At 33.5% G+C, this 72089-nt stretch overlaps 1 pseudogene; it reads right to left on the bottom strand.

Annotated features, from left to right (window-relative positions):
* Window positions 1-35772: 35772 nt before the first annotated feature.
* LOC149419307 (uncharacterized) lies at window positions 35773-36561 on the bottom strand (annotated as a pseudogene).
* Window positions 36562-72089: the final 35528 nt, after the last annotated feature.

Genomic DNA, 72089 nt, shown 5'->3' with positions numbered 1-72089 from the left:
CTCGACACCGACCGGGACGCAATCTCAAAGAGATTGAAAACCATATATATACGAGATATATACTCTATCATCACATATGCCTTGACGAAGTACACTGCAAGGCTCTCTGAAAAGTTCCTCAGTATAAATGAAAAGAACTAAAAACGATATTATTCTTACAGCCGTGAAAATTTTCCATCATGCAAGGTTGATACTTTTTTACGAGTGAAATCATTATTTTTATGTATCATTGAGATAATTATAGGCGTTTTGGGTAAAATAATTATTATTTGGTATCATTGAGAGAATTTTAGGCGTTACGGGTCAAATCATTATTATTTGGTATCACTGAAAGAATTATTTTTCGTCTGATAAAATGATACTAAGCTTGTTGTCAATTTTATCAAAACACTTGGATAAAAACGTTTTGTCGCTGAAGTTCGATACTTACTGGTAGAAAAAATCTTTTTCGCTTCGGCACGTGACAAGTTTTAACAATAACGAAAAAGTAGAAGAGAAATAAAGAAAATTAACGTTGTTAGACTTGTTAGTTGATACCAACTTTTCAAATAAACTTTCATAATTTACTGATACAGCTACTGCTAAACTACTGGAAGGCTAACAAATGGTGGTACACAATAAAATTTCAATGTTTGTTGATTTGGTTTGATGCAGAGAAAAATGATTGATTGTGTTGACTTTCTTATGTGACTACATCGAGCTATAATTGGTACGCGTAGACCAGATTCGGTAGTTTTAGTTGGAGCGTTGGGAGAGTTGGAGGTAAAAAAAGCGGTAGCTATTTTTTTAGTTCATGTCTCATCTAAATATAATACATCAATATGTGAATACCGCAAAAGAATCTCAATTGCTCATAACCATGATGGGATAAGCTTCCTTAATCGGGGTATATTGTGAGGCAGAGTGCGAACGGAAAGGGTGAGAGCAAAATAAAGGTTTGGAAATTCCTGGCTGAGACTTCAATCATCTCAGTTTGAGAATCGTCGTGGCTGCCTTACTTCCTGGAAAAAACACTTCCATTTTATTTAGTTTCTCTGATATGTGTACTAACAAAGGTTTACCTAACTGAAAGTTGACAATCTATTTATCTGAAGCAAACAAATATTTCAAACCATGAGCTCTGCTGTTATGAAATTTTAAATACATTGTTTTTATGAAAGATTTAGTAACGCAAAACCACATTTTTTAGCAAAGTCATTGATCAGCTTACGGAGCTTTGGAAAACGTGTATTAAAGTAAAATAATTAAAGATCAATTGATACTTTCAGTACTGCTCTGGTGAAAGATTACCATTAAGAATCTGAAAGTTGCTTAAAATGGCTTTAGCAGTGTTTGATGACAAAATCTGAATGGCAAAGTACTTTTCCGATTTTCTATTCCCCTTCTTCTTCCCCTCCCCAATACCGTCAGCCTTATAATGTACCCTTATTGGATGCCATAGTCTCACTGGCTCCGGACGGTTGGAAGCAGTTGAAACTCTTGTGCAGTACTCACATAAAAAATACTCAATGTGATTGAGGCACTAGTACATATTGAATTATTTAGCGGGTTGGAAATAAGCCGACATAGCTCAGTGGTTTCAGAGCACCTGACCGGACATCAGAAGGCACGGGTTCAATTCCCGTTGGCGGCATTTATTTTTACTCGGGAGATATTTTCAATTTGTATTGATATTTCAGGCGACTAATTATTGCTTATAATTATTTCTTATCCTTTATGCTATGCATAAAACCTTGTCTTGTAAACATTAGTTTATCATTAAAAAATATGACTCAATATTGTTCGTTATTCCATACTAATCTCCTTATATTACTAAAAGCCTAGAATACTAAAAGCTTAATATTGAAACATCAAAGTTCAATATTTCAAGTTAATATTTGTTTTGTTATAATTTATCACTGAAAAGGGTGTGTTTAGATTGATACAACTTTGGAACTTATTCCATATCCCAATACAATATTGTCATCTCCCTCCCAAGATCTCCCTTCTCAAAAAGTCTTACCTCCCACAAGAAAGATAAACATACAGCGTACTCAGTCGGCGAGATGGCAAGGATATCTCAATTTTCATTATATTGTTGTTATCAATGGTGGTACATTTTAAGTACTATCAATTCATTACTTTCGAAAGTTGGCTATTTAATCGGGTGAATTATATCCCCAAATTTAATTTCACGGTGTGGTGGAATAACAAAATAATTGTATTCCGAGAAGTGCACTTAAAAATTTAAGAACTTTAAAAGTGATACATGTGGTGTGGTTTTCACAAGAACCAAGTATCAATTAAATGTAATGTAAGGCTCTGTAATCTCAAAAATCTCTTTAAACCGCGATCAAACGAGTTTCAACAATCGATTACAATTTACAGTTCATTTAAATACATTGTAGTTTAACCGCAACTCCCGTTTCGTTTTTTTCATAAAATTTTAACTAGAATCCCTTCTTTAACTGTTGCGAAATAAGAGGCAAAATAATGCAAATTAATGAAAAAAATATTGACAGTTACTCTTTAATCTTTCGTACGATAAAGTGTAATCAAAAAAATTCTGTCATTTTTTTGGCTCTTTAGTTTTGCTTCTATAAATCTGGAGGTACTTTGTAACATATTATAAAATATTTGCCCTGTCGTATACACTTCAGGGTCTGTTTACTTTAGCCGACGCAAAGTTATCATTTCACGTTAAAACCTTCAAGTCGTTGAGCCCCAAATTTATGAACAAGATGTCCTGTTTAAAGAGCGGAAACGCTCCTGAAACTTTTCAGGTTTGAACATTCCCTGAAAAGAGTATTGCGTACAAAAAATGGTTTCATGTACTACGGAGGGCCTCTTTTTGAAATAGGGAATTCTCGTGCATTCTGTAAATAATTTATTTCAATAAAGATAATTATTTTATTATGTGCCTCTTTTTTTTCTTTTTTTTTAAATGCATTTTCAATTTTTTGTAGTTGTTTTAAAAATTGCGTGCTATTTCGGCTCTGAAAACGGTCATGCGCCATTTTGACCGCTACGTCACAAGTTCTACGTCACACCTTTGCCGCCGTTGCCGCCATCGGTTTGCAGGATCTACTCAGGCCGGTCAACAGTGACGTCATCGTTCGCCCTTGAACGCTTGATCAATCACCGGGCGTTTTTAGCTGCATTGAAATATTTCGTTCGCGCCTGTTTTTAAAGTCATTATAACTTTAATAAATGATTTTTGAAAATTATAAAAACTATGTATTCTTGTGTCTGAAGTGTTTCTACATGTGAATAATTAATAATAAGTGATTTTTTGGTGTAAAGAGAATTCCCTATTGGTCCTCTGATGGGTAATGAATGGGTTAATACGGTTAGTACCAAAATAGGTTTTTATGCTAGTTTTTTAAAAATTATTATTTAAAAATGATAATTAAAAAAGACTTAAACCTAAATAAAAACCTATCAGCTTTTATTATAAACGACTGTTTTTGGATTATCATTATTGTTCGAAAACGTTTCGTTTTTTGTTCTAAGGTTTATAGTTTGGGTTAAAAAGGAGAATAAATGAAACCTTAAAACTTTAACATCAAACAACAATGGCCGCAAAGTGAACAAATATTAATTTTAATGAAATTACTTAATAGGAAATGGTTGTTTCTCATCTTTGTCTAACTGAAACCAAAGTGTTTTAGGAAAAATGTGCATTCTAACCGTGTCCCACTTTTCTGTATCAACGGAGGTGGACAACTTGACTGACATGATATCCGATCAGTTTAGAATTATTGAAAAAAGTTGTTTTTCTTATTAACATTTTTATTTTATTCATAGTCTTTATTCTGGAATGCAAAACACTAATTAGCTACATAATAAGGCATTGCCTAAAATATTCTAGTTCTCTTTTAGAGATATTTTGATTTAGCGATAAAATAATATGACAGACAAATTTCACTGCACACCAATGGAAAATATCGAAAAGTGAAAATTTTTTGTTATCTTTAGTTCTAAACACAGAACAGATAATTCCAAGAAGTGAGGTTAAACCGGTTCGAATGAAAACTGATGAAGCATTGGCACACACTCCTCAAGAAATCAAAAAATGGTATACCCGTTCATGAAAGAATACACGCACAATAATAGTACAGACGAAATAATACGCCCACAACACACATCTACCAAATTTATATCACGCCACACAACACACATCTACCTAATTTATATCTTAATACGCCACAAAACACACATCTACCTAATTTTTATCTTAAGATGCCACACAACACACATCTACCTAATTTATATCTTAATACGCCACACAACACACATCTACCTAATTTTTATCTTAAGATGCCACACAACACACATCTACCTAATTTATATCTTAAGATGCCACACAACACACATCTACCTAATTTATATCTTAAGATGCCACACAACACACATCTACCTAATTCATATCTTAAGATGCCACACAACTCACATCTACCTAATTTATATCTTAATACGCCACACAACACACATCTACCTAATTTATATTTTAAGATGCCACACAACACACATCTACCTAATTTATATCTTAAGATGCCACACAACACACATCTACCTAATTTATATCTTAATACGCCACACAATACACATCTACCTCATTTATATCTTCATTCCAATTTTCAATACGGGAATCTCGTTTCAGCCATTTCACATACGAAATTAAAATTCGCAACCTTGTTAAGTAAATTTTGCCGGAATTCATGATTAAAGAAAAAACAAATTAACAGTTGAAAAAACATTTCGTCAGAAAATCTAATTTGCCCGCTTTTGTCAAAAGCACAAAAATGACAAAAAATGACCGAAATCCAATCGTGCCATCTGTCAATGTTGATTGTTGACTGTGCTCAGAAAGAGTACATATTGCCAGGCGAAATAAACAGTTCTGATCTTTTTTATAATTGAATCTTTCATGTCTCTGATGATAGGTTCTTTTTCATTTATACTAATCCAATTAAAAAATCTATTTTCCTTTCATACATTACTTTATTTACCGGCTAACTTATACTTTATTACAGGCATGCTCATTACCTAGCGGCAATTTCTAGAAAACACATTTTTAATGCATTTTTTACTAGAATCGGTATCCGGTAACTTGTAGTACAAGCGGGAAACTAGTGAGTCTACACTGCATGGAGAAGCCAAATTAATTATTTTTCGATGGTTAAATTTCGATTAGTTTTTTTTAATTTTCCAATTTTTTCCGAAATTAAATAGTTAAAAATCTTTTAAGGCCTTAGTACTGATAAACTAAGCCTAATTTTTTGGATCTAAGCTTCGACATATCTTAAATAACATTAAACAGTTGATATTAACCCCCTAGCGTCCGATTTTTTCAAATCTAACTTCATTTACTCGAAATTCAAAAACGACTCCAAATGTGAATTAAATTCACCAGTTTCCCGCTTGTACCACGAGTTTCCAGACACCGTGTATAGTATAACTTAATACATTGCTAGAATAAATAAGCTTAATTTTCAATTTGGAACTGGATTTGGGTACCGCCGCCCCGGGAACCATTTATTGGATAAGCAACACCTCTGCCATTGGTCACCCCAAGTTGTTCGCTATGTTTGGTGATTTAACAGGGGTGCCCAGATTCATCGAATGAGGTGTGTTGTGATGCGCCTGCCCACCAGCTGCGCAGCATGCCAGATCAGGAGAGGATGGTTTGGAGAGACCCTTTGACCTCTCTAACTGGTCTTTCGACCCATCGCCTTGCGCCGCAGTGGGAAGGATATGTTAATGTGCCCGTCACTCCTGGACACACTGATACCTAGATTCCTACCCAACATACATACCTATTACCTTCCCAGAACTTCCTTTCCGTAAAAAAGACCCTCCAGACAGCATTCCAAAAGATGACATGACCCTGGGGAAAAATATTTTCCTCAGGTTATCCTGTGTGGGGTTAATGTAAAAAAAGCTAGATTGCGGTCAGAATCAAAGAGGAAGTAAAATTGCCAGCAATGTGGTCATGTGATCCTGTCGGTGAGTATGTAATATTATGTTAAATGCCTTGTTTATAAGAGAGAGAAGCTGTATCGGAGATATCATCGGTATGCCATTTCGTCATAACCTTAGACAATATGACGTGCATAATGCAATAAAAAATATATGATTATGAAGTTTGTAAAGGATGCAACTATCATCTGCCAACGGTTATTTTTCTTTTTAACTTTAACTGCACCCATAACTGTCGAGAAAACACAATGTATTGCACTCTCCACTATCCACATCTTGAATAACACTTGATAATAAAATACAATATAACCTTCATATACATCAAATCACAAATAAAGCTGCTAAAATGTAAGGCTTCATCATAAGAAATACAAAACCTTTTAATAGCATAGATATCATTAAGCAAGTCTACCTACGAACGAAGTTATCTGGAGTTAGCATCAGTTATTTGGTCTCCATTTTACAAAATCCACATAAACAAAATCGAAGTAATTCAAAACAAATTCCTAAAATATCTTTGTTACAAGTCATTTGTAAGATTTAATAACTACGGAGAGGCAGCTTCATACTTTAAAATTGATTCACTGAGTGTACGGAGTCATCATAAGGATGCACTATTCCTGTATAAAGTAATTAACAATAATATTCAATGCCCAGAGTTGCTAAACAAGATTCCATTCAATGTACCTGCGCGTTCAACACGCTCTTGTGTCCTGTTCGGGGTTGATCAAAGCAAAACGAACTCTAAGCAGAATTCTTGCCTGAACAGACTATGCAATAATTACAATAGCGTATTATCTAAGGTTGATATTTTCAGCGAACTTACCAAATACAAGAGGCCCATAAAAGAATATTTCTCTGATGGTTTGTGAATAATGTTTATGTCTCTATTGTTTATATCTCTATTATGATTTGATTTATATCTACAACCTATCTCCATGGCTATAAATGTATTGTTTTGTAAATTTTTCGTTTAATATAATTTTTTTTTTAATAATTTTTTTAATTCATATTCCTTTCTTATAAATTTAAATAACTTATTCTATATTATGCTGTCTCAGTTAAAGTCACAAGGAGGAAATCCATAATTGGTTTTATTTTACTATTTAATACTTATGTACAACCTGATTAAATGAAAACTGTCGATATCCCAAAATAAAAATTAATAAATACGTGTAATTGCAAAACCCTAGTATTGCATTGAAGTTTTTTTAAACATTTCTTTTACTTAAGCCCACATGCGGAGCTGCCATATAAATTTCACAATAGGAGGATTGGATAGGTTAATTGAATTAGTTTTTTTAAACTAACCGAATGTTAATTATGCCCCCAAACACAATCCATTAAGCAATAAATCTTACTCCTTTACTTTCTTTCATTAGTCACCTTCCGTATTGGTATAACCCTGTCTGCCTGGTACTCAGTCAAGACACTGGGAACTACCGTCAAGCACACGGTGAACCATGACAACTAAGCAGAATTAATACAACAAACAAAGCTGTCGACGATAGTTTATCAAGAACTCAAGTATGGCTGGCGCTGCCTACTAAATTAATAATTTTATCAATGTCGGTGGAAAAATTATACGTTTTTTTAAATGTCTAATACAGGCGAGTTGGCCGCAAAACTGCACCAAGAAAAATGAATATAGACGATTTATTAAAATCCTGTTATAAACGGTATTGCTAGCCGTTTTCTAATAAAATTTTAGTGCATTCATAAAATATTAGAATTTTTATGAACGCGTGTTCTGACATCGCCATAACACATTAAAATTTGAGTTTTATAATTAGTTTATGAGGGAGCAATTCATTCTTCAACGGCTTGCAGTTATGGTTTTGACCGGAAGACGAACAATTTCAGAAGATATTATTAATAATTTAGCAATATCATTTATTTGTAAGATTTTTCCGAGTGAGAAGAGTAAATATTTTCGCATTTTTTTTCAAAAGTCGTTAGTAACTGTTAAAACCCTAACCAAGATCATTTCCGGCTCTGTTCATCAAGCCTCCGCATACCTTATTTCTACCGATCTATAACAAGTTTCTTGTTAACTCTGTGAGTTCCAAAAGAAAAAATTGTTTTTGTAGATAATATATCTATACATTTAAAATTCGCAAAGTAAGCTCTGAAAATTATTAAAAACTCATTTTTTCTGTTATTTAATATGTTATATGCATGCAAAAATTCACAGCGTATTTTAAAATTCAACTAAAGAATTTTTTAAGATTTAAATATTGAAGACAATATTAGTGATTTTTAAACGAAAATCTGAAACAGAAAAATCAGAAAAGGAAACGGTCACATCTGGGACACGAACGTCCCAGATGTGACCGTTTCCTTTTCTGATTTTTCTGTTTCAGATTTTCGTTTAAAAATCACTAATATTGTCTTCAATATTTAAATATTACAATTTGAGGTTTTACTCAATTAAGTTATTCCGAAAAATTAATAATTTTTTAAGAGGTTGTTGCTGTTTTTCAAACAAGCCGAGATTTAATTAAATATTTTCACCATTTTCGCTTATTATTATCGTTTTTTTAATATAAGAGCACTCTTTTTAACATTCGTATTTACATATCTCGCTTTCTAACCATTTTTGAACGCTTATTACGGGGCTTAAAAACAGACAAGTAAAATCGATTATTCAGCCTATTGTAACGCTACGCTACGTGAAAACATTTTTGTTGTAGGTAATAGAGACAAATATTCCCAGGTTACAAATAACCTGACAATATTAGAAAATCTCCTACTGCCACCGCAGTAAGCGGAAATGTAATAATAATATTTGGCTAATTTATATAGCGCCGTTTTCGTGAGAAATCACCTCAAGGGCGCTGTACAAATATATTTCTTAAATAGTTAATACCAGATGTACTGACTTAAAACGAATGACTTATCTCTGTGACTTATATCTAGTGAATTACGACTAAGGACTATAACTACTATCTTAATAAAACATATTCTTACATCTGTAGAAACTTATAACTTAAATTAACATTAACAATCTAATTTTACAAGCGCCAGAAGAAGACGGAAGTTCTATTAAATTAGGATGTTTTTAAAGATTAGCTGGAAATATATCTTAAATGAATGAATGAAATTAATCGTCGATCGATGATTCATCTGCCAACAATTAAACCGATTGACGTGTTGTGTTCCCGCTGATATTGCCCTTTGTAGTTTCGTTGGCAAGTCAATAGCATTTTGACTTTATCATAAGTAGTTGAACGGAATCGCTAGAGAATGTATGTGTGTGAATCATCAATTACGGTATAACATAAGGGAAAAAATGCAAAATTTGGATAGAATGACGGCTTTATGGAAATGAGTGGCTGAAAAAGTGAGTTTTTAATTTGGATCTAAATTCTGTTGGGCTGGTTATACATCTCAATTCCATAGAAAGTTTATTCCAAGCTTTAGAGACGGATACTCTTAATGCACGACCACCAAACTTAGTGTTCGGATTTCGCTTAGGATTTGTAATGATGGAGGATTTAGCCAGCGATGAAATTGAACTCACGGCGCGTCGCCTACCCACCCAGACGAAATTCTAACACGGTCAATGACGGGTATAATATTTAAAAAAGAGTTATTATGGTGCGTTCGCTTTCTCTTTCTTTAGATAACTTTTCGATGAGCGTTGCAATATCCAACATCAGGGCAAAACTGCCGTGATTTAAGAAAATAATGCAAAAATTATTCTCGATATTGTTTTCGGCCGTGAAAATCTCAAAACATATCAGTTCCGTTACGTTTTTCCGGTGGCCAACGTGACGGTTATAACATACAAAAAATATATTTTGCATTCATTAAAAAAATATCTAAAGTTGCCAGTTCAACACTGCTTTCTATGGTACGCCTTATGATAATAATATGTAACGTGAAGCGGGATTATTGGAATTCGTAGGAAAGAATACGTTGCGGTATGTTTAATATGGCGGGATGTTTTCAAGTCCATCAGGATGCCATGATTCACGTCGAGATTTCACTGACAGGAATATATGGACCAAAGGGTTCCAACTTGCTTAAAAAATATGTCGTTATTTAACTATCATTACACGATGACGGCCGGCATAGTCCAGTGGTAACGCATTGGACTGCCATTCCGAAGGTCGCGGGTTAGAACCCGGCGTGCGCAAATAAATTTTATTTGATTAATTTGTGTTATTTCACAATTAATTAATTAAAATAATATATAGTATATTTGCGGCACGTTCCAGAGTGGAAGATACTACCAGTATAGCACTGGTGTTAGACCACCATTCAGAATTGAAACGTTGCTCCAAATGGCTTTAGCCGTGTTTAGTGACTAGATCTGAATAGCCAGGTACTTCCCCACCTTCCTCTTTCCCTTCACCACTTACCTTCAGCCTCACAACATCCCCCAATTGGGGATGCCATAGTCTCACTGGCTCCAGACGGGAGCAGTTGGGACTCTTGTGAGGTATTCACTATAAAAAAAATAAAAAAAATTTAACGAGGTATACAACCTTTTCCCCGCTCAATAATAGGATTTGGACCATTTAGATGATTTTATGGTTTTCACAAAAAAATAATGTTAGTAGTGATTTATTTCAGATGTTACATAGGTTAGAATTTTGAAGTCCATATCACAAATATCTCACTATTAGGTTTCAGGCGACCAACACATATTTAGAATTGTAAATGACGATGACGAATGACGATTTTCCGACGATGTCCTTTCGAAGCGGTCTTTCGACTTTTTAGGTTTATAAAAGATACAACCAGTGTATTCGTTGATCGAATTTAAATATTCGATCAGTTTTTAAAGTTGTTAGAATAATTTTGCGGTGTTCTTTTTTACAATAAAAAGTAAAGTTTTTTCACCTTCACTGAAGTCGATAAAAAGAATGATGCATGCCGTATAACTACTGTGATCCCATCAACTCTCGCTGCGATAATTTTATTTATTTAGATATATTAATTATGTTTATTATAAATATTATAGAAACAAACAGTACAATGTTTACAGTGTGAAACAAAAAATCTATACCTATGATAATGTCTTATTTTTTTTTAATTACTCCTAACTAGCAAATGCCTGTATCACGGTGGTAACATAATACAAATAAGAACATATATCATATACAATAACACATATATTTATTTATTTCACGCCTATTAAGGCTTTTACATACAGATATATAAAAAATATTTACGAAATTATACACGAAAATAGTGCAGGAAAAGATATAATATATGCAGTAAAACTAAGAAAAATAATATAACAACAATAATAATTAAAAATAAATACGTTTGGTATGTATACTCAGTAATTACCGGGCGACGTGTGTGGTGTATGGATATTTGTATGTATTAGTGTATGTGTATTGAAGGTCTTATAATATTATTGACATAATGCCACTTTTAAATTTGGGCAGTGAATCCGAAAAAAGTATTATTTAATGTATGAAGAGCACCTTACCTTCCTTTGCCGCCTCTTCTTAAAAATAAAGAGTTAGTGGTCGCCGTATAACAGAAAAAGTAAAAGAGTGTAATTTAATAATTTTATTCTGTGAATGCTTTCTTTGAACAGCCAAAGTTTCATAACTTTAATTGAGTTCCATTAAGTTTATTATATGAGTTAGCATAATACCGTTGAATAAATCTCGGTTATTTATGCCGAGCATGTACCTACACAATAATATATGCTTCTATTTCTTTTACAAATTCGAAAAAAATTCTAATGTTACACGTAACACTAATACTGCACACAATTTTCTAAAATTCGTATTTTTAAGATTAAGATATAACATACGTTTTTCAATTTCTATGTATTGATTTTTTTAAATTTTTTTTTTATAGTGAATACCTCACAAGAGTCCCAACTGCTCCCGTCTGGAGCCAGTGAGACTATGGCATCCCCGATTGGGGGATGTTGTGAGGCTGAAGGTAAGTGGGGAAGGGAAAGAGGAAGGTGGGGAAGTACCTGGCTATTCAGATCTAGTCACTAAACACGGCTAAAGCCATTTGAAGCAACGTTTCAATTCTGAATGGTGGTCTTACACCAGGGTGATACTGGTAGTATCTTCCACTCTGGAACATGCCGCAAATATACCATATATTATTTTAATTAATTAATTGTGAAATAACACAAATTAATCAAATAAAATTTATTTACGCACGCCGGGTTCGAACCCGCGACCATTGATTGGAAGTATTCGACGTTCTCGTAATCTCCATCTTTTTTGATTCATTCATTAATGAAGAATTAAATACGATAGACATTTTTATTTGTAAATGACGTAAGAGTGTCCTCACTGCTGGAGCCAGTGAGCCTATATGTTATCCACATTCGTGATATGTTGTTAGGCTGAAAGGAGTAGGGACCTGCTCACTAAACACGGTTCAAATAAGTGATTCCGAACCTGGGCAAAAAAATCCTACCAGTAGATCGGATAGCTTGTATGGCGATCAAGAGTTAAAATGAGCACATGCTGATATGGAGACCGCGCAACTCAGTACAGAGCAAGAATATCGCCGCAGGACAGACGAGGCAAACATCGGTGACCAGCATGTGCTGCGACACAGCTTAGTTAGCTCAGTTCAGCTTGTGCCCACGTGGTAGTTTGCTTCAGAAGCAATTCCGGCCCAAAATTCCTTTTTGGAGTAATCTGAATGCCACGTGCCATACATAAGAAGTTAATTTGTGAATAATTCGGTTAATTTTTCAATCATTTTGCATTTTAACGCCAACGTATTACACGCCCTGCTAGCATTTTGCCGCGGCCACAACTGAGCGCAGGACAGAACAAAGTGTCTGCGCCGTATGCGCTAGTGCCGCTGCGTACGGCGGGCCATACTCGTACATTGCAAAACTTGACTTGCCCTGCTCTGCGCTGAGTTGCGTGGTCTGCGCCTCAGTATATGCTCAGCCTTAAAAGTGTCGGACAATTTTACGTAAACTCATTTAAAAAATTTATTTGGAAGCTTACTTTTCGAACGATAAGAATCAACAGATTTATTTTTTTTGTCCTTGAATCTAATAAAATTTAGGGGGAGGGGCGTTAAAGGAAATATGCTTGAAATGTAGGGACTGAGCCCAACGAGGTTGGGAAATATATAACTACACGAAGACGAGTCGAAAATGCCGAATTCGTGTTAGTGGTGTAATTTTGTTATGAATGGTAATAATTTTGCTTGCTCCTGTCTCAATTCTCAATAGAGAAAATTAGTAAAATTTTGTCTTATTTGAAAGGTAAAGCATACAACTAACCCAAATAAAAAAATTGTGGAAATAAGTTTGTTAAAATTGTATTTAAATATAAGAGAATCAAATGCACGCCAATCTTCATGATTACTTTAATTATGAAATTTTAAAAAATCTGTGGTAAACGTCATTTTTGTTTTATTCTCTTGAGCCATTTTCGTTGCGACAAATTTTAGTTAAATTTGTTAAATGCCATTTTATTATTAGGTTATTTTTGAGATGTTTCATTATTGAAACAGGCCATTCCACCGTAAGCTACTTTTTAACTTTGAATTGTTGTTTTTCACCTGGCCATACTGGGAGTATTTACCAGTTTATCGATGACTCACGATTGCCCCTGCCATATCTAACCATCATTTTCGCGTTGTGTTTTTACAAGGAATTACACTAATGTAAATGTTAATACCCCCTGAATATTGAAGAGGCAGATAGGCCACTGCGAGTAGTCGGTAGACAGACACCCGGTGGTGGTAGTGGCACACCCCGGGCACACCTCTGTAATTCTGTGTGGTGAATCAATAACCAGCCACCTCTTCAGCTGTAAAGCCGGGTGTGAAACACGTCAATATTTCCAACATGCAAAGAGACTTGCTACCTACTAGTGGCGTACATGGAGTTTTCAATGAGGGTAGGCAGTTTTAAATAATATATTGATATTTAAAAAACTTACCACTTTTTGCTGAGAATGGCTGAGTTGATGACTTTAGGCGATATTGATTGATACAAACCATTTACTGGATGCATAAAATTATATTTCGACCACACAATTATAACATGAAATAAAGCCAACAAAATATGATAATTAATTTGTTAGTAAAGTTGAACTAATCAACGAGGAAACCAACACATGGCACTGTTTGCTTCATTTGTGATTACCAGGCTTCTCTCACAGCCAAACTCAAGTGTACGATTTCAGTGATCATCACAGCTTGTTTAGCCGTAAGATGAAGAAGAACACTTCAACTATCACCTGTCACTGTTATATTGCGTTCAAAAATGTCTACATAAGTTGTGATGAAGAAGACATTCTTCATTGAAATACACAGGATAGCGTATTGAGTTGATGTGTTTTTTCAGTTGCCCCCTGAGCGAATTGCGTAACACAAACGAGTTGTTCCTTAAAAGAGTATCGCGCACACATATACTTTTTTGTGTTGAATGAAGAAAGCAACGATATATGAGGCTTGCTTCCATTTTGCATATTTATTTCCTGCCTTTGATACATTATTAATAGTAGTCGGTACTGCGTACGCAGCGCCCGCTGCGATTTTTAGTTATTTATTTAATACTTCGCGCGTATTTTTGAATGTGTAGATTTATTTTGGCAATAATTTTATAAATTTTAAGTTTAAGGTAGGGTGGGCAGTTCTTATGTTGGCGGCATATTTCCCATATGGTCGGCACGCCCCTGCTTGGTACTTTCCATGGAACCCACCGACATTAATGCTTTTTTACAGGTTCAATGTTGTTCTCAAAGTTTAAAATTGTTTATTTCTCAACTTACTTTTATTTTAAATTGACAATATTTAAAAAAAAAGTAAGTATACGTAATGATTTCAATATTGTATACATCATATTGCAGATTAGTATTGTAGATGAATATTCGATATTGACTGGATTAAATACAATAAAACGCGGATCACACATGGTAGTGAAGGTATAATAATTTTCCTCAGGGCCTATGTCATATTTTGGAATGCTGTGACCCTCCAGATCTTTTGAGAAGAATAAGGTGTTAACTGGGTTTTGAAGAGACCATCACTACCGGGCACTAACACTTGACCGTTTTAATTTTTAAATTGATATTTTTTCGAAGTCCGACGTATTTAACGAACTGCGTCATTCGAATTTTTGACATTTGATCTCTTCCCGAAACGCCCATTTTTGGCCCTTTCCAGTTGTTGATCAAACTATTATCAAGTGACAAGCATAACCTTATTACCGTTAAAACGCATTTATATTTATTTTATAACGAAAAATTCACCATATGAAACTTTTACCTATCTACTACCTACCTGCCAGTATAGTCTAATTTGATTACTAAACAAAATTAAAACGTCAAGCAACTTATCTCAGACCATTGTGCAAAATTTTGTATGTAGTTTATTTAACATGGCTTTACAGAGCATATTATCCACTCTCTTATGCAGTGCTAATCTAAAGTTCAAACTAAAGTTTCCCAAATCCAATATCATATCAATCACCGATATAATACATTAGAAGTGCAGTGGCGTAGCTAATGCGACGTTGTTGTGCATGTTTAGTTTCAAAACTTCTACAAAATAAACACAACCATATTAATATATTCAATGTACGACTCCTTTCTACCTACTCAGCAGTAGTTTTACTAAAACGAGGGTCAGTAATGAGAGCTTATAGTTTGAGAGCTTTTGGGGTGCTGTCGTCGGTTCGAATTGTTTCCAGAAAATATGGCGGAACGGGAAATTGAGAAATATGGGGCCAGGTGGCAGCGCATTGTCGTCCTTAAGTACATCTGAATTGTAAATAGTCCTTAGTACAGAAAATGGTCCTTTCTCCGATTATATGGTGACCTTTAGGCTCTAAAGATCGTTAGCTTTAAGTCACGAAACGCAAAAAAAAACTAACTAAATATTTTGCTTCCACACGAATAATAAATTATTTTAATAATGATACTATTTATGCTCCTTGTTTCAGAGTGGGAGATAGATAGGTGGTAGGTACTCTAAGCGGCCAGAAATTATCTATAATATAATCAGTACCTGCCACTGAGAGCATCTACCACGGAGAGTATCTACCTATGGGAGTATCCACACTGATAGTGTCTACCACTGAGAGTATCCACATTGAGAGTATCTACAACTGAGAGTTTTTACCACTGAGAGGATCTACTACTAACTTATTCTCCCGAGACCTTATAACCGTTTCTCAGCATATCCACTATAAATTTTCAATCGTCTAAGTGCCTACCCTTCGCAAGGCAAAACAAATGTCACGTATAATATTTAAATGTAGTTCCCTACATTAAACAGAAGAACTTTATGTAGCTATGTTTTTTTTCTCATTTTTTTTTAAATCTTCATTACAAGCACCCGCTAAACTGACAAAGCAGTTTGTCAGCATTATTCTTTCTGATAATTTTTCTATTTTCTCAATGGCATTAACAACACAATGAAAACATAACATGACAGTTATTATAAGTTGAAAGCGGTTAAAAAAATCCACTTTTTAAGATGAACTAATCTACAGTTGGCCGATCCACTGATGGTCGGGGTAAATGACGTCATTAAAACCATCGGTAATGATGGTACGCGGAATGTTGATTGTGCTAGAGAATTCTCAATAAAATATTATTGCCTGTCGATAATTATATTATTAATCCCGCATTTAAGAGAAGCGCTTCCACTAAAAATAGTATTTATGTGAACCGGGTTATAGTTATACCAAATAGTTACCACACAAGAGTTCCTTTCAACTGATCACAGTCCGAGTTTGTTTGCAATACTGGAGGGTAAGAAGGGAGTGGAAATGCAAGATGAGGAGAGAATTGGTAGAAGAAATTCATATTTTACCATCCTCTCGATAACTATCCATTATTATGAATAAATATTTTTAATATCTAGAAAACATGGCTTACTTATAACATAGCCGAGTGAGTTTATAAATAAATATATATTTAAATTTTTAAATCAAAAATAAATCGTTATATTATGGATAGTGCTAATCTTTTATAAAGCCGACTATGATTCAATTAATACCGATCTTCGTGAGATTGATTGGGAATTCATTAATCAGGGAAATATTGATCAATCTGTAGATCAGTTTTACAGTATACTCTACCAGATTATCTCTTCTCATGTTCCCCTCAAAACGAACAAAAATCACTTTCTTAAAAGATCTCATTCGTTTGATAAAGAAAAAAAAACAAATTTCATAAAAAATATAAGAAATATGGTAATGAACTAGATCATTTATCATTCAGCTTGATTAGAACCAGAACAAAAAATCTGATTAGAGTTTGTTATCATAAGCATTTAGACTTAATCAAACAAAATTTAAAAGCTAACCCGAATGAGTTCTGGAAATTTGCAAAAAGTAAATATAAAAACACAACCGATATTCCAAAAGAAATGCACCTAAATGACATAAAAACTACCCAAGGTCAAGTTATCTGCGGGCTTTTTTCTAAGCACTTTCAATCTGTTTATAAACCTCACAATGCAAACTATTCACCACAAATATCTGAAGATTTCTGTAACGAAAGCCTTGGTATGATCACTATTTCGCCCTTAACGATATAAGTCAAGTGTAAGAATTTGAGAACCAATAAGGGATCAGGTCCTGATGGTATCCCGCCAATATTTTTGAAAATGTGCAGAGATGTTCTTGCCAGACCACTTAGCCTTCTTTATAACAAATCATTACAAGAAGGTGTTTTTCCAGTCAAATGGAAAACGGCTTTCTTAACACCTATATTTAAGAAAGGTTGTAAGAGCGATATAAAAAATTATAGACCTATCTCTAAACTTGACTGCATAGGATAGTTGTTTGAGTCAATAATATATAACTGTCTATTAGCTCATGTAAGTAAATATATTATCATTGAGCAACACGGGTTTTTCCCTCGGCGTTCCACAACAACTAACCTTCTCGAATACTCCCAGTACATCCGCGATAGCATCGAAAAACGTTTACAAGTAGATGCCATCTACACGGATTTTTGCAAAGCATTTGACCAGTTAAATCAATCATTACTCATCAAGAAGCTGGAAAAGTTTGGCATAAATGGAAATACTTTGAAATGGTTCGAAAGTTACATTACAGAAAGAAAACTGCAAGTGGTTGTAGGAGGGTACTCCGCGGATCTTTTTACTGCAACGTCGGGAATTCCACAGGGCTCGCATCTGGGACCTTTGCTATTTTTAATCTTTATAAACGACATAATTTTAAGAATAAAAACATCAAAATATCTCCTGTTCGCCGATGACCTTAAGTTGTACAAAAAAATTACTTCATTAGAAGATTGCACCGATTTGCAAAAAGACTTATCATCACTTCATGAATGGTGTACACTAAATGATTTATATTTTAATGAAAACAAATGTGGCGTAATTTCATTCACAAAGAACAATAATAAATTCTCAAACACATATCACATTAACAATATCCCTTTACTAAACACAACTTCAATCAAAGACTTAGGCGTGACATTTGACTCGTCACTTAGCTTCAATAAACATGTAGATACAATTTCAAAAAGTGCATCACAAGTATTAGGATTAACGCTAAGAATCACAAATTATTTTAAAAGTACAGAATTAACTTTGACATTATATAAATCAATTGTGCGAAGTATTCTCGAATATGCATCAACAATTTGGTCTTCCAATTATGAGATTCATAATTATAGGATTGAATCCATACAAAGGAAACTAACCCGTGTAATTGCTTATCGTGAAGGTTTATCTGATCAATTTGGAACTTATAATGACCGAATTTTGCACTACAAACTACACTCACTGACGGTCAGACGTAAACTTTCTGACGTACTGCTCCTACACAAAATTATACATGCATCAGTTGATACACCAAACATTTTATCCCAAATTAACATCAATATTCCATCCAGAAAATCAACAAGGAGGATGAACGACAAATTTTTATATTAAAGCCTACCACACAAATACAGGATATTTTTCCCCTGTACCGCGAACATTAAGAAATTATAACATTATACATGGCTCTAATAATGTAATAGACATTTTTAATGACCAATTTAAACACTTCAAAAAAAATGTATTACCTTTAATCATATTAAGCTGATATTGTGATGAAACCCTTTATTTAATGAGAAGCAACATTGTAACTACCTAATCAGTGTCTCACCAGTACAGGTGTGACAATAACAAATCGTTAATGAACATATTTGTATTTACCTTTTACCCATTCTTATTTGTTATTTACTTCTGCATATTTAGCTTATTCATTTTGTTACTATTTTTATTGTTATTATGTATTTAAACATCCATGTATGTAAATTCTTGGGCACCATGCCTGTTTTATGTACTTAAATAAAAAAAATAAAAAAATAAAAATTAAAAGAGGATAGTGAAATAACAAATAACCACATAGCTTACCTAAATGCTATCACTGCCATCTGTTAACTTCCGATGAAACAAATTGCCACGATCTACGGACCTAACCGTTATTTTAGCTTATCGGTGATTTCAGCATGATCATTTTTATAATTTTATTGAAAAAAACGTCATTTTGTATTTTTTTATAAAAATTTAACTACTACAATAAAATTTCAATATATTTTTTGTTGTTAAATGTTAATGAAAAAAAATGTTTTGAAATATATATTAACATGTAAATAGTATGTAATAAAAAAAATTAAATGAATAAAAGCATAGACTAAATACAACTAGACAAGCCGTGTAACCATTGAAAAATAACCTCAACCACAGACATAGGAATTAATAGACGAGAAGATAATGGCGAGGGGTAAAATCAACTGTTGAAGAACGAAGGGCGTAAGACTGACTGTGATTCGTCAATAAATCAATCTGACAGTAAATAGGCATCTCGCATTATAATATCACCATTTACTTCTTAAAAGTAAAATCTGCTTTTGAATGAATAGACATTTTTACATGGGAGCGCAAATTACTCGCCACGTTATGAACAAATTTGCGAAGTCCAAATTCGGCAAAAAAAATCGGTTCTATTTTCAGAGTCGAATATTTCGTTTAAGTATTTAGTTAAGACACTTTTATAAATGTTCATAATTTACTTCCCAGCAACCAACCAACTTTGTGTTTCGCGTCCAGACGTTTCTCGATGTGATAGTATATGTTTCTAAAACTGATTTATATTATACGATGTGAATATGCTTAAAATAAAGTAAAATAATGCTTATATATGGAATGTAATACGACAATTGGGTTTATTCTCTTTTCACGTCTATTTTTACAAGTTTTCATAGTACAAGTCAACATTTTGCCGTGTTATTTCGTAAAATGAACCGACGATGCCTCGACCATAGTTCGCACAAGAATGATGACGTCACGTTTTTCAATTTCACTTGAGGCCATACGCGAGCCCAGCCGGCTCCAATGGAACCGGTATGGGGAGTGGGGATAATACGCTTTTAATCACTTAGGGCAGGTCTACTAATATTCATATGTCTATGACCTCAACACAATTTTGGTTTGGTTCACGTGCACATTTATGAAAAGGCGCACGCATTGTGTCGCAATGCGAAATGGGCACTGTGCATTGCGTTATACCTTTTGTTGGTCTAGAGTTAAGCTATATTGCTTGTCAGCTATGCTGGGCAAGTTCATTTTTTCAATCACAAAAATAACCCAGTTCCAAATATTTTAGATTGTACCTATTGCGGACTTTATTTTAGAAAATATAATCAGCTATCTGAATAAAAAAAATATAAGTACCTTACCGATAGATTGAAGGCAACGCATTAACAAATGTTAGAAATTAATAGAATTTCACTAACGACAAGTAAATTTTCTGACGTCATCTTTCAAACTAGTCACAATCATGACGTCATGCAGTGTGTTATACGCTTTTAACGAATACATATAAACAATAGTACATGACACGAGCTTGCCACAGGATAATTATTCATGTGTCGGTTAAAATCACGCGTTTTTGCTTGATGCGCGCAAAAAACTTTAGAAGTATTGGTTATTTTTTAGTCTTGTCTCTATTCAGGGTTGCATTAAGTCCACAATTATTTGCGTGTTAAATTATATGAAAAAATCTCGTCGTTGAGTAATTTATTTTATGTTTACTATTTTAATTACATTTTTCTTTTCATTGAAAAAATATATATTACAAAGTATTTATATATATATATATATTACACTTACCTTTTTTTTATTAAAACTATTGCTGTAGAGGTGATGAAGGTGGTGGAAGATATGTTACATGAAAAGGAACGTTTATGTAGGCTTAAAATGTTAGGTACAGGAATAAATATTTTCTATATACATTCCGATAATTATTCTTAAAATGTCTTATTTTCGCTTAGGTTTCCTCACAAACCGAGAAAAAATTGAGAAATCTGGATTCAATTTTGTTAAAATAACTAGGTAATATTTATTATATATAACATTAGAAAAAATTCCCCAATTCCTCGTATATGTGCACAATCTAATACAAAATTTTACAGCATTGACATTTTTGGTAATAACCTAAAGAAATATCGATATGAAGTAATGCGTACGATCGATTTTTAATATGAGAGTATGGAATGTATCGGGAGCATCTCCTATCCTCTTCCTATTTTCCTCTTCCTCTCCCCTTCCTTTAACACCAAATTAATTTCAAGATATTAAAACTTCATTTCTAATGAACTTTAACATAAGAAACTTCTGTGGCTTGACTTCAGTTAGCTTGTATATTTATATCTATCATTGTATATTATGTAAAAGCTGTTTGTTTCTTACAAAATAAAAATAAATAAATTATTATTAGCAAAAATATTAGTATTTCGGATTTACCTGAAGACGTCTGCTGCAGATGTAAATATATCGCCTTTTATCTTCTGAGCATACTAGCGTTACCCACAAGAAAATGGCGTGATGGTTAGTTAGTTATCAAGAAAAACCTAACGGATAAACCGCCATCATTAGATTAGCGAATGCACGGCAATGGGATAATTGCTACTTCTGATCAGTCGATAAGGGCTACCTTGTAAATTGTGTGTAATTGTGCATAACGATTGCTTCTTGCCAACCGACCCGACAAACGACTTCTAAGAGTACAATGTACCCCGTGTTAAGTTAGTACAACGTAATAATTAAACATCTCCTTCTGTTACATGCGTATTATGATAATAGTTTAGTTTTAAATTGTGTGGTTATGTCTCTGCTTTACTTGCATATTTATGTGTCGGGAACTTTTTGATAAAGTAAAAGGTTCTTTTACTATAATTGTGTTTATTTACGTAACAATTAATTAGTCTGAATTTATGGTTGATAATTCTCTGTTTCTGGAAGCTTATTGTCTGTCAATAATATCCCACAGGCAATTGCTACACTCTAGCAACATCTGTCGGACTCTGGAGTAAGTTTTATGACTAGTGCCATCTAATAATAATAATAATAATAACAATTATAATTGGATAATTTGTAGAGCGCCGTTTTTGTGAAAAATTACCTCAAGGGCCCTGTACAATTTATTTCCTAGGATCTACATTTGTTATTTAGAAAATATACCAAAACATACTTACCTGGCAAGTCACTTCCGACAAACACACTTATATTAAAAAAATTATGCTTATAAAAGATAAAACTGCACGCAGAAGACACTTTATCAAAAAATACTGGTCATCGCATGACCTTAAGTCTGCTATAGTTTTTATTTTAATTTAACTGTATTTTATTACTATACATCACAGGTATGTTGATCTGAGTTTTTGAGATGATTTGTGGTTGTCTTTTTAGTCTTATAGATTGTTTTAACTTATATCGTGGTATCTCCTGACAATACACTATTATCTACAAATATAATTGTTTATTACATAAGATAGATCAACGTATTGACTTAATATTGATGTGCTTTCGGCGAAGTTATTATTTTATATTCATGTATTATTACCATGTCTTAATGTAACTCCATTTACTCCAAATCTATATCTTTCTCGCTGTTACATAATACCTTAGGCTACCCATTTGTACCTACCTTCATAACTAAATTGTGCCACATTTATAAGTATTCTCCAACAAATATTTAATAAGCATAAGTAGTTACTACCCATATAGTTGAACAATTAGAGGCGCTATTGCATACTAAAACCTCGTCGAATTATGTTCCACCATTAGAACGCGAGAAGCGGGGCGCATAGATAGGATTCGGTAGTTTTAGTTAGAGCGTTAGGAGCGTTGGATGTTACTTGGAGGTAAAAAAAATGGAACCTGTTTTTTTGCTTAACGTCTCATCTAAATATACATCAATTTACCACCCGAGTTTCAACGTAATTTTCTCTAACATTATTTGCTATTTTTTTCCAGGCATCGAAAGGTAACGTTCATTTGACTATCGAACACATTTGAATATCGAACTGGAATGTGGAACTGATTTCGAAAACTACCAGTGTGGCGTACTTAATTACTTTCGCATCAAATAAAACCCATGTTTTTTTACCTTAAATTGGGAGCCTTTTACAATTAAAGACGTCTAATTATTGTTAATGGCTTCCACATTATTTTAAACCCAACTCAATGTACTATCTTATCAGTTATTATAAGAAACTACTTTTGTTTTGTATCTATGGTATAATTTCATTGAAGTTAAACAACATTGGATTCATTCCAAAAAAAACAGTTTTTCGTTCGAAGGGGATTTTCAAAAGAACTTTAGCTTAGCGACTGAGCGACGAGCTTTTTTAACGTTCAATCCAAGCTCCGACGCCTTCAACTTAAGCCTTTTTATGTGGCACGATCTACTTAGACTAATTCGGAGAACATTTAGATATCTTAATATCACATTAAAAATTTTCACAGTTTTTATTAGTCGGTGAAAAGTTGTTTTTTTTTCCTTTTTAAATTTGAAGGAGTCTGCTTAGACTATCAATGCGTAAGTGGACAATAATTTATCTAAACGGAGGTAATTATGTAATTATAGAAAAGCATTTGCAAGCAAATCTGCCATTATGGATTGATTTTACAACTTCGCCATAAAATATTACGTTTTTAAATGGGGTGCCTTTCAACAGATTCGGGAGTAAGCTACCATTGAACAAAATAAATACGATCTGGGAATTTCACAAAAGTCTGAAAATTCTTTTCTTAAATTTCAAATAACAAACTGTGTTTTATCATGAAATTTGATGAAATTTAAGCCTAAGTATGTTTAAATCGCGTCTGGGTTCAACCCAGAAATCGTGAGTTAAATTCTTTGGCTGGCTGAGCTCTCCATCACGACACAACATTTTCCACTTAATGTGGTGGTAGTAGGAGATTCACAAATTATTGTCAGGTTATTTGAATCCCGGGAATGTTTAAATTTCTTTACAATTTTTGCTAACGTGATGGCTTTATACGATGTCATATGAGTATAAGAAAAACAGAGCGCGTTCTAAATGGATAAGAATTAAGAACCAAAAGTTAGTAAGTCAGCGACATCGGTTACCATTCATAACTACATGAAAGGCATATCTAGTGCGTATACAGAGAATATTTACTGATATAACATAATGGCAATTTAAAAATCTGGTGAAATTGTTCGTTTTCGGTTAAAAACGGGACTGCAGACCAAAACATTAGTAAAACACAAATGTGTATGAGGATTTCGGAATAAATACGTGTTCATAAAAATATAAATTTTTTCCCATTTCGTCGTTACATAATATCAGAAAAAGCGCAGCTGCGTCAATACGTGTTCCGATATATTATGAAACAAAAATAAGTTTGTTAAGAAATAGAATGCTATCAAGTTTTTAACAGAACTTTAATAAATCAGCTATACTCATTTTTCTCCATGTATAATTTAATCACGATTTCCTTTTAAGGATTAATGCGATTATGGCGTAGAATAAGTTTTTAATCATCTTTAACTACTTACACTCATATCACATCTACGAAACATGCATAATGTAACTATTTTTTCTTGTCGCACTGTCATGTACTCACTAACACGTAATACCTATCATATTATTAATTACTTATAAATAACTATAATAATGTACTGTGCACTCCTCTTCCAAATACAAGCTAACGCTTCTATGGAAAGTAGTTTTCAAATCTCTTAATATGTAAAAACCCAATGTAAACTGGTAAACGTAAACACGTTTTAATATAAATACTTTATTTCTTGAAAAAATTAAAAATAAGTGTGCGTATTTGATGATCCAAATATTTGACCAATTTGTGCCTATATTACCATAAAAAAAAATCAAATAGAATGGAGATTTACGATTTTAGGCAAGTGAAAGAGAGACGGAACTCTCGGCGGTAGGGCTAAATGGAACATTCGTTTCCATTCAAATTTGTATGGAAGGCACTTCGAATGTTTTATGTTATATAGATTGAATTGTATTCATATACATTTAAATTAATGACTTGCCTTAACATGAAATCCGGGTATCATTTCGACAAGCTGGAGGCAAACCACGTGACTATATTTTCGGCAACAGGAGGGTTCGAGAGTGCTTTGATTAAACTATGACATCGGTCGTACATCGACCACCGAAGAGCACATATTGAAATAACCAGACCATGTGCTGACAAGTAAAGTTCGCTAAAGAAAAGCGAGGGTTTGTAGAGCTGATCTGAATATTCCTTTTTAAACGAACCGCCTGGCGGAGCGACGCAATATGGCGGCTAAATTATAACACATTTGTAAAAGTTTTTTACTAAATCTGATTATTTAATTACACATTTTGTATTTTCATATGGAGCAGATGGTTTGTGGTGAGAATTTATAATTTAAAATAAGTTTTTGTTTATCCTTTAATATAAAACCCACTAAACCGTTAAAGCATTTTGCCGACAGGTTAATTAACGAAACAATAACTTTGTAAATAACCCTATTTTTTATATACCTATTGCTGACCAGGTTTCACTAGCACCTAACCAGATAAATCTAAGGTGGTAGCAAAACATCGGCAATTGGTTTAAAATATAAACGTGATGCTTACAAAGTTATTGTTTTTTTTTTTTTTAAATAATTTATCTGTTTTTTAAGAAATTTCTTGCTTCATCTCACACTTGCCTAACTCTATTTGGACAAAAACACATATTACCAACTTCTTCTGTAGGGTGGTACAGAAATGTTCGTTTAAGTTCGTACATGTTCGTACAACAGGTTTGAATAGGTGAGTAAAGGTTAATACAGGGTCGTACATATTATACGAATATGTAAAATCGTAAGTTCGTAAAATCGGTTTTGGAATTTAGTAAAGAAAAACACGCACACGGCGGCTATATTCTTTCTAACTATGCTCTGTATAACACGGGATTGTGAGTTATAAAAATTTTTCAAACAAAAACCTATTTTATTTGAATTACTGGCTGTACCCTGCCACTCGTTGCTCTCTGTCCAGATAGAGAAACCTAAATGCCCAATCTATCTGTGCAGATAGAGAAACAATAGCGCGTGTGGCTTTTACGCCCAACAGATGGCGCTGTTTTAAAATAGCATGTTTATTCAACAGATATGTTTTTACCTGTCGTGAGTGACATCTATGTAATATAGAAATACACACGTATTCGAATGCAACGTTATGTCAAAATTTCAAAGCAATATGTAATGTTTTGAATGTCTTCAAGTGAGGAATGATCACGAAAGGGTCGAAGGAGGGTGGAATTACGAATTTCACGTGTAGTAATACAAATTAATAATTTTTCTTTAAATTTGCTTTTTCATTCGTGATTGAATTCATCTGTCGTGTTTCTTTTACAAACAAAAAGCATATTAAAATTTGTTAAGGTTTTGCTTATATTTATGACGCAGCTAGCTCTATTACCGATTTATAAAATATTTGGCAGTAATAATTTCTGCAGGGTAGCCTGTATAAAGCATAAACGAGGCTTTCACGCGCGGAGCTCATAAATGAAACAACCGGAGGAGAAAATTCGTTATAATACCTTTTCACGAAAACTCACGATCTTGACGCCATTTCGATATTATCTCTCCCATAAATATTAACAACATTAATCAAGCTTTCGACATTAATTCGCAAATGGCTCAACATTTATCAGGACGCGTAAATTGCTCCATCATACTCCGCTACTCTCTGTGAGCATTCTGAAGTATATCAGAGTCTTGCCATTAAACCACGCTTTGTACATAATTGCCGAAAATTATTCAAAACTGTAGGTCCGGGTGAACCGCCGCACAGTGGGCCAGCCATCGAAAATAGCAGCCCTAGATGATTATTTTTTCTGCATATATGGTGCTCTGTAATATTGTAAGTTGGCTATCGTGAATGCAATCATTTCCAGGTAGGCTGCATCCCGTGCATTAAATTACTATCTTTACTAAGCAACAATTATCAAATCGATTCCCTTTCTCAAATAGGCACATTCTATTCGGTCTACTTCCGATAACCTCTCTCGGACGTTTATCTAAATTCTCATAACCGAAGTGTCTAGAAGCAATAACTTCAAATAGATTGAAACTGAATCCGTCAAAGACTAAGGGGGTATTTCACTATCTCTGATTATGTTCTGACTAAGCACTAATCCGCGGATTAGTCATTTTTTCGTTTTCACTATATCTGAATAACGCTAACGCTCGGGTTAAAGTTCGATTTGACTAATCAGTGCTCGAACCTCACGTTAGGCACTATTCCTCGAATCAAAGATGGCGTCAAAACATTCCGAGTTTGACAGCGGAGAAGTGAGTCGAATTTTGTTGAATGAATTTGAATGCTTGTATGATCCATCCTGAATTATTTGATTATGTGTTCAAAATAAGAAACAATGTATTAATTCGACACGAATCTATCTAAAATGACCTGATAATCAACATAACATAACCAAAAAAAAATGCACACTTTGCGGTGTGCGGACCGTGACGCATGACAGCCGTGGCAGTAGATGGAGTAACTGCAAACATTTTGCGATGTTGCCAGACTATTTTGAGTGTTATCTATCCGGAAGCTCGGAAACAATGGTGAAACGGTCGCCGTTGAATAACGAAGTTATTCTGATCTTTAAAGCCAGCCAACGGATAGCTAGTCAGATATTTAGCCCGACATAGTGAAATACCCCCTTAGTTTCTCTGGACGGCCCCAATCAGACGTCAGCATAACATTGTTTACTCCGAAATTACCATTTCAGAAAGTGACATCACTCCAAAGACTTGTAACAAACTACTGGGGTCAATCTGATTTCTGATTTTTTTCCTTACAATTCAAGTAAATAGAACTTTCAACACGGTGGTCTTTTATTTAAGAAAAAATTAAATCAGTGCAAAGAAACCTGCCATCAGATATATAGATTATTGCAATGCAATACATGCAAGTCTCCCCAGATATCAGATCCATTTTCAACGCTACGGCAAGACTTATCACCTGCGTATCTAAACATTCCCTCATATCAGAGCATCTCAAAAATCTTCTCTGGCTCAAATTAGAGGTGGGTGAGTTCTCCATTTTTCCGGAGGCATCCGAGGACTGCTTCCTTTTAAAAGCACTCGAGTTCTTGGAGTGGGTCCCGGGTCCGAGTTCTTGGGTGCGGACTGGGTACTGGGCGACTACCGGGACGCACGGGTCCGGCCAAGGACTCGGCACTCGGACTCGGATAGAACCCGCGAAAGAACTCGGACCCGTAGCAGGACAAGGACCCGCACAAGAACTCGGACCCACACGAGAACACGGAGTCAATCCCGTCACCCATCGCACCCGAGTCGCGAGTTGTGCAGTTTACATTTTGGCGAAGTTCAACGAAATCCATTCGTGTCTTGTCGTGTTCCAGCTGATTGGGCTACGGCTAATGCGAGGCCGTAACGGATGTAGTATTAGGTTCCAAGTTCCAGATGATAATTTTAGCACACGCGTAAGCAGTAATAAATCAAATGTAGTAACATAAATTTCGGTTGTCGTTGAGAATTTGTCGTTTTCATAATCTCTGTCCATCGATATAGATAAAGGTACTTGGTCGAAGCCTCTATCAAATGAAACTCAGTAAAGGCGAGATGTTTTAAAAACAAAGTCAGGAAGTAGTTAGGTACAGCATTGAACTATTAAAATTTTAACAATTAACAACATGTTTTAATATCTATTTATTCCAGTCCATTTTTTTTTTACTTTTACAATACATACACACTTTGTTCAATGTATTATTGTAGGATTTGTGTATATTATATACTTGATTTGTATATTTTTCCTTTTGGTTTCACAAATATATACATACCTATATATGTCTCAGGATCATTAAAAATAAACATTTGCCAGAAATTTGCCTTTCGAATGAACACTATTACGACATAGCTAAAAAATTTGGTAAATTTTGGATAGGGCCTGACACGCTTATTACGAATAATTTTTAGAAAAAAACTTTATATTCGCCTTAATTAGTATAAAAGAAAACTTTTTGCATTTCGGGCGGCGGAAAATTATGCATTTTGATTTTCAAAACAAAAATTTCCAACATAACAGTGCGTTCCTAATGGCGTCGCGTTGTCGCCACATCGATTCGCGAAGTGAATTTTGGTTAACGCAATTGAAAATTTAAATTCATAATTTTCCGCCGCCCGAAATGCAAAAAGTTTTCTTTTATACTAATTAAGGCGAATATAAAGTTTTTTTCTAAAAAATATTCGTAATAAGCGTGTCAGGCCCTATCCAAAAATTACCAAAAATTTTAACAAAAGATAGCCATTTTAAATAAACAATTATTGAATAAAATAATCTTGTTACCTAATTTATCGCTTGTCTGAATCTTTCCAATACCAGTTGACAATCAGTTCCAATTTTTAAAATCAAAGCAAATCCATATTCTAGAGTTCATTGAACCAGAGTTACGGATACACAGACAGACACCACTGAAATTTGTATTTTTAATAACACAAAAAATAAAAATAGTGAACGATAATTAAAATAAAACTTTAAAATAAAACAATAATTTTTACTTACAGTAGGTACCTAGCGCCTACAAATATGAGGGGCTAAAATAAAAATATAAAACATCAAAGAATTGCGATAAATCATTGAGATTTTACATAAAAACCGTTAAACTAATCGGCAATATCTCAAAATGCCTTGTGGCCTTAGTGGCTTGTGTTTTTTAGAAGATAAATAAAAACACCCACTGGAGCGCTTTTCGTCAAATTTTTGCAAGTATTGCAATATCTTAGTAGCACCTCTAGGTACATCCTAGAGTACTTAGTGAGTCTAAAAATATTGGAAAAATGGTAAAATCTAGGTGAATTCATTGGCTATAAGCCGCAATAATCATTTCTTATTGTTTCAATACTAATATTTTGAGGAATGCTGTTAATTGTATCGAATGGCAGAATTGATTGCTGAAACAGAATTGATTGATAAAACTATCGACAATACTAGGGTAAGAATCAATTTTTTTTAAGTGAAAACCCCAGTCACAGCCTAATTTTTATACACCTAATTAAATTAAATATTACTTAACTTATTTTTTTTTACATCACTCAAATAATTTATTGCTATTATTGATTTATTAGTACATGTCAGTCGATATTATTATTTAACTAATTAGCTCATCGGTTTAGAAAAGCAACTCATAACCCCAAATAACTCCAATAAGTACTAGATATTAAACAATAAACAAAACATCCACTTACTGTAAAGCAGGTAAACAGAAGATGTCTTCACCACCAGAACTTACCACTCACTGCAGGACTCGCGAGGCCGGTGGTGGAGGGAGGCATTCGGGTTCGAGACCCCGAGTCCGAGTTTTCTGGGAGTTGTTGATTAGAGGCATTCGGGTCCGAGTCCAAGTCCTTAGAGGCATTCTCGGGTCCGGGTTCTCTGGGAGTCGTTGATTGGAGGCATTCGGGTCCGAGTCCCAGACCGAGTTCTCTGGGAGTGGTTGATTACGAAAAGGAGTGGGAGTAGGACCCGCTTCCCGCAAAGGACTCGGGCTCAAGGACTCAATCCGGCTGAACCTACACATCGCTAGCTCAAATGTCCTGAAAGAATCCAGTTTTACCTCTGCTGGTGGTATTTACGTCTCGGAATAAGACCGGCTTACTTAGCGAAAATGTGTATTCCGGAAAAATTCACGACAGTCAATATTAGGTCATCAGCGTCATCAACTATCGGAAAGTTGAAGGAACCAAAGCGCATACCGGATACTAAGTTCGATGAGCGTGTTTTTGTGTCTGGAGCTAAAAAAGCCTAGAATGAACTGCTACATGATTTAGAAATGATCACAAACTCGACAAAATTCAGAGCTAAACTTAAAACTCGCCTTTTGAGACAGTCATATCCAAAGATGCACAGTCTTTACTTTTGTAGTCTACGATATTGTAAATAACTAAATATATAAAAATAGTAAAAAACTAAAAAGTGCGTAATCATTTCATAAAATTTCTCCAGTCCTAAAGAGTTCTAAATACTGCAATCTTTTAAAATGAAAATTAACTCTTGTTTTGCCCCTAATTTTCTAATTTCAATAGAAATGGAGGGTAAAAGAACAAATATAAAATCAAGTAATGTCTAGTGTTTTACTAGTATATTTAGTTAGTATCCTGCAAAGTAGTAAACTTTTTTTAATGAAAGTGTGTGTATCTCAAGTGACCTACCAGGTGAGTATGGTACTATATATTATCTTCATGTATAGTTAGTATATCATTGTAGAAGTGAATTATATATTTGTACAGCGCCCTTGAGGTGATTTCGCAAAAAACGGTGCTGTATAATTCATCCAAATATTATTATTATTCTGTAAAGGTTCTATTCAAGTTCTATTATTGTAACATTACTGGCCAGTTGCTATACGAAACTGAAATCACAACAGAACTTGAATAAAACCTTCACAGAACTTGAAAATCAGTCAAACAACCCGTCCTTAGTATGTTTTAATGGATTAGAACTGTCAAACATCTTTCTAACGTGTCTTAGTGAAAGATGGGGAAGAAAGAAAGGAATGATAGGCCCAGATGCTCCGAAAGCGCGATCACCAAACTTAGTATTCGGCTTGCGCTTAGGTTCCATCAGCTGCCTACAGCTGATGATGTAGCTGATCTAAGAGTTGACTGCCGCAGACCAGTGTTTTCCGGGACGCATGGTTCAGAGATGTAGGGAGAGGCCACTTCATTGATGTATTTAAACACAATCCAGCACAATTTGAATGAATTCTTTCAGGGCACGTTACAGTTCAGGGAAGGTTACGAAGGTGTTCTGAAATGTGCGAATATATAGAGACCCCGTTTATGAGCCGTGCTGTTGCGTTAAACACTGATTGAAGTTTGTCAAATTGATATTTTGGAAGGCTGGCATAAATGCCGTTGCAGTAATCGAGACGTTGATAAGTAGTTTAGTTGCTTCTGTAGGAAGATTTCTTCGGACAGACTTGTGTTGCAAATCAAATTTGATGAATTGTTCATATTCCGTAAAATAACCCGTTCTTTGTGTATCTTCACACTCCAAACTCTTGAAGATCTTAGCAATAATATCGCGTGTAGCTAAAAAATATTTCTTTATTAGTTTTAATTTCATTTTCTGACATAATTTTAATTGAATAAATAATTAATTTTGTTTAATTACATTGATAGCTATATTAATTCATTTTCATACCTCGGTTGCTCAATTATTGTTAATTTTTAAATTTACAAATTTTATTAAATATACACGGTGTCCGAAAACTCGCAATGCAAACGGGAAACTAGCGAATCACATAGATAATCAAAATAATATATTTTCTAATTTAAAGGGTTAAAAAACCTTTTCTACCCGAGTCTGAAAATACATTAAACAGTTGATATTAACCTCCATAGCGATCGTATTTTTACCAAAAAAAATCTCCGGAATCGATTTACTCGAAAAAAGTTCAAATCAAAAAATTTATTACAGAAAATCAACTCCGAATGTAAAGTACATTTTTCAGATTCCCGCTTTCGAGTTTCCGTTGTATATATTATATCGAAAGGTATATCTATGTACACGCGTTGATTGTCTACCAAAAAGCAACCCTGCTCAAGTTCTTACAAGTTGAATGGCTTATATTCAATACTGAGGATTTTATCTTACGAGTTTTGAGTTCATCTTTGCGTTACACGGGCCATATTTAGATTAAGATACACTACTTGTCTTTTTGGGAACGTGGTTGAATTATTAACACATAAAGCTTTAACGTAGGCTTGAAAACTCCGCGTCGTAATTACGTTAAAAGGTTTTTTGCTTCGCAGTCTGCGAAATGTTAGTATTGGAAAAAGGATTTCTTCTTAAGTAAAAATATTTATACGAAACAGCCGGTAAGGTTTTTAGTTAAGGCGATGCCATACGTAATAATGCAAAATCATGTGTTTTTGGTTTGAGAATTTGGTCGCCTAGAAATGTTTCAGATGCTTTAATTAAATACTGCGAGTAGAATACATCTTGGCCTTTGAAATAATCGAGTATTTTTTAGATAAGTCTTTTTATAAGCCCAGAAAAAAATAATGTAAGGGCCTATGAAAACTGCTTTAAAGTTCGAAATCTCCAACTTACGAACCCATTTTCGGTTATGATTTTATTATATAATGTGGCAAATTTATTTATAAAATGATCGAAAAAAAATTAATATTTTTGCCTAAACATCCACAAAATAAAATAAAAGGCACTTTTTGGCCATGTTTTTTCTTGCATAAATCAAAAAAGGCGGATGGTGTTAAGCGGGAATTTAAACCTTATCGCCATCTACGTAAGGGTTGTTATTGATAGCGGCTCAATTTAAAATACTACACGACGTAGTGGATCGCCTTAACAAAGAATACTAACAATATCTAACAACAATAAAAACTGGTACAGTAAGAATTCAGAAATATTCGCAAGTAGTTAATTTTTTTATTATTTTTCAAGTGTCTTCTCCTATCGAGGATTGTCTATCATCATAGATTTTCTAGTGTATTCATTGATGCTTTAGAGTAAACTAAAATATTCAAAAAATTAGTACATGTTTTGGCCAGAAAAAAACTTAATGTCGCTACAAAACTATATTCCAAATGAAATTAAAAACACAATGAAAATAAAAAGTTTTAAAACGTCATCAAAATACGGTTAAACTAAACATGAAGATGAGAAAACCATTTAAATTATGAAGTAACATCAGAACAACTTACAATCAACAAACATGAAGATTGTTTTATTTTGTGGAAATCAACAACATGCATGAGGAAAACATAAACACCCATAAAACAACATACAGTCCGCCTTTATAGCAGTAAAGAGGGTTGATAATAAATTATAAAACTTTGTATTTTTAAAATAGTCGTTAGTAAATAATTTAAAAAAACATAAGTATCGTATTGCTGTCCGATGATTTTTTTACAAACGGAGACGGAGTGCGTATCGCGTGATGCGCTAGGTGGTATCCGGTGTCGACGTATGATTGAAAAATAGATTTCATCGGACGACAAAATAAAATTTATATTATTTTTTCAAATACTAAATACTATTCTTCTAGGTGTCCAATCAAATCACTACTTAAATTTTTGTATCATTTCTTTAGCACCATTCTTAAAGCAATTTATAATTACATACGGTAGACAAGTTCGAATGAATTCTAAGTAACCTGCTTCTTTCTTCACCTCCGTCCCTTATTTACTATATTTCTAACATTACGTATTGGAACAACTTACCTTTATTAATAATAAAGAAACAATTTTTTAATGTATTCAATCAAAACAATAAACAGATAAGAAAGAGATCATTTTTTTTAATATTATGCCGTATTTTGCTTCTCTTTATCTCCTTCTTTAGCAAACGTACTTCGGACAGCATTACAATGTCCATCATCAGGGCAGATGTATGATGTGTGGAAACAAAGAAGGATGTAGCGCAACATGGCATAATACCCCAAAAAAAATCACTTAAACAAACTGATTCTCTTCTTCGAATACCACTTGAAAGCACAAATAAAATATTATTTTGGTACCACACTCGACAAAATATTTGCCAATTTCTATCGTATACCGCCTACTTAGGGGCATACATAATAGATGTTTATATCGAAACAGAAAGCAGGAGATTTAATAAAAAGAATCTTCCATAAGTAAAGGTTCAGTTATTTTCTTTTGAATCCTTATTTTCGTACTTACCTCCTTAATAAAACATCATGGTTATATTATGGTTCAAACAAATAACAAAAATCTCGAATCAATGAGACATGTATTTTTCTTGGTATTATTTTATTTTATTTCAAAGAAAATTAACGTTGGAAGATACATTTTGAATGTTATTTCAACCGCCATAATAGGGATGTCCCTGTGCTATGGAGGGTGAATTTTAAAGATTGAAGATTATCATAAAAGTTAGTAAATTATACAATTCCGATCTAGTTAGTATTTATGTGACAAATAATCATTTAATAATTAATTAAAGGGTTACAGTCAGGAGGCCCAAAAAACGGATTTTCACGATTTTTTCCTGAGAAGAATTATTAAAGTCATAATTCGTACACATATTACTGTAACCTAAAACAATATTTTAAGAATTTTTATTTGTAAAAATAATAATTTTGAAAGCTGCTGTAGCTGATTTCCAGAAGCTCCTCTCAAAAAAGGCATCTTGCGGTGACCATCATATCTCTGGATTAGATCATCTTAAATGAAAAAACCAAACGGATTTCTTTATAATAATAAATATTCCTGTAATTAATAGAAGGAAAGAGCAAAATATTTTGTTTTTGACAAAATGGCGGCTTCTCAAAAAAAAAAAACTTTTTACTAAAATTTTGGCTTTATATTGTTTATAAAAAAATATGTATTTATCGGTGAGAACAGGCCTTCGATTAATAACTCTAAAATATAAGTAAAAAGGTTATGTTAAAATTTGAGACTGTCGTTTCCGAGTAATCTTGGTCACCGACGAAAAACACAGTTTTGAGAAAAACGCGTTTAAAGTTTGAAAGGCACTTTACATAGAGTAAAAAAAATATTTTTTCAACTTACATCGAGTCGTCTATTCCAGGGCCATATAATACACCCTCCGCCCCTTTGGCAGCTTCTAATAACTCGAGTTGGTGTTGTCTGCGGACCATTCTTCCCTATCGCCTGCCATTATGTGCTCTGCGGTCGAAGACGGCCACGCGCTGTTTATCCTCTCTTTCGGCGTATGAATGCGCTTTGGGCCCAAGTAAAACCCCTATTGCATTCATTTAATATAATAATGATGTATTACCTTCATAAAATATGACAGCAGCTATGTATGCAGCCGTTTCTACTGTTTTGGAACCGGCCTGAACTATTTTTTGGAGAGATTTTCCATATCAGTTGAATGTAGCTTTCGTTGTTGTTTTGGGTGAAACCACCCACACATCTTTCTAATAATTTTTCATTGCTGAGATCTGTATTAATGGGAAGTATAGCCTCAGCAAAATCTCGTGGTAATGACGGATAATCATGCTTGAAAGTGAGTAATTAATTGGCAGCTAAAGCCCGTTGCCAACTTCACCATGAATCTGGTCCGATCGGGCACTTCTCGAGTTGAGGTTTTTGTCCGTTGAGCAATAATGATAATATGTGGCCCAGATAGCATTATACATTTTTTCGACGTAATCAAAATTTCTCCTAATTGCTAAGCCATAATAAACTGTCAACTTGTCGATAATTTTACCATTAAGTTTTCCTTTTTCCACCAAGAGTTTTTTTCATTTTTATTATCAACTGTTTCCACATTTTTATTCACATAATCTCGGTGTCGCGTGCCCATTCTCTTATGTACGTGTCCAATACATTAATTTTCTCTTAATAACTTCTTGATCACTGTCAGGTGCAGCTTTTAAAATCCCCGAATACGTTTTGGAGTTACCGTCTCCGCTCTGACACGTCTTTACAAATATGCGTGTAACTTCGAAAATAATAGCCGGATCGACTTGAAATTTTCTGTGTGTGTATTTAAATAAATGTACATTACGAAAATGAAATTAAAAACTCAGGAACGAGTCGAAGAAACAACCCACTATCAAGTGACAGATTTCAACTGTGTACAAATTTTGGGTATGCTTTTGAGGTGTTTTCGGACTGTGCACCGGTGCCGAAAGAATCAATGACGCTAGTTCCTGAGAGCATATTCAATTGAAATACGATAATATAGAATGATATACTATAAAATATAATTATATGGGATGAATATATACGAAACCCGGCGGACCCTTGAGAAGAAATGACCGGATTGTAACTGAGTGGTCCAATGCATCGGATTCCCATGGAAACGGAAGCTCAGAATCAATCGTCTGATAGCTGAGTCCTTCATCATTCCACAAAGTTTCAGCCCATAATAATGGTAGTAGGAGGAATTTAAAAATTGTCTTTTTTTTGTTACTTACCTATGTTTGTCTTTCTTTCCTAAAAACTTAAAAATAACGTGATGGTTTGTTAGTTAAATAATAATTAGTTCTATTATTTGTTCCATTGCCTAGGTGAAAGACCACAATTCTAACTTTGCTCGAAATAGTTTAAAAATCTTTGGTGACCTGATCTGAAAAACCGGTTATTTTCAACCATCCCCTCTTCATCTCTTTTCCTTCCCCACTACCTTCAGCTATGTTAACTATCCCAGTTGAGATTTTGTGCGGTGTTCATTCAAAACAACAACAAAAAATTTGCCTTCTGTGGCCTTTGAATAATGCGGCATTTTTTTTCTAGATATCTTTTGATTTATACCCTGCAAGAACTTAGGTACGGTGGCTTAAAAAACTTTCAGGCCCGGAAAGGCCAGCATTATTTCCAAAAGCGGAGTAGGGGTTTTCTAAATCTCTCTTCGACACATTTTAATATGTTTCCCGGCGCTGTCTCGACAATATGCCTAGTTGATGGTGAAAAACTTTCAATTTGGGCTGATTTATTTCCTCTTAGAAATAGTTCTGGTGAACTGTTAATACTTCCTGTCGAATTATTCTAAATTTCCAAAGATTTTTCAAGAACATAATCTGTTTTACCAATTAGTTTTGGAAAGTTTTGTCGACGTATTGAAGGTAAATCATTTGTATTTAGCAAGTAAAAAATACACTATCCTCATTTAGTTATTAGAGGAAAGAAAAATAATTGAGCATTGTTTTATTAATTAAATTCCGCCTAACTGCTCCAAACCATTTGGAACTAGTGAAACTTTGGCATTTTCAATTGAAGTGTATTAGAATGAGAGTAGTGGTGAGGGGGGAAAGAAGGGGAATACGAACTCGAAGAAGAACATCTTATTTATTTTAAATGTACATATACAGTAATTTTAACCAATAGTAAACACACATCATACATTGTTAAATATAATAAACAAGATATTTAATAGTGGAATCATTTATTGGAGCGGCATTACCAATACTTAGTTGATTTTGCATCCCAGAACCACAACAGTACTAGCCTGAAAATAAATATATTCAAATATGGCCGCTAAGAAGGTTATGTGTTGTTATCAGCGAAGCAGTTTTCCTACTCTCGGGAAGGTTATTAATATCCAAAATAAGCGTTGTAAGCTTTTCATTATCATAATTCTAAAACTAAATATATTGACATCCTCCATGGTCGAACGGTTTAGATACTCGACTAGGAATCCAGATTTATCTTAAATATGTATTTAAGATCATGAAAATAGTATATTATTTTCTCAGGATAGCCCCGCTGAAAGATCACTATTTGGAATAGAAATGATAATGATATGTATTTTTCCATTTTTGCTTACCACATTTAAAAATGTTGTCACTTCTCAACCTTCCTCTCTCCTACCTTATTCCCTTCCTCACGCCCTTGAGCCTTACAACATACACGGAGAAAAATAAGAATTGCTAATTTATTCAGAATCGCTTTATGAATAATGATAAACTTTTAGTAAGGTACTTTGAACACGTGTTCAATTACCTTTTTTTGTCTTGAAAATATATAATAACGAAATGCGAATATGTTAGGATTTTTATGAACACGTGTTCTAAAATCGTGATAATACATTGGTATTTTATTAAAAGTTTATCAGGAAACCTACCAATTCATTAGTTTTTATCGGGGTTACGAATAATTTCTTCTAATATTAGTGTGCCCCAAAAAGATTTCCACAGTTCCACTCACTCCAGAGAGTTGTGAGTCTTTGGAACTCTTGTGCGGAATTATTTCATGGATAAGAAGCACTGACATGAATAAATTAAATTTCCCTCATTCACATAATCCGAATTGTTTCTCTTCAAATTCAATTTTGTAGTAAACCTAAACCCATAAAATAAAGAATAACACTATAAGTGCCTTCCATACAAATTTGGACGAAAACAAATTATACATTTAGCCCAATAGCTCCGCCTCACTTACACTCGCCTAACATCCTGGATTTCCATCCAATTTGAATTTTATGAACACAGTTTTGTTTTGGAAAATTAAGCTTCGAATATGCAAATATTCGGATCATGTAACACGCCCACAAGACACTTCTTTTGTTATTGTTTATTCTATGCCCAAACCAAGTGCCGGCCAAACACTTTGTGCGAAACAGCGCCTTGCATTAGTAAAATTTTGAAACCCCTTGTCAAAAGCTGTAAACGTCTCGGCCCTAGGTAGTAAGTAGTAGGCAGTAGGCAGTAGGCAGTAGGCAGTAGGCAGTAGGCAGTAGGCAGTAGGCAGTAGGCAGTAGGCAGTAGGCAGTAGGCAGTAGGCAGTAGGCAGTAGGCAGTAGGCAGTAGGCAGTAGGCAGTAGGCAGTAGGCAGTAGGCAGTAGGCAGTAGGCAGTAGGCAGTAGGCAGTAGGCAGTAGGCAGTAGGCAGTAGGCAGTAGGCAGTAGGCAGTAGGCAGTAGGCAGTAGGCAGTAGGCAGTAGGCAGTAGGCAGTAGGCAGTAGGCAGTAGGCAGTAGGCAGTAGGCAGTAGGCAGTAGGCAGTAGGCAGTAGGCAGTAGGCAGTAGGCAGTAGGCAGTAGGCAGTAGGCAGTAGGCAGTAGGCAGTAGGCAGTAGGCAGTAGGCAGTAGGCAGTAGGCAGTAGGCAGTAGGCAGTAGGCAGTAGGCAGTAGGCAGTAGGCAGTAGGCAGTAGGCAGTAGGCAGTAGGCAGTAGGCAGTAGGCAGTAGGCAGTAGGCAGTAGGCAGTAGGCAGTAGGCAGTAGGCAGTAGGCAGTAGGCAGTAGGCAGTAGGCAGTAGGCAGTAGGCAGTAGGCAGTAGGCAGTAGGCAGTAGGCAGTAGGCAGTAGGCAGTAGGCAGTAGGCAGTAGGCAGTAGGCAGTAGGCAGTAGGCGGTAGGCGGTAGGCGGTAGGCGGTAGGCGGTAGGCGGTAGGCGGTAGGCGGTAGGCAGTAGGCGGTAGGCGGTAGGCGGTAGGCGGTAGGCGGTAGGCAGTAGGCAGTAGGCGGTAGGCCGTAGGCAGTAGGCAGTAGGCAGTAGGCAGTAGGTAGTAGGTAGTAGGCAGTAGGTTGGTTACCACTGTAATCACTAATATTTGGATGGTTTGTATGTTTATGTTGCGCTTTTAGGACTGTTAGGTGTTAGGTATTATCAGCGCCTTAAGGCCTCGACAATTCGGCGCCTGGAGCGGACTGCACCAATTGCGCCCACACATGGCTGGCCCTGCTCAAACCATATATAAATTCACACATTATATTCCCATAAATTTAGTGGAATGATGGAATATATACTCCCAGGGGTGCCTTCATTCTTCCAAGTTCGGGAGTTCCGGGTAATCTCCTGGAAGTGTTAGTAATCGATATTGACCACAGCCAATATTTGGTAATCCCGCCATAAAGATCTATTAAAAGTAAAATTTCACGAGATGAACTATAATAATGTTCAGCCAGGGATATAAAATATCGCATTGCTTTTACGGTTGGAGCCGAAAAAAGAAATTGGATTCATAAAAAAATAAACCGAACCGTGTCACGTGTCCTGGATACACTTTATAAACACACTGAGAACCGAAATTGCTCGACTTTCCTAACTTCTTCGGGAGTTGCAAAGAGTTTTTTTTTCAATTACCTTTCTTGTTTCCGCATTTCAAAGTAAACGAATAAACCATTTACGAAATCCGAAGTTTTCTAGTTTTTTTTTATTTAGCGTAACACGCGTGTACGTATTTTGGCTGCCACATTAATTAGGCAGTGTAAACTTGTTAAGTTTACTTCGTGACTTATATAGCGTTCTAACTTTAGTCACTTACTTTAGGCCTTGACTTTAGTCGTCTAACTATGGTAGGGTGCCATGAAACTGTCTGTATCATTGGCCGTTGACCTTTGTCCAGGCTTAAATTTTTATTGTATTAATGTGACAATGCATTATAAGGAATCATTTTTTAAATTTTATATTATTTAATAATGTTTTATTTATGTTAGAAAGGTAGGTACTGAAAACTTATGACGGGGGGGTATTTTATAATAAACCTAATCTATTTAACCTCACCTGAAAATTTTACAATTTCATACCGTATTAAATATTCATTTTAAGGTGTAGGTTCCTCCGTGTAGTCATAATCCTTGAAAGGAGAAAATAATTTATTTATAAAATAAGTAGAATTGTAATTCGTAGAGATAAATAAATATTCTTAATTGAACTCCTATGGGAATAAAATAATATAAAAATATATTTTTAAACATTAATTTATATTCAAAACTTTAAAAAATGTATAACCCGTCGGCTTAGTGTTAGCACAACCTTTGACATAAAATATTTAAGGGCGGACATCGAATAAAACGGAATGAGCGTCACGCTATGAAACACATTTTACAGAGACATAAAAAATTTCCGGAATTCTTAGTTCCGAATTTCGGCGGTCGATTGAAAAAATGATATTAAAGCGCAAAACTGTGGAAAGAAATTAAATAAAGACACATATGTTTATTTGAATAAAGCTTTATGAAATAAATATGACAATTTTTTTTTAAATATTAAAATTTTCTCAAACCCAGTAATTAAAAACGCAAAAACAGTTTTTTTGTTTGATAATATGATATATTTATTAACATAATCTCAACATATAAAAATCACGTCTCACCGTGTTCGTACACGCTAATCTCCGACACTATCAACCAGATAGACCCTGTTGTCGAAATCAAAAATAAAAAATTCTACGTTTTTTTTTTCATATTTCTCATCTAAAAATGCATTCAACCACAAATTTTATCTTCCTTACATAGAAGGCAGTCTGTGGCAGGACAACGTTTTATATTTTAAAATGTATTCCAAATGATTGAGTTAAATTCTAACTGGTTTCTAATTTTTTATATAAAATTTCAGCCTCCGTATGTTTGTGCTGGCGAAACTCGAAAATTAGTTGACCGATATTGCTGAAAATTTCAAAATTTGTTTGTTATTAGTACCAAAAGTGTTTAGAGATATTTAAATGATATTAAAAGTTGGGGACTTTTGAGGAATACTAAATGCAATATCTCGGCCCCGTAATGAGATACGAAGTCGAATTAAAGTCGATGTAATGTAGTTTTTAACAGTAACATACGTTAGTGAATGATGTAAGAAGTCGCAGGTGCCCGAGACAGACATTAGATTCAACGAACTTGCGAGCTCAACACGCTCTTTTACGCTCTCCACGCTCTTCTTTCCTGTTCAGGGTGGATCAATGCAAAACGAACTCTAAGCAGAATTCTTGCCTGAACAGACTATGCAATAATTACAACAACGTATTATCCAAGGTGGATATTTTTAGTTGCGAACTTACCAAATACGAGAAGTCCATAAATGAATATTTCTCTGATGGTTTGTGAATAATGTTATGTCTCTATTGTTTATATTTCTTTTATGATTTGATTTATATCTACAACCTCTCTCCATGGCTATAAATGTTTTGTTTTGTGAATTTTTCGTCTTATATAATCTTTTGTTTTGTATGATATTTTTTAATTCATATTTCTATCTTACAAATTTAATTTACTTCCTTATTATGCTGTCTTAGTAGATGTAAAGTCACAAGGAGGAAATGCATAGTTGGTTTTATTTTGGCGATATAATACTTATGTACAAACTGAAATAAATGTAAACTGTCGATTTCCCGAAAATCAATAAATATATAAATTAGTAATAGCGAAGCATTTCGGGGGATCCACTAGTATAATTTATAATACAATACATTAAATATATTTGCTACTCTTTACAGATTAAGAAATGCTTCAAGCCATTCACAATCGCAAAGTTATATAATTAGGTACTATATTACTATCGGAAGTGCCAGGTCCTTCCTTACCCTCCTCACATCTTCCGGTCTAAAAGCTTCCGGTCTGGGAATGCCATAGTTTCATTATAAAATTTATATCAAAATTACAAAGATCACTTTATTACGAATAAAAGTTTGTATTTTTAACTTCAAATTATGCGATGGCTCAAATACGACAATTTTGAATAGATATCTTATCTAGTATACTTTTATTTCATTGCCTAAAGCCTGACTGTTAACTCCCGGAAGACCAGGTACTTTTAAATAATTCGGTAATAAGCGACTAAGGTGTTTTTAAATTCGGGATAAGATGACAAGACCCTGAAATTACTTTTTTTATTAACCAGATCGTGTCACGTTTAGTTTCAGAAAATTTAAATATTTGCTTCCGTCGAGAATGGAGGTTGATTTCAAATGTTTTATATTTGTAACTTTTGAGTGTGTTTGAATAATTCAAAATTGTTGATGTTGTTTAGTCCAAAACGATTTTTATTTCAAAGATTTTTTTAGGAATTTCAGTTTGGCACCGATTTCTTGAAAAAAAATCATACCGAAAACCGAGTTTCCAAAAAAAATAAAAGGAAAACGTTTTCCCTCTACAATAGAATCAATAATTCCATTTTTTATATTGGCACATTAGTACACCCAAAAGTCACAAGCCAAAGATAAAATAAGCGTGACACATGCAAAATTCACTATTAGGTACAGCAAAATAAAATTCCGATTTTTGAACTACAACATGAAATTTTCGACCTAAGGACGGATTTTTTCGTTAATTTTCAACTTCTGCGAAAGTTTTTTTCAAGTTCTGTTATTACTTCAGTTCTGTCAAGCATATGATAACTAATGATTAATTTGATGAATTGTTCAAATTCTGTGAAACAACCAATCCTAAGTGTTCCTGCGGGTAAGATTTTCGACTGCTAAGCCAGATAAACTCAATTTATAATATATTTAAATTTGGGAGACGGGTTTGGGTACCGCCGCGGGAACCATTTATTGATGACCAACACCTCTACCATAGGTCACCCCGGGTGGTTCGCTATGTTTGGTGATTTAACAGGGGTTCATCGGTTCATGAGGTGTGTTCAGGATGCGCATGCTGCCAGATTAAGAGAGGCTGGTTTGGGGAGAGATCCTTTGACCTCTGCAACTGGTCTCACAACCCATCGCCTTGCTGCACAGCGGGAGGGATATATTCATATGCCTGTCACTTCTGGACAAACTGATCCCTAGATTCCAACCCAACCTTCCTACCTTTTACCTTGCTAGAATTTCCTCAATTTCATTTTCTTAAAAAAGATACTCCACACAGCATCCCAAAACATGACTGCCACCGGTGTAGTGTTAATATTAAAAAAATATTTTTTTACTTAACATTTAATGAATCGAAAAATAATTAGAACATAATAGTTTATTTCTGGGGCATTCCAGAGTGGGTACTCTCGGCATCACCGAATTAAAAAGTCGTTAAAGGGTTTATTATTCATTGTGGCAATTTGTTTTCTTTAGAAAACTGAAGGCATTCGTTTGTGTATAATAATGGTTTGGAAATACACTACGTTAATACCTTAAAAAATATTCATCTTGGCATACAAAACAATGGGACTTTTTTTATATCTATATTGGCAGTACAAATGCTCGGAGCCGCAACCTAGAAATAACGAACCACTCTTTCTGCAATATTCAGCCGCGCATTATTTTACTAGTAGGCACAGGCCGACCATTTTAAAGAGGGTACGTTTCAATATATTTTACGCCGTTAGTTGTTCGAAATAGTTTGGAACACCCACGGTTCCCTCTTACCTCGCTGTAATCCGACGGGACACTTCAACTATAATCTCTTTAAAATAATTGTATAGTTGGCGGCGGAGGTCTGTGACACTGGCATATAAAATGTGTCTCTAAAGGTGCCTCGGCTACAAAAACTATCTCGATTTTGACGGCGATTTCGTTGAAAAATAGTTCAATATATTTGTCAACTATCCTGTGAATTTCAATCAAACGCATAAATGTTGTAACCTTACTTTCTGGATGACCCTCGCACATACCTAGTATACTTGCTAAACCTTCTACCGATTGTTAAAATAAAATATGTGTACTCAATACGTATAAATATGTACTTATCTAAGTTATAAAAAATAAAATAATGATTTTGATTTAAAAAAGATTGTGTTGTCTTTTATCGTACTCTTAAACTACAATGCTAAAACCATGCTAATTTATACTCACAAAAAATACACTTGATCTACTAACGAACATACCTAACAAAATCACTAGCTCTTTTCAGGGTGAAATGCCTAAAACCAAAAAAAATCACTAGATCCTTCAATCAAAAATACATCCAACAAGCAAAAACGAAGACAACATTTGGACAAAGAAATTTCATTTACTACGGCATAAAACAAATTATCACTCTCCTACAAAAAACAAACCAATGGCAATATATTCTAAGCGTTCTTTAAAAAAATGGATCTGAGACATAGTGAGACACAAAATTGATAGAGCATTGCAACCAAAAACAGACTAATTGCAGTAAGATACATAAATAGATCATATTAGATTAGATTAGATTAAAATTAAAATTTATTAAAATAAAATTAAAATATTGAAAATGTAAAGTGTAAAATATCTTCCTCAGCACGGGGAATCCCAGTGGTGAAAACATTATGAAATACATAAATGTTAAAAAATAAATTAACAAAATAAATAAAAATGGTCTCATCTAACATGTTTTATTTCTATTTTCTGCTGTATATTATATGACGTCTGCATTCCTGGTTTAAAACACAAGCTTGATTAATCACACGCTATAACCATGCTAAAGGGCTCGTCGTTTTCATACAAATACAGAAGAGGGGGTAAAAAGTCAGGGCCGCCCGGGGGTGTAGCCGTAACCACCCACAGACGGCCCGTGAGGGAAGGCAGTATAAATGTAAAGCCTGTTAATAGCCTTGGATTCTGGCTACAAAACACATGGGATTAATGACGAACTGGATAACTTACATTTTATGAAGTAAGGTAGCAAGTTCTGATGACAACCGAAAAAGAGTGTACAACATTTCAATCGATAGATATAACATATATACTTATTCGATTATTGATGTCTGGGTATTCAAGTTGAATGAACAAGCTATTTTCAAAATTGGGAATACTTATTTTATCATTCAAGCAATGAAGTAGGTACCAAAATGATTTTATGAATTAATAATTCTTTTTATTATTGAGACGTTGTCTAGGAAGACAGAGATCCTAGGCTCGATTACGGTTTTCGGTATTTCGGTTTAGATTTATTATTATCATCTTCATCTTCACTGATTAACAATTATTTATTGTTAATGTGTATTTGTTTTGTTCAAATGTTTAACATATGCTTAGATTAATTAATATAGTGAGAATAATATAAACTAAGTCCAGTGGAGATACTTTAGCGTCCCGTTCATAAACGTATTCTGTGAATGGTTAACCTTTTATGTAAGCGATACTTCATTTTATATTCGATTAGTATTAATATAACGTGTTATTTTTTTATTAAAGGCAAACATATGTTTACGAGATTAGGTTTTATTCAAAGCACAAAGAAAAACAAACTATTAGCCTGAAACACAAATATAAATTGGAAAACCTTCTATTATTTTTTTTAGGAATATTTTTTCAATTTGTATTTGTGTTTCAGGCTAATAATTTGTTATCCTTTGTGCATTGCTATTGCTTATAATGTGTCTTATATTTTTATAAAGTTATTGGATAGACGTAGTGATATAACCACTCGAGTGCTCGCTTCACTAAATGGAAATTTATCGCCCTTATTTAAAAAAATATATTTACTCTGAATTTTAGTATGGAAACATTTAAACTGATTACGTATAGTGCTATACAACCAATGAATTCACCTATATTTTACTGTTCATCCATTTTACCGTAAATGTGCGAATTCAGAAATGGCATATTATGGCGTGCGATCACTCAAAACGTTTTCCAAACTTGCCATAATATGCCATCAATCACTTAAGTGGTTATCAGGTTTAATAAAATTTTATCTAAATAAAAATTAAATTTCTAAATAAATGGTAAATTTCTTGTTTTAAAGGACAATGATCCTGAGACAAATATTTTTTTATAAACTCGTTCAATTTCACTAATCCTAAAATTATAATAATCTGTGATTTTGTACGGATCCTCTCTAGCATGTAATAAAATATAATGCGGATTAGTAGAAAACGTTGCGTACTACATATACCGGCCGTATACGGCAGCAGTAGTAGTTGACAGATTTTTAAACCGCACGACCCCCAAGCATAGGAACGTGCTACGATCGAAGTAAGGGGGTGATGGTATGATAATTCGTCAACATTCTGGTCGCGCAATGAAAATTTAAAAAGCTGAAATCTACAATGAAAATGTTAAAAGCAGTAATACCCATTTGCAACACAATCAGAAAAATATTTAAATCGAAATATCGATTCGCCAAAGCAGATACGGGACGCATATTCGAATTGGCTGGAGTTCGATGTAATTTAATTCAAACCGGGTCAATAGCGTTACAAATTTCATTTGAAGTTCGCCACAAGACGTGAAAAACTGGTCGTGTTTTTGAGGTTTGGAACAAAGTGGTGCCAGTCTCAAAAAATCTTGCATGAATATTATTATAAGTAAAGATGCTAACCCGAGCAGTATACGGCCCTCTTTCTCGTATAGCTATACCAATGCTGCAGCGGCGTATTCTGGAATATTTCTAAGTAAGACTGATAGAATGAAACGAGTAAACAATATTGATTGTTTTATTGGTATCATCATTCCGGGAATGCGAATACGAATAAACTGACAATATTTGAATTCCTCATACATCCATCATTATAAGCGGACAATGCTGCTTGTTCAATCTTGAAGGACTAATCGAGCATAGAATTTAACCCGCGACGTATGGATAGGTCTGACGCATTTGTAAACTCAACTACTAATCTGTCATATAAATATAGGTTTTGAATAGCTCTTAGCATTAGCATGACATAAAATAAACACTAGAAATGCCTTCCGGACGGATTTTATAGCGAGCTTGTAGCGTGGACTGTCAAAGGCTTCAAGCGTGAACGATCTTAACTTTTGGATCACGAAACACGCTCACATGACATTTCTTGGCGCATGGAATAATGTAATAATTTATAAAATCTTTCGATCATGGTTATTTTCACATTTTCGCCTAAATTAAAGCTAGAACAACAAGTGAAATACATTGCCATGAAAATGGGCTAGCAAAAAAACGTTTGAAACAGGTAGTCCAAAAACAATGTTCGTAGGTCGCGGTTGTTATTATCCTCCAATCAAAACAAGACTCAAAAAACCTGCTATTGCCCCGCTCACCAATATCAAAACAGTCTTTCAGGTTGTAAATATTTATTTGAAACTCTCTAAAACGATTTTTTTGGTTGTAGTGATGAGAGAACCATTAAAATATGAACCACCACTTCTAGAATTCACTTTCCTCCAGAATACATGCATGCACCACGCCTTGGAATGAGTTGATCTCTGATGTATGAAGTGCTTCTCAAATGCCACCTTCAACGCAAAATTAAAGAGGCACTTTATGTTCCAACCATTTTAATGCTCCGGTTCCAGACAACTAAATTACTCACCTTTCCCCTCCCTGCCCCGTCCTTCTACAACTTCAAGTCAATTGAAGTTTGTACCGGCGTTTTTCTGCACCGAGAGATGGAAATTTGTGGTATTTAAGTTGGTTCAGGCTGCCAAATGGATGGCTTGCAAAATATGTTATTATTGGAGTACTGTTGAAAGCTACGTATCTTATCTCTGCATTTTTCTCGTTAATTACACAAGGATTTTAAGTGGCAGGACGATACAATAACATATACATCAATAAAAATAGAATAACGGTAATATGTTGATAAACTATGCATTGACATAATACCAATTAGTTTGCATGTTGTTTGAAATGGCTTTAGCCGTTTTGGTAAACAGATCAAAATAGTCAGAAACTTTATTTTACCCATCTCCATCCCCATCTCCACTTATTTCAGCCACACAACATACCAGCAAATAAATAAATAGCTTTAGAATTACTTTAGAAACTTAAAAATCATATTGCTTGACCATTTTCAACAATCTATTTATTGTTGGTCGAAATAGGCAAAAAATACAAGTTTTTTTTTAATTTTCAGAAATTCATAAAAATACATGTTATTCATATTCAAGTCTACAAACTGTTCGCACATGCTAATCCAACATCACGTTGTCAACTTCGACGATGACTCACACTTGAAAGGATAGACCATCGATCAACTTCATTCGATTTAACTAAAAAGTTGATAAACTTTGTTGAAAAGGGGTTCCCATTTATCAATTTGGTTTCAGCTGTCATTCAATAGACAGTTGATCAACAAAATCGAATTAAATGAACCCGTCAGTATCATAAGTTGTAAGCTATCAACTTTGCCAGGTTTTGTTTTGAAGGATTATGTTTTTAGTTCAAAATGTATTATAAATGATCGGTAATTTAAGGACAGCTGGTGCCATTTTAATTTTTTTTCAGTCTAACATATAATCTACCGAATATTATATATATTTATATCTACCTAACCCAACCTAACCAAATCTAACACAACCTAGCTAAACCAAACCAAACCTTCATTCCTAACCTAACTTAAAACTGTACCTTACCTATATATGTAACCATTCTATCCAAGGCTACCCGATGACATTAACATACTTCATGACACCGTTCATTATTTTTACTGACCGATTTAAAAAAATTATAGATTATAAAACATTTTTTTTGTATTTTTTAAATTTATCATCAAATATATAACAGAAACATAAACGTTCATACTAATCAAACAAAAACACCTCAGCACAGGTTCTCCTAGTGAGGTGTTCACGAAACATACAATATTACTCACGTACAGTTTCACCTTCTCAAACCTACCTTACACACAACATATTATAGTTATGAGTTTGAAATATATCATGTACAAATATAAATAATTATGTGAACACTGTGAACTAGGCGAACTACTGTATTGAGTCTGAGTTGAATATTGCGCCAAATTAATTAATTACCTGTCTACGGTTTACCAATATATACATAACATATGATTTCCCATAAAACCATTTATTTACTAGTACGTCATTACTCATTGTCTAACGTACAATAATTTTATACGAAATTCGCTAGACTTGAGTGAGTTTACTGGTTATTGCTGGATTTGATTATGGATTGATTATTAATGGTTTAGCGGCGATTTTAAATTGATTCAAACTCTTTTATTTGTCTTGTTTCATTGGGTAGTTAAGGTAGTTATGCAGTATAGGCGCAACATGTCTGAAGTTTTTTTTGTCCAGATGTAGTTACTGTTCAGGGCTTTAGTAGGTAATTTTTTGATTTTTGTCGCGAATTTCGAGTGTTACCGTAACATGTAGTTAATTTATTTTTAAATGGGTGAATTAGGAATATTTCGGCGTAAATTCATCGAACATCCTGTACTTGAAGTTGTTAAAGATATCTTCAGAGATTATTTTTAAATTAACTTTAAGGATAACTTTTATGCTCCTTTTATAGTGAATATATAGCCGAAAGTTTTGAAACACCCTTGCCATTATTTCATATTCGATGATCGATCAGCAGAGAGCATAAAATGCAATTTCAATATATTTTAGATTGAGTATATTTCGAAAACTTTTGAAGGAGTGATTAGACTGCAATGAGAGTTCCATTTAAGATGAATTAAAATTGCTGAAACTTTCAGCAACGTCATTTCCTAATATATCATTCGTAAAGTATAATAAAGAATATAAAATAATTTCTTGAACCTCTTTCACAATCGTCTTAAATATTAATTGATGGTTTATGATAAATCATTGAATGGTGCTTAATTAATATAAATAAATATAAGGGTTTAGTAAAACTATCATTAACATAATTAAAAATATATTTTAAAACCCAAATTTATTATTATTCCGGATTTTCGCTGAACCTCTGTGCTTTTTATGGCACAGTGGAAATATTTGTATGACGGCTGCCCTAAAATTGATGTAGTATAAAATTTGGCCAGGTTTATTGACTCAGAAAAAACTCCTCGGTAAAAACAATATTAACTAACAACATACTTAAATATCGTTGCCTTAAACATGTCGAAATTAACATTTTATTATTTGACAGGAATGGTTTCATAAATTTTCGCTTTCACTTACCTCTGAAATGATAGTCTTGTCGTTTATTTTATTCTAAATACTGTAATATTCCAAAAAATACATCACTTTATCTATAGTGAATGTTTATTTAATAAAGTTTACAATGTTTTTAGGCTAGTATTTTATAATTAGCCGACTGACAGTTTAAAAGAAATGGACTATCAACAATGGCGTCACAAGTAACACTGACGATTGGAAATTGACAATATTTTTTTTTTTAAATAACGTAGGTGGCGCAACTATTCTAGTGTGTTGTTTATTAGGTACAATAACTTTACATATTTCAAAACATTTTTGATGGCCCTGCCTAATATGGGATACGCGATAGCAAGAGAAGAGTGCAACTATGCAATGCTAATATGTGATTTTTTGGGCTTTATTTGGGCTATTTATTCTCCATTCAATGGCTGGGTTGAAATCCAAATTTAAGTTTTGTATAGTTTTAACACTTTGTTTCTGTCTAAACAGATGCTTCTGAAAATCGAAACAACTAACGAAAAAGTATAAACCCAGTACTGTTAACCTAAATATAAAGTTGAAAAAACAAAAATAAAAAAGTTAGTACATATTTGATTACGCCTTTTAAAATTCAACGGCATTTAAAGCAAGCCATTCCTGTGCATAAGTTGAGAAAAAGTCCTTTGAAGTTACCAAGGGTAGCTCAAAAGCATACTCCGTCCTCGCTAACTCCGTGAAAACACGCAACAATAAAGGAAAACACCGGGGCGGACCGATATAATGTCTCTCATTAAGCCAGAGATTATGAGATTGTAGAAAACTTTCGTATTGAGAATTTTTATCATCCACCTTTTTTCATTCTTCTTTTCTGTATTCTGTATTTGCCTGCTACGCGCCAAGAATACGGATGAAGTATAGTACGTTTAAAAAATAATGGACGCTCTGTTCGAGCTAGAAATGCGTAGAGATTTAATGTTAGCACACCTAATGTCTCACTCAGAGGTCGCACTAAGAGTCTCAATTTTTGCACGTTTTGGGGGGAGTGACCACAGGGTGGGTAAAGTGTATTGCGGTGGTGGGTGGTGGATGGTGGGTGATGGTTGGGGGTGGAGGCTCACGGTGACAAAACAGACTTTTTAAGGGGTAATTTATTTTAGTGTTTGGAACGTTTTGTAATTGTTATTGCTAGCCAAAATAAAGTCATAGGATTTATATTAGATAGGTAGTAAAGTTTTTTATTATTTTGAAACTTTTTAGAGTATTAACGAGAAGTTAATGGAGGTACTTCACACAGTAAAAGAATGCCAAGTTAGTAAACCTACGTGTTTGGAATCATGACTAATTCAACACATATTTACATTATTTATTGGATAACACCTCTGTCATAGGTGGTGCTCAAGTGGCTTGCTACGTTTAGTGACTTAGCAAGGGAGCTCAATTTCATGGGGTAAGGTCTTGGCGGCGGATGCAATTGCCCACCTTCTGTGTGGCGGGTCGGATCATGATATACTGACTGACGGCGTCTTCACTTGTCCAGCAGGACTTGACCCATTTCCTTGTAGTGAGAGGGATGGATTCATACGTATATCACTCATGGACACACTGCTCCTCCACTGCACCCTTCATACCTTTTTCGTTCCCAAAGCTTACTTTCCTTTTAAGACCCGTCACCCAGTCTCCCGAAAAATGACATAGTCCCTGGGGATGTTAATTCCCATATTTTATAAATATATATCATAATTGATAATGAACTTCTTCTTTTCTTCAGTGTTGTAGAATTATATTCTAATACCAATTATAAAAAGCCAAGTACTTCTCAAACTTCCTCCTCTCCGTCTCCGTCTTTTCCCCACTCCCTTAAGCCTGACAACATACCCCAATTGGGATAACGTATTCCCACTGGTTCCGAACTGTCGGGAGTAGTTGGGACTCTTGTGCGATATTCACAAAAATATAAAAATTGATTACAACTTGATTCTAAAACAATTAGGCTCTCGAATACCTGCCTGAAATTGTGTATCGCCACCCCATTTCAAATTCGTAATTATGATGAAACGCGGTTTTGTATGGAAATATGGACGCCCACAAGGCCAAAGCCACACACAATAGTGTTATTCTTTATACAATGCATGACGATATGATTAATATTGTTTCAAACATTACGTCTTACGATGAGACAAAGTCGGAATCATAAGGACGTATGTGAAGAAGCCGTGCACAATAATATGCAACGTGCGGCCCTGGAGTATTGGATATACCTGCGGTTGAACTTGCCGTAGCAAATCATAGAAATCAAAATAAAGTGGAAATCTTATGACATAAATGTTGAGGTTGAGAAAATACAAGCTACTAGGCTAAATTTAGCACGCCTTAAACAATAATATTTCCGTGAGGTTTATTTAATTTTTTTCTGATGATCGTATTACTAAAATCTCAGATGTTTCTAGATGAATCCTTCTAATTCATCGTCTAGAAAAATGAAATCTGGTGCTTACCGCTAATTTACATAAAAACCGTTTTACATAAAATGTTTTATTCATTAGGTACTGTTTTTATTAATCTTAAATACAAATAACTTACATCGGTAGGGATCGCTTAAAAAATTAAAGATATTATTTGTCGGAATTAATTAAAATTTGAGCCTCGAGCAAGCCTCCGTTACAAGACTCTTGTGTCGCCTTTGCCCACAGCGCGGTTAAAAGGCCTTTATTCTGTGTCTGGAGTCGAGGAACCCCATTGACGTGGTAAAATACTTTTATATAAAACTTGGGTTTTAACCATTTTTTTTAAATAATATATTATCTAATTAAAAAAATTATTCAAATACTCGAATACGATAATTTTCTTGAATCGGGGTGGAAATTTATCAATGTTTCCAATTGCGTCGAAAGTTAGAAGGGGTTTTATTAAACATATTGAATTCACAATAATTTATTCTTCCCCGTACCGGTGCCTGGCAATAATCAAATCATGCCTAGCTATCCGGCATGGTAAATTGGCCCCTCGGACTCAGGCCGGATGGACCACATTTGCACTTTGCATTCCGCTTGGCTAGGAGCTATCCGATGGTACGAAATACAATAGATGGGATATTTTGTATCAAAATTGACCGCACTTTCAAATATACAAAAATATTTTACGTCTTATTATGAAATACTTACCGCACAAGATTTGTTTGTTATTTGGTAACCTTTCCATTTTAATCACATTTTTTACCATATTTTTCCTCAATTTATTTATTTATTAACGGACTTACGTCCAATATATTACAAAGCGACACGAGATTTGGGACAATGTACAATGCAAGATTAAAGGATGGTGTATAATAGCAAAGACAAACAGGGAAAACATAAGAAAATAGAAATGAAATAGAAGTGTCAAGTCAAGACCTTGCTAAAACTAAAATGATACAAAATATCCTCAATTGCATAGTGAGCGACAAAAAAAAAATCTGACTTAAACCAAAAAAATCAAGGTCTTGACGTGAGTTGACTATTCTACATATTCTGGACAGTGGTGTATTATAAGCATAATTAGTCGAGTGTTGATTGATGAAGAGCAGTTCTTTATTTCTGAGTCTACGAGAAGGTATCTTGAATGAGATGAGTTTTAGTAATGTAGGTGAGTGAATAAAATTGTTGATAATTTTAAAGAAACAAATGAGATCAGATTTTTTCCGACGGTCTTCTAAAGGAGAAAGGTTAAGAATTTGTTCAATTTCATAATACTAGTAATTGCCTCTTTCTAATCCTAGCCTCCTAGTAATCCCTTTTAGGAACCGATATTGAACGGACTCAATATGACAAATATGGATAGCATAAAAATTGTTATACACATATTATATTTTACCAATTTTGTGGTTTTTTGAACTTGTATGTTGTCTTACCTATTTGGTATTATTTCAAGAATTGTTAAGTGTGCGTATATATTTTTTTGTTGTTTAAAACCATTTTACATACGAGTAAGTTTAAAATGTAGAATTTAAATTATCTTCAGACAACTTTTATCATATTTTCAACCATTACAAAATATATATTTGACAAATAAAATAGGATATCATTAAACCATTCAAAACGGCACTTTGGGATGGAGTCTAACTTATGAAAACACACACAATTACTAATAGTTAATAATCAATTCAATTATAAATATCTTGGAGTGTAAACATGTATTAGGTACCAGAAAGAATCATTAATATAAATAATTTTATTTTAAAATTAAATATCATACATCACTTTCAATCGATAATAATGTTCATGTTTCAAAGCCAATTAACTCAATTTTCACTATCCTGATGAAGAATCTATTAGCTTTGAAATATGTAGATTATTATTGATTAAAAGTGGTGTTTACAAAGTGTTTCCTTTTTTTTGTGACTAAAATGGCGCGGCAGAATTATTTTTCAACTATTAAAGAAAATATATATATATATAACAATTTAAAAGATTAAAATTTCGCCACAAAAACCTACTGATGGTTACAGATGTTTCGGCTTTCAAGGCCATTTTCAAATTGTGGTTATAACCACGTTTAGACGACTTAGCTTCATCTTCAAAAAAATATACAAATATTTCACCACTTTACAGTGTCAAAAACTCAATAGAACTTGTCAATAAAATTTAAAATTTTGATCTTCTAAAAAATACTCGCAGAACTCAATATAGATATATTAAAAAAAACTTCGACTTTGGTTCGATAAGTAACTCTAGATTATTTGTAACATCCATGTATGGACTGAAAAACATAATGATATATAACACTAAATACTTCTGACTATTTATCGCTAACATATTGTTTGTAACTGTTGTAATCTATTTTCGGCGTAGTGAACATCTTTTGCAGTTTATGTCAATGGAACCATTCGATCCACAGACCAAAAACAGAAAATTATATTAGGTTCCCGCTTTCGTAATATTTGGATTATGCCGCTTCACAAAATACGAATAGTGGAATATAATAATGGATTTTATTATCCCGGATTCTTTATATTTGGGTGAATTGCAAATGTTGTGTTTTAATCAAGTGTTCTAATATTGAAAGAGGATGCTGAAATAACATCGTACACATGTGTTTACTCAAAACAATTTGCGATTAGTTCCTTCGAAAATCCTCAATACAAAGATTTGTTTTTATAATTAAAAAAGCTTTTAGGAAGTGGTGGTTTTTTGCGGTTATTTTCGCCCAATTATCCTGAAAACATATTGTAATAGGTATAATATTATTTGAATAAATTCTTAGAACGCTTACAGCAGCAAACTAAATTAAGGCATCATTTTATATATTTTATTTATTGTTAAAAGCTGCTTCATTGGTAATAATATATTTATATAAAAGCTCGCGTTCAACAAACCATGCCTCCCCCCATCTCGTCCCTACCGGCGCAATATCCGGCTGTGACCGAAAAGTTATCCTCTTTTTTCCCCGAATTCAAATATTTCCATCCCGAATCCGTGCATATCTCCAATAGAAAAGTGTAAACCACGTGGTGCGTTTTCCACGGAGGTTGCATAAACAGAATATTTAAATAAGAATTTTCCAAATCGTCTATTTGTTAAATAAATACTGTAGGTTTTACTATGAGAAAAAAATTACATACTCATTTGCGGGAACAAAGACATATTGCAAGCTCCAGCACTTTCTTCCATCTTTGGTCAACGTAGCTTTAGATACTTTGCCACAAAAATATTCGGTAAAGGTTACGAATTTCGCTTCACGGTAAATACGCAATATTTCACTTTCAAATAAATGGATTTAGCTTTATTAATTCAAAACATGATTTATTATGTCGGGGGAGACGGAAAAATACGCACTTTTAATTTTAATTTCGTTTATTAAGTCACTTACGATATGTCACACGAGATTTCAAAGAAACAAAATAATGTGACATTTGCCGGAATTACCACAACTAGTTATTTACCTAGCCAGTGCGCGGGTTAGGTACAGTACCTACCTACGAACTAATTCAGTTAAAGAAAATAAAATCTTGAAAATATTTAATTAATATATATAACGTAACCTAATCTAACTGTGATTTTCTATAGCAAAAATATGCCCCTTTAATAACGCCTGCTCGCGTCCCCTTTAGAGTTACATCCCAGTTTTCAAATAGTATGTGGGCTACGCTAGGTTTGTATAGACTGGTTTGTGATTTAATTCTAATACCTATTTTCCATGTTCTAACCTAACCTAACCTAAACTACCTAAACGGAATACGTTTAATCACATTTTATTCTATTTGTTTGTTATTCGGGTTATTTTATTTAATTATATGTTGATTATTTGTTATAAATAATACATTGACTTACATATTAATATGGATTAATTATACACGATGATATTATTTATTTTATATGGCAATACTAATTTTTTTTTGGTTAGCAGCAGTGTCTATGAAATATTTTGTACGTATGAATTACGATATTATGAATATAATCCAACTCTTGATATGAATATAGTCGCCGTCGGAGGCGCCGCATACTAATTGACATATCGCGTAAGTGACTCAATAAACGAAATTAAAATTAAAAGTGCGTATATTTCCGTCTCCCCCGACATAATAAATCGTGTTTTGAATTAATAAAGTTAAATCCATTTATTTGAAAGTGAAATATTGCGTATTAAGAGTGAAGCGGAATAGGAGAAAATTAATAAATATTCAACATGCTCCCAGAAAATATTAAACTGAGTCAAACACAGAAAGAGTTTAAAAAATTTATTAAAATTTGGATTTATTCAAATGATCGAACATATACTGGTGCCCTCACCCAAACGCCTTGTCACTGACAGTTATTGTTATTTGTATTGTGTATATGCAAACAATAATGTAACCTAACCATTGATGTATTAACCTAACCAAATGCCTTGTCATTAATTAAAGAATGTATTGTGCTAAAACTTGTTGCATTTGTATTGTGTATATGCTAATAAAAATGTAAACTAAAATAATGTATTGCTGTATAGGAACCTATATTAAACATTTATAAGTAAACCATAGACAAAATGCGAGAAATAATTAACCAAAAAATCTGGCTTAACACAGGTTCGCCTAGTGAGGCAGGTTATGCACAACTTAAAATGTAGTATATTATGCCATATCTTTATAACACTCATACATATTTACTTTCTCTTCTGTTAGAAGGTGTTCTATTATTGTAAAATTAGTTTTTCAACAATTTCATTCTTACTAACTTACATATAGGTATTTTCTTACTAATGATATATTATATATTCTGTAATTTTTTGATGAAATAAATAAAATTAAAAAAAGGGTAAAAAATGTCCTTGTCCGAGTATCATATTTTCCAATAATCGACATTATTTGTTGTACCAGTTGATTTTACAAGTTTATTTTAAAACAAGCAGGTAGAGTTATAAAGATCATCTTTATAGTTCTTCATTTTTCAAATGACTCTCTCTTATTTCGAACAGTAAGATTCGTTGTTAGAAATGCTACAGAGTCCATCACAGAGGAACTGCAACTTGCATGAGACTTATGTTCCATTAATCGAGTCCTTTGGCCACATTAGCTAAGCTGTCAGCACAAAAAGTTATTGTATTTTTTCTTGTCGCTGAATATAGTACTGATTGGCAAAATTATTTTTGCAATGAAGTTATCGTACAAGTTGCTTAATGTTTAGTATCGAAAAAAGAGGGAATCTCATAGACATATGAATATTAGTAGTCCTGCCCTAAGTGATTAAAAGCGTATTATTCCCCACTCCCCATACCGGTTCCATTGGAGCCGGCTGGGCTCGCGTATGGCCTCAAGTGAATTTAGAAAACGTGACGTCATCATTCTTGTGCGAACTATGGTCGAGGCATCATCGGTTCATTTTACGAAATAACACGGCAAAATGGTGACTTGTGGTAAGAAAACTTGTAAAAATAGATGTGAGAAAGAGAATAAACCCAATTGTCGTATTACATTCCATATATAAGCATTATCTTACTTTATTTTAAGCATATTCACATCGTATAATATGGATCAGTTGTAGAAACATATACTATCACATCGATATACGTCTGGACGCGAAACACAAAGCTGGTTGGTTGCTGGGAAGTAAATTATGAACATTTATAAAAGTGTCTTAACTAAATACGTAAACGAAACATTCGACTCTGAAAAAAGAAGAAATTTATTTTGCCGAATTTGGACAAATTTGTTCATAACGTGGCGAGTAATTTGCGCTCCCATGTAAAAATGTCTATTCATTCAAAAGCAGATTTTACTTTTAAGAACTAAATGATGATATTATAATGCGAGGTGCCTATATACTGTCAGATTGATTTATTGACGAATCACAGTCAGCTTTACCCCCTTCGTTCTTCAACAGTTGATTTTACCCCTCATCTTTAATTTCTAGTCTATATATTCATATGTCAGTGGGGAATCTGTATTATTAATACGCTAACGTCTGTTGTGCATACTCGCACCACGTGCTAGATACAGACAAAAGTGCTGCCATCTATAATATTCATAGAGACCTATGTAAGTTTACGCATTAATCGAATAACGAATAATATAATATGTATCTTTTTTTCTCTTCGAAATACATATAATATATTCAATTTCGTTCAAATTTGGTTTGGGGGGTTAGGGAAGAGCTGAACCCGAATATGAAGACCTGCGGCAGCGGCTTTTTGTCTGCTAGTATTTTTAATAACTACAGTACAACCGTCCATTCTTTTCCTTACGTCCACGGTGTAAATCTATCGTAAATATAATATAATACGTATGTTTGCGAAATCCTTCCAATACGCCTCAGTATACAAATACAAGTATGTTTCCAATATGGCGTATGGGCGATTTTACTTTTATCGCCGAAATATTGCGACTTCAGGAATATTGAAAATAGAAAATATAAACGCGTTATTCCAAATGCGCCTTGGTTCGGACAAATACATTTTTTAGTTTTCAACTGTCAAAATATATTAGTTGCTTACGTTAACCGTTCATAAAATACAGGGAAAATATTTTTCGCGGTCACAAGCTATAATTTCACTGGATCTTTATTGTAACTTTAACAAACAACAGTCGTGATAAAGACAAGATAGAAAGAAATAGGGACCCATCGTAATGATTAATTAAGATACAGGAGCAACAATAAAATATTTTTTCCAAAAAATTCCCGATTTAAAATCTTTTACTGCCCTTTTAGACAGATTTTTCATCATATTTACTGGGGTTCATACTTTGAAAATGATACAGTCAGTGTGTGCCTAGGTGCAGTTATCACATTGTACAAAATTGTAAAATTAACATTTATATTTATATTAGTTATTAATTATTAACCTTCCCATTACCAACAAACGGTGTTCAAAATGTCTAAAATTACGATTCCCACTGTATAATTTTAAACGGAGACCTTGCACTTAAGGTATTTCTGTATTCCCACAAAGCCTACACATAAACACATAACCTACCATTAAAACAATAAAAGTGCTAGATTAAAACTTTTTTAATGCGTAGACCACGTAGAACTATCTCAGTATATCTGCTATTAACTGTTATATCCCGAGATTTCTCGGCATATAACAGTTGAACTTGATTATATCAAAGTCAGTGTTTTGTTTTATTTACTGGTATCTAAATCACACAACGATCCTCGCCAGCGGAAATGGGACCCATCGTGTGGAAAATGAGCGGTATCCGCATTTTGTTTTATTCCATCTTTTTTTACTTCCGCCCATATAGTCGAAGGCCGGAAGCCCTTTTTAACCTCCATGAGAGTGAGATTTTTTCTCACTACTTCAAATTGGATTCATACCAAAAAAAAATTATAATTGCTTGGTAGTATTTTATTCTAAATTCAAACCAATGGCTTTGTATTCTCCAAATGAATAGCTAATCGTAAATCGAAAGAAATTGTGGTACCAACTGATATTTTCTTTGACAAGATTGAAAAACTTATTTTTAACATATTACTTATGTTATTTGCGATTAGTTTGTAGAAATTCTTTATTTACAACTGCGTATGTCTCTACGTTTCCAGTGGGCCAATCGGGGTATCAACTTACCAAAGGCCAAAGAGAATGGCAGGGATAGAATTTGTGGAAAGGATGGTTGATCTGGTCACAAAGCATTGTTAATGCCATTTCCAGCAACGTTTCGATTCTGATTGGTGGTTTTAAGACTATGGATGACAATTTTTAATTGTAATTAAAGGATTAATGAATGGAGTTGATCAATAAAATAACACACATTTTGTTTTCCTTTCCTTCCTTATGAAAATAATATATATTTCATCGATATTGCATCTTTCCTTTGCCAAATATCTAGGTTTAACTTTAACATTGGCGATTTTCTTTGAAATACGGTATGGTACGCAGGCAGCGTTAAAAAACTTCTTTAAAAAATCGCAAAGAGAAAATTGTGGTTGATTCAACTTTACTGGATAAACTGAATATTTTTGGGAACTGGGGATAATATTGTTCTATTGAAAAATGTGGTAAAACTCCTAACTGGACCTATAAATCCTACTGATCCCTCAATATAAATATTTTAAAAATCTTTCGTAATCGTACATGTATTTAAAATGACTGATTTTGCATTTTTATAAATCAATTCTTTGACATATCTAATACGCCTAAATTTTGAATGAAAAAGCTAGGTATAATGCCAGTAGCCGAAATAACAAATGGTAATATTTTTATAATTTGGGAATGCCAAATTCTTTTTATCTCATTTCCTAAATATGTGTATTTTTTTTTTCAGAAACAGATTTTTGAATATTACAGGAATTTGGAATAGCGACATCGATGGTATAAGTTTTTTTTTTATTTTGTCATGTAAAACTATATCCGGTCTATTATTAGTTTTATCATAATATATTTTATAAAATTCATTTTCTAAAAATGAATTTGGTCCGTATTCATAATATATTACGTTAGTCAATCAAGTTATGTTTAATTACCAAACTTTGGTGAATTATTTTTAAAACTTGATTGTGCCTAAATGTGTACTTGGACGGCGCCAATACAGAATATCCTCACATAAAATATTCTATAGTTTCCGGAAAAGCCAAACATTTTCTATATAGATCATCAATTCGATTTGTATCTTTGATTATATGCTTCCTATATTTTTTAGTATTAATGACTCTATCCTGAATGGCAAGCATAAATCCTTCTATTTCTGCGCTCAACTCTCCAATACTCAACCATATGTTTGACGAAAATTTGTCAACATACGTCTGGTTGAGATAATTTAAGTGTTTTGCGTGAATAATTTTATTTGACCTGGAATTTTATAATTCCTGGTTGGGATTTATAAAAATGTTAGCATTCTTGAGTATAAATTTAAAGGTGTAATATTTCTATCTGCCTAGCAAATTATTTTGTTAATTTCTGAGCTATTAACTTTCCTATAGAAAAAGTTCATATCATTTATACCTGATTGTGTTTCAAAGAAGTTATTTTGACTATACCTCTACCTCCTAAATTTCTAGGAAAATGAATTCGTTTTATAGCTGAATTTGGATGGTGGCAATTAAACTTTGTTCGCGTAGTTATAATAATGAATAATAATAATAACTTTAATATTGTAATTTATCGAAAAGCAAATTTTCGCGACAGTGACGTATATTTTTATGTTTTTTGTCTTGCGAAAAACAAAAAAAAATTTTGAAAAATACGCCATCTAGTCCCAAAGACTTGTATAATTGAAATAAATAAATTGTTTTAAAATATTTCGCTTCTTTTTTCCCTATTAGATCCCATTTTTTAAGCGCATAAACAACTGACTTTTCTCGCAATTTTTATTTCATGTAAGTATATTATTTTTCTGGTCCATAAAATCGTTTTAAATTGGTAATACGAAGTGTAAGAAATACCTGCAACACCAATTTACATCCTCTTTTTCAACAATGTTTTTGCAACAAGATTTATTGAAAAGGTTATAGCAATGAAAAATCAACAACCAAAAACTGAAACCACTTTCTTTCTCGCCACCTCGTACTTTTTCTGTGTGATTTGTTTCAATTTAATGTTCAATCAACAATTCATAGTACCTACCAGCGACAAAATTTGCATTTAAATGCTGCACAATCCATGGCTTAGTATAAAATTTTATACATTAATGTGGCACTGTTGTCATGACATAAGTACATTTTTCTATAAATTAACTTTTTTCTAACTAACCGATGTGTACCCGGCATTGGTCGGGGTTGTGAATGATTTGGAGTAAAGGTTGGAGATTTTTAATTCCAAGATAAACATCGGCTTTTCTCTACTTTCTATAAATATAATATGCATATATTACATTAAATCCTTTCGGAAGAAATTCTTTAAATTATAGTGAGAATCATATAAAAAATAGTAGTATAGACAAACTAAGTGCACGGACAGATGCGGACTTGATTTTATACTACACCCGGCGTCATAAAAATCGCACCTATTGTATACAGTTAGTTATTATGTACTAATATAGTAACTTTGTACTAATAACTTGAAACGTAAAAGTATACGAATTTCCATACATTTTTATTTTATTTTTTAATTGAGTACATGTTTTTGCTGGTATATGGCACTGTCATATCAGCATGCAATACCCATCCATCGCTTTGTATTATTTAACCCCAATAAGGTTGGCAGCTTTTCACTTGCTTTCATTTGCTATTCGTCATTTTTTAAGCCAACACCCAAGGGTCGAACTCGGACCGGGGCTCAGTTCTTCAGTAGGTTTTTATGCGGGAAAAATGTATGTATTTATAAATGTATTTAAGTAAATAAGATTTTACTACACGTTATGTTATATAATGTTTTTTTTAAATTCCTGTTTGTAACAAATATAGATCTTCTTTGAAGAGGATTTCATTAACATATTAATAAAAAATTGTTAACGGTGTTTTTCTGAAATAATTATAAATAATGGTGTTTTTTTGTTCAGTTGATTGGTTTCGGTTTCAGTCTGTATTTGGTTCATTATATTATTTCTTTCTGATCTCCCTATGTTTTGTATCCAGCTTTTTTTTTAGATTTAAATATTATAATATTGTTGTTAGTTTTAAACAAAATTGGGATTTTGTTGTAGAGTTTAGTGCCATAGGAAACTTTTTTTGTAGTTGCTTGTTGGATACGCTTGACACTGAGATCTAGCTATTCTAATAAACGTCTTAGTTGTTGTTTGTCGTGTTTTATATTTATGAATGTCAAAGGGTATTTTTTTAAATATAGTTCTTAAATTGACATAATTTTAAGTTTATTGAAGATCTTGTCGTTGCTAGTTCTATAAGTATCCTTTTGGTTTTGATGAGTTTACTTGCAAAATATGTTACGATGGTGTTTTTCCCATCAATGTCACGAATGTTTTTTAGGGCCCCCGAAACCTTTACTATTTGAACTCAAAGAAAAAGATATAATGGATAATGTTTGTTTTTCGCTGTTGTGTAGTAGTAGTTTTATTTAATTGAAATCGTAATTAGACAAATTCAACAAAATAACAGTATTGCATTAAAATACCTCTGTCAGTATGACAGAAGTATAACATTTTTTCACGTAATTTTGTTCATCTCTTTTATTAGCAGTATTTTTTTACAAAAAACATTATTTGGTTATGTGGGCCTAACCGTGCTATGTTATGCTATGAGATGATCCATTCATTTATAAGTATCACAGCAAATGTTTTGTCGAGCACATTAAGTACCTAATCAAACAGGTGCATTATTTGCATTCAGCATTTTTTCAACTTGATTTTCGGGTTCCGTTAAGAAAATTTCACCGAAAGAAATAATTAAAATCAATAATTTAATAACGAAAAACCTTTCAAATGAGTATCAATTACGGGAACAACCAGTAAAAACTTTTTTGGCGTCGTACAATTTTTTAAAATATTCATAATATAAACACGTACTCTTTCTGTCCCGTTTACGCTAAAACCTTCCCTAAGTGACTTTTCTCAAAGACATAGCTGGTATACACTAATGTGATTGTGAACTTATTCCCACAGTAAGATTTTTCACTGTTTTTTTTAGTCTTGAAAATATTAAGAAAAAAATTGATTATGTTCATAGACATATGAATATTAGTAGACCTGCCCTAAGTGATTAAAAGCGTATTATCCCCACTCCCCATACCGGTTCCATTGGAGCCGGCTGTGCTCGCGTATGGCCTCAAGTGAAATTTGAAAACGTGAAGTCATCATTCTTGTGCGAACTATGGTCGAGGCATCATCGGTTCATTTTACGAAATAACACGGCAAAATGTTGACTTGTACTATGAAAACTTGTAAAAATAGATGTGAAAAAGAGAATAAACCCAATTGTCGTATTACATTCCATATATAAGCATTATTTTACTTTATTTTAAGCATATTCACATCGTATAATATAGATCAGTTTTAGAAACATATACTATCACATCGAGAAACGTCTGGACGCGAAACGCAAAGCTGGTTGGTTGCTGGGAAGTAAATTATGAACATTTATAAAAGTGTCTTAACTAAATACTTAAACGAAATATTCGACTCTGAAAATAGAACCGAATTTTTTTGCCGAATTTGGACTTCGCAAATTTGTTCATAACGTGGCGAGTAATTTGCGCTCCCATGTAAAAATGTCTAGTCATTCAAAAGCAGATTTTACTTTTAAGAAGTAAATGGTGATATTATAATGCGAGATGCCTATTTACTGTCAAATTGATTTATTGACGAATCACAGTCAGCCTTACTCCCTTCGTTCTTCAACAGTTGATTTTACCCCTCGCCATTATCTTCTCGTCTATTAATTCCTATGTCTGTGATTATGTTGGTTTTTTACTGTATTTTATGTTGACGAATAAATTTTGTATAACGATTTAAAATGATATATTGGTTTTAATAGGTGAATGTGGCAGCATTGGCAAAAGGGAATGGTCGCTGCAAGCCGTCCTACCAGCCAGTGGCGTTTTCCACGTCATAATACATGATACGCTGTAATGAGTTGGAACATTTTCGGACTGTGCGGTTTTAGATCGCTTTTAAAATAAAATTAACGAATATATTCATATTATATACATTTTTAGTACAATTATCAGAATCAGAAAAAAAACTTTAAATCTTTCATACATTTTTAATCATAGTTTGTAAAAATACCATATTATTGTCATTATTCTAAGTACCTATATTGTATTATTTCCATGAACCATATTATTCGACCTTTGACTTAAAAAATTACAAAATGAGTCCTCAAATCACAGTTTTTTTCTTAAAAGAGTTTCACGTTGTAGTAGTTAAAAATCAGAAATATATATTTTTAATTTAGACTAAGGTGAAGAAACTGGCCATTCTGTTTTTCTCTATTTAATATTTAAGTTGTGCTCCGAATTACGCTCCCCTAGGATTCATAACAAAACGCGGACTTGCCTCATACGACCGGGAAACGGATGGAGTTAACTTTGCATAATGTAGGAACGCTTTAACGGAATATCGGCAAACAGTTACTGCGCCAAAACTTTGCTAATAAAATACAGAAAACAACACACCATAAATTTCTAATTTTTCCATTAAAAATTTCGGAATTGACTTTGGTAAGCAATTATTATTTTAATATTTTGTGCTAAAAATATGATATCAAAGTATCTTTACGTATCTACCTATTGATAATTATAAAAGCATGTTACCAAAATACATTGACCGCTTTTTTAAGTATTAATTTGTGAAAAATGTATTCAAATTATATATTTTTCATTGGTTCCTTAATCTCTATGCCTCAGACACATTTTACAGTTTAAAAAACAAAAGTTTCATTTACATAGTATAGTCAAGTACTTAATTTGAGTTTTATGATAACTCATGACGATGGAAATTTAACAAACTATTGAAAAATGACGAAAAATGAAATAACTGGACTTTAAACCTAAAATAACGTAACCTATTTAACCTAGTTTTTTAATCACTTTTCATGACTTTGCATCACATTTCAAAAATGTGTTGAATTGCCACTGTCCTGAGTTGCCAGGTTATTCCCATTTCACATAATATCTGGCATCGCCCGAGATTCAACTGACCTTATCGGATTATTTTCATAGTGAACATGAATTGTTTTTTCAATATTATTGTGGACTGAAAGAAGTTGACATGACTTGAAAAATGTTGACAGAAAAATCGTGCAAATTCATTGACTCCCAAGCTCACCTTAAGATAATTCTTAGAGGGATACACAAACAAATTTTCTGATTTATAGTTATGATTGCACAGGAGTCAGTTGGTCTAGATGTCAAAAATATATTTAAGGAAACCGGTCAAACGATGTATTTAGGTATTTCTGTCTGTTCTTAAATGAATTTAGTAGTTTTGACATTCCGAACAGTTCGTTATTATATAAGTTTTAGGTAAATGATATAACGGACTTAAAACAAGAAGTTATTGGCCAGAAGAAACCAACTAGAAATAAACTAAAAAAAATCAAAAAGATGTATTGTTTAGAAAAATATTACAGTTCTTTCAAATGCTGCATTTTTATTTCGCTTCACTTCTTCTTAAAACTCCAATTCGTGTTTCCAGTATACGTTATTTAAAGTTAATCGGTTCCCGTTTACCGGTGCATAGACTCTCGTATCTCGGCAGGGCCGGCCGGTCCAACGCGGTCGCAATTGGAGCAGTCCGCTCCAGGCGCCGATTTGCCAAGGCACCAAGGCCCTGATAATACCTAATACCTTAAAGTCCTTACACATCACCTTATTGTTTCACAAAAACGGCAGTACACAAAAATACAAATCATCGGAATATTATTGTTTCCTGTTTTCAACTACCTAAGCGTCTACTGGTTTTGACAAGGGGTGTCAAAATTTTACTCCTACCAGGCTCCGAGATCAAGACTTCGAGGCGTCGATAATACCTACCACAGCGCCCTTGAGATTTTTACTAGCGCCAGGCGCCGCTGTCTCGGGGCTGGCCCTGGATCTCGGCAGTATTAAGAGTACATAAACAATGGCAGCATCTTACTCAACAGTTTGCATGGAAACAACTTACTAAGATCATCATTTCTCACTCCCCTTAGCCGTAAATAGAACCTCGTACCCGAATGAAGTAGAATATTAAATAAGGATAGGTTTGAGGAACTATCTGTATCTCTCATAAAATACGTCAGTTGCTCATTCCTTACAATATGTAAAGAAGTACAAATTTTAATTCTTAATTCTTACAATAGATTTCCACGATCAATAACAAGATTATTAACAGTTTCAGTATAAAAAATAAAATTCTATGAGATTTAATCAACAATTTAAATTAGATTTTGTTTGAGTATTAATAATCATTACTTATTATATTTCAACAACACGATTCTGAGAATTTCTAACTTCAAAAAGATCTCGTATTTTAATATGAATAAAGTATTTTGTTTTATCACAACTTGTTGGTAAATAAAGTGGTTTAGAATACACACATTTTTTTTGCTTTTTTTAAAAAAAAGAAAGAGAACATTCCGTTACGGATAACCTGACAATATTTGAAAACCTCCTACTACCACCACACTTAGCGGAAAATGTTGCTTGTGTTGTGATGAAGATGATTGAAAACACTATGCCTGGGTGGGACCCAAACGCGATGTCAACTCAGCTAAGGACAGGTCTATAAATATATTTTTTTTTTTAAATAAAATTATGTTTACAATACAATTTTTTTATTAAAAAAAAACATTTTAAAGCAATATTTACTTGCCTAAATTAATTATTACACGCCATCTAGTATGTGATTTAGTAACAATGCCTTTCCTGCATAAGTAAAGTTGTTTGTTTTCTTAAAAAGAATAATAAATTATTGAGCATAATTAAAATTCTGGAACCGTTTATTGTTTTCTCGTGTATTATTTTCAATGTTAGTAAGCACATTTAATAAAACACAGCAGCCGTACTAATCAACGTGTTTTAAAATTCACACAGCTGATAAACAACCATTAATGTATCTTTCATCGTTGTTTATTAGTTGCATACAAATTCATACACGTTTATTAGTACTAGGGAGTACTGCCTAACACAAATAAACGTGTTCTAAATTTTACTCATCTTATTAACTGATAAACAATCATTAATATAGGGTAAATGGATTATCAGATGTGTAAAATTCATAACACGTTTATTGGCTAGAAAGGTAAGTATGTATCTAAACAGTGTCATTTAAACATTTGTAGAAAGCTCTATAAAGAAAACAAGTAGAAAATAAATATAATTAATTAAAAATTATCTCAAATTAATATTCCGTATTCCTGTTAAAAACTGGACTGCAGGTTCTTACCGAATGAATTGGTACGTTTCATATTAAACTTTTAGTAAAAAAGGGAATGTATTAAAGCGACGTCGGATAACGTGTTCACAATAATAATTGTATTTTTGCATTTCGTCATTATATGTATACAAACAGGACACACGCAAGTGCATGAACACGATTTTATGCTATATACGGAATGTATTTACTTATATTTTATTGGAAAGCGGCATCTGCCCCATTTGTAAAAGGATTTTAATAAATCAGCAATACTCATTTTTCTCCGAGTAGTTAAATTCAAGAACGACAAATTCCGTATTTCTCAAAATTGTAAAATGAAAAATACCCACGAAAGCAAAGCCTACGTTTACTTTAGGTATTTATTGCATGTTTCAAGGTCTGATACTCCGAAAAGGTTTCCTTCAGTTTGAGTTTCTGCCGTTGTTAATGTTACAGTAGAAGAGTCTTGAGTTGGTGTTTTCAGGATATTCAGCAACATATAAAAGCACTACAAAATTACCTAATTCCTTAAAATGATTACAGTAGAAAATACCAAGTCACCACTGTATAATACGCAAGCCTCTAAAGCACGTAGACTAGTTTAACACGTAATATATTAATAGGTACGGGTACAATGTACATACGTAAATTTAACGGGAGCACATTGCTTGTCGGCATGTTAACTGAGTGCGTTATATTTCTGGGATTAAATCTCCACACACTACATCAGCCGGAATAAGTTAATCCTGTTTCCACAGCGCGCGAGGATTAGGGCTGGTTTGAAAACAGCGCGAAGAGTTTATGTTGTGATAAGGATTTTGGGCGTGCCATTATTGCAGTTAAAATATGATAGAATTTTGCATTTTTAAACAGGTAAAAAAAATGTATTTCATAACAGTATCCGTTCGTATTAATCAAGGAAACTTAACTTAGCTTTTAAATTAGAATGCCATTCCACAAACTTCCCACTATTACATGCCAAACTTCTCTACACTGTCCAGAATAAGTGGGACTTTGACATCCCCGATTCGTTTGAGAGTCAGTCTAAAGGAAGCGGGGGAAAAAAGATGGTGGATATGGTAAGAGCAGGGATGGTAGTTGGGATTCTTTTCAACTACTCTGTATTTTAAGATATATTAAAAAAAAAAAAAACCTCATTTACATTAGGTACTCCTAGTTATTCAATCTGGTCACCGAACACAGTTTTTTTTTTTTTCATTTTTCACCATTCCAAAGTTTCGATTCTAAAGTGTGGTCTTTCACCAAGGCGATACTGAGAATATATAGCTTTCACTCTGCACCTAGGGTTGTCTCTTTCTTCTAAGTTGGATGTGTTGAGTGACGCAGACAGGTTTATGGAATCAGAAGGCTGCAAGTTCACAAGACTATCCGTGCTACAAACAGCTATTATCCGTGGAGTCGATTTGTTCGCTTTTCAGAACAGCTCATATGGGTCTCATAGAAATTTTTGTGTCTCCCTTTCCGTCATAGTTAGAAATATGAACTAAACGGTGTTAGAAAAAATAAAAAATACCAAGCGTTACATCTCCACCTCTATGAAACCAAAGGTTCCGACCGCAATTTGAGAAAAAATTGTAAAACTTTGTGAATTTTTTCAAAATTAATTTTATATAAAACGACAAAAAGTGAGGTGGCAGTAATGTTTCTAACACATTTGTCTAATTAAATATCAAGTTCAGTGTTTACATGAAAAAATGTAACGTTGTTATTCAAATTGACCCTGGTAATAAATAACATCTTTGCGATTCTTTCAAGGATAAAGAAACCAACCTGTCACTTCGAATGCAATCAACAATTTTGTCAAAATTTGTTTTGACAGCAAATTTATAAAACGTTTTATGTTTGATTTCAAGAATTTTAAAATTTAAGGCTTTTTTCATCACCTTTCAAAAACAGTTATTAGTTTTTGGATACGTTCAGAAATATCCCATTTATATTATTTAGGAGCCGAAACACACACAAATTCTTCGACTTTCTGGCAGCATCTTTAAGAAATTTAACGGTCAATATGCCAGAAGCCTGAAGGGTTAATAGTTCAAAGTGGAAATACTCTCCTGGTTTAGAACCAGTTCAGCAATATGTCCATTCATGTATTCGGTAAAAATTAAAATACCACGTATTTCCGATCCCGAAAACTTGAATTAATGTTACAAAATATATTTTTTTAAATATCTAAAACAAATCACTTCTAATTCTCTCCCTTTTTTCCTTTTCCGCTCCTATTCAAAATCTAAACCATGATTAATATGCTTCAACTATATATATATATATATATTTTTTATATTAACTCCACACAGGAGGCCCTGAAGAAAATAATTTCCCTCAGGGCCTATGTCATCTTTGGGGATGCTGTGTGGAGGGTCTTTTTGTGGAGAGGAAGGAGTGAACACGGGGCTTGAAGAGACCCATGTTGTAGGAGGGAGGAAACACAGAGGCCGGCAGTTCGTTCCACAGCCGAGCTGTTGAACTTAAGAACGAATCGTAGAAGCGACCCGTTCTCATGTGACATAATTGAATAGTTTTTACATTTAGTGACTAAATTTGAATAGCCACGTTCTGCCTTCGGATGAGAGAGTTATAACGACATGGAAACATCTCCATTTTTTCTCCGTCAACAATCAAAAGACTTTTAAGAGTTTTTTAGTTTTACTTTAAGAAAATCACCAGAAAATAATATTATGTTAATCCATAATATATATTAAAGACATTGTTGTCAAAAGAAAAGAGGCGAAAACTACGGGTAAAAGCCGAAATGTTACTTTTTCATTAAAATAATTAATCAATT

The sequence above is a fragment of the Hesperophylax consimilis genome, chromosome 12, assembly GCF_061612785.1.
Source record: "Hesperophylax consimilis isolate HC1 chromosome 12, BYU_Hcon_1.0, whole genome shotgun sequence".
NCBI classification, from domain to species: Eukaryota; Metazoa; Arthropoda; class Insecta; order Trichoptera; family Limnephilidae; genus Hesperophylax; species Hesperophylax consimilis.
The sequence above is the reverse complement of the archived record's forward strand: the minus strand, read 5'-3'. Positions and strand labels throughout refer to the sequence as shown.